The sequence below is a fragment of the Lolium rigidum genome, chromosome 6 (assembly GCF_022539505.1).
Source record: "Lolium rigidum isolate FL_2022 chromosome 6, APGP_CSIRO_Lrig_0.1, whole genome shotgun sequence".
Classification (NCBI taxonomy): domain Eukaryota; kingdom Viridiplantae; phylum Streptophyta; class Magnoliopsida; order Poales; family Poaceae; genus Lolium; species Lolium rigidum.
In genome coordinates, this window is record NC_061513.1 from 116,234,137 (window position 1) to 116,306,225 (window position 72,089).

Here is a 72,089-nt window from a genome sequence, read left to right on the forward strand (position 1 = left end):
CCCAACCTGGCCGGTACTACCGGTCAGTTCTCCAATGGCTCGAAAATAGGGCTTCTCCACAGGGTATAAATAGGGCTTCTTCTCCAAAGGTCTCCTTTAGCTCTTCTTCCCCAAAAATCTGAGACACCATTGTTGAGCTCCATTTTCTCTAGATCTCTCTACTCCTTCACCCAAACTTCACCATACTTGAGGATTTGGTAGAGGTGACCTAGATCTACTCTTCCACCAAAGGGATTTGTGTTTCATCAACATTATTAGTGGATCTTTGTGAGGTGATCTCGAAGCTACTCTTCGTGTAAAGCTTCGTGGTTACATCTTGGGAGCCTCCAATTTGGTTGTGGATGTGTGCCCCAAGCTTCGTGTAAAGGTGCCGGTTGCGACCTCAAGGCAACCGCTTAGTGGAGCGTGGGCTAGGCCTTTGTGGCGTTGCTCACAGGAGAATAGGGTGAGCCTTCGTGGCGTTGGTTGGACTTCGTGTCGCCACACCCCTCCGAACATAGACGTACCTTCTTGCAAAGGAAGGGAACTACGGGAATCATATCACCGTCTCTCCGTGTGCTCCACCTCGGTTACCTCTATCCTCTCACCGCCTTTACTACGTGTATCTTGTATTGTTGCTTGCTATCTTGTCATATAGGTGAATTCACTTAGTTGCATATCTAGAGAATTTACCTTTGTGTCAAGCCTAATTTGAAAAGGTATTAAAATTTGAGATTACACCTATTCACCCCCCCCTCTAGGTGTCATACGATCCTTTCAATTGGTATCAGAGCCTCGGCTCTTGTTTCGGGCTTTACCGCCTAAGAGAGTATGGCCGATGAGGGGGAGCCCGCATCCATGGAAGACATCAAGGAATTGAAATCGTCAATCTCCTCGATGAATGACTCTATAAGTGAATTAAGGGAGATGATGATGAGCTTTATGAAATCCAATAAACCTCCTATCCCTCCTACCACCACTACCGAGCTTGTCACCCCCGTTGTTGATAAATCTCCCTTGGTGCCTCTACGGAGGCCGAAACCAAGGATGGAGAGGGTAGTAGTGAGACTCTTCCCAAGTTAGATCCTAATGCCACCGGAGTGTACTCGACGGTTGCTCCTCCACTCGTGTATTCTCCGGATCCTCCCATTCCCCACCCTCGCATTAATCCATGAGGAGATCCACCGTCACTTAATCCTAATGCTTTTTCTTTGTGGCAAACCAAGATGAAGTCCTATTTAAATTCCTCATCTATTGAACTATGGAGAATTGTTGTTGAAGGATACAAGCCTCACAATCCTAATGGCTTGTCTCATAGGGAAGTGGTTGATTGCCAACTCAACGCCACCGCCTTATATATGATTCAACAAGCCGTTAGTGAAGATGATAGACCCTGCATCGAGAAAGCAACAACCGCCAAGGATGCTTGGGATATTCTCGCCGAAGTATTTCTTGGAAGCTCAAGCATGAGGCAAAACAAGTTCCAAGAGGTTAGCAATAAAGCCGAAGGTTTCTACATGGAAGATGGTGAACATCATCGGGATATGTACCGCCGTCTCAAGGCTGTTGCTATATCCTTTCGAGACCTTGGTGCCACCTATGTTGATGATGATTGGATCAAGAGGAAGTACATCAATGCTCTATTTCCCTTTGAACCGTCCGATCTAAGGATTCTCAAGAACAAACACAACTTTGAGCAAATGACCTCCAATGATGTCATGCAAGAAATGGATGCTTTCAAAGTTGAGTCAAAGATTGCCGTTGATAGTCATGCTCGGGCCATTGGGATGAAGAGAAGTGAAAACTTAGCATTGAAGGCACATGTGTGTGTTGAGGATGAAGAAGAATTGAGGGAAACTAAGTATGAAGGGCACTCCGAAGACCTCAAACGTGATCTACATGGTCACATTGCTCTTCTCACTAAATACTTTTGGCGAGACCCTTCCAAGTACAAGTTAAAGGGAAACCAAAGAGCAGATGCTAAGGGCCCAAGAGCTAGAAATTGCTATAATTGTGGCAATCAAGATCACTTCATTGCCGATGCCCATATGAGAATAGAGAAGATCATGGTGGAAAGCTCATTCTCAAGGACAAATCAAAGGCTCCACGCAAGAAGCCCTTTATCAAGAAGAGTGGCTATGACATTTGCAAGAAGCCATCGAAGTATGTGTTGATTGCCTGTGAGGAGTACTCTTCCGAAGAAGAAGAAGACGATGACAAAGATGACTCAAGAAGTGAAGTGGCCGCTATTGCTATCACCTCCACACCTTCATCGTCTCTCTTTGAATCTCCCAATGAGGACACCTCCAACAAATGCAAGATGTCTCATGGTCAAGGCCTCTCATGCTCTCACTTCCGGAGATGAAGAAGATGCTCATGAAGACACATTAAGTGAAAAGGCCTCTAGTGCCTCTACCCATATGACATCTATCTTCAAATCTCCCAATGAGGACCTCTCATTCAACCTCAACAAGTGCCTCATGGCCAAGACCTCCTAGGTAAATTCTTCATCCAAACCCACCTCCAAGACTATTGTTTCGGAATGTGATCTTGAGAGTCTCAAGATAAAGAGAGAAATTATTAGCATGGATGAATTTATCTCTAACTTGCAAGGTGAACCTAAAAAGCATGTCCAAGTTATCTTTGATAGGCTTGCACATGCCAATGATCTCCTTGATCTCAAGGAGAGATTTGAGAGGGAAAATGCCAATGAGATTGGTGCGTTATCTCAAGCTCTTGGGGGAGAACAAGATCTTAGAGAAGCTTTAGAGGAAAAGTTGTCTTCCATTGAGGAAATTCACAATGAAACTTTATCCAACCTCACTAAAGAGCGTGATCATGCTATTGCCTTATCTAATGTGCTTAAAAAGGAAAAAGTTGAATTTGGTGTTGGTCATGCGAAACTAACTAAGGAGTTAGAGAAACTTGAAAAGACTCACAAAGCCTTGGAAAGTGAATTCTCTACCCTTACCAAGTCACATGAGCAACTTCAAATTCAATTAACTAAAAATGATATGCCTAGTTCTTCTACTTCTTCTTGTGATCATGTGAATGTTATTAAGGAGAACACTAGGTTGAAGGCCAAGTTTTCTAAGTCCTTTCCTTCCCAAGGTGAGAAAAATTTGGATGATCTTTTGAGCAATCAAAGATCAAACAATGGGAAGGAGGGGATTGGATATGGGCTAAACACTAACAAGAACAAGAAGGCCAAGCCCGCACAAGCAAAGGAGAAAAATGTTGTGGGTGGTGATGTCACTAGGTACAATACCACTCATAATAATTTTGCGGGAAAATATAACCCTCATTATGTGCTATTCCGTGATTACTATGGAGATGTCTATGCTAAATATGTTGGTCCATATGATGGTTATATTGCATGGTCTATTTGGGTTCCTAAGACCCTTGTTTCTAACAAAAGAGGACCCATTGCAAAATGGGGACCTAAAACGAAGACTTGATCTTATGTAGGACTATGCCGCTGGAGGATCAAAAAGGGTGCTTGATAGTGGTTGCACAAGTCATATGACCGGCGGCAAGGACCTCGTTATGGAGTTGAGGCCTAACGTGGATTTGTGGACTGTTACATTCGGCGACAACTCCAAATCCGAGGTATTGGGTCTTGGCAAGGTTGTGGTTGCACACAACATTATTCTTGTGGACGTCATGCTTGTCAAGACTCTTGGTTACAATTTATTATCCATTTATGCCCTTGGCAAGATGGGTTTCGCCGTCTTCATTGATATTGATATTGTGGTTCTCTTGTGGAGCAAGACTCTAAAAGTCTCTTTCGTTGGGTACGTCGAAAACAACTTGTATGTGGTTGACTTTTCGGGGAAAACCACTACAAATGTGATGTGCTTATTCGGAAAGGCGGACGTGGGTTGGTTGTGGCATCGCCGCTTGGCCCATGTCAACATGAGGACTTTGCAAAGTCTTCACAAGGGAAACCATATTGTGGGACTAAAGGAAAATGTTTGTTTTGCCAAAGATCGTGTTTGTAGGGCTTGTGTTGAAGGTAAAATGCATGATTCTCCGCATCCAAGCAAGACCATCATCTCTTCCAAGAGAATACTGGAGCTCCTTCATGTGGACCTTTTTGGTCCCACTACTTATGCAAGTCTTGGTGCGAAGAAACATTGTTTGGTTATTGTTGATGATTATTCAAGATATACTTGGGTTTTCTTTCTCAAGAAGAAGGATGAGACTCAACAAATCTTCATCGACTTTGTCACCGAAGTGCAACGTCAACACAACCTCACTATATTGGCAATTAGAAGTGACAACGGCTCCGAGTTCAAGAACTACACACTCAATGACTTCATTAGTGATGAGGGGATAAGACATCAATATTCCGCTGCATACACCCCTCAACAAAATGGTGTTGTGGAGAGGAAGAACCGGACTCTCATGGATATGGCAAGATGTATGTTGTCGGAGTATAAATCCCGATATGACTTTTGGGCCGAAGCCATATCCACCGCATGTCATTCCGCTAACCGGCTTTATCTCCGCAAGGGCTTGAACAAGACTCCTTATGAAATCCTCACCGGAAACAAGCCCAATATCTCCTACTTCCGAGTATTTGGTTGTAAGTGTTTCTATAAAATCAAAGGAGTTCGTTTGTCTAAATTTGCACCTAAAGCTTTGGAGGGTATTTTTGTTGGTTACGGTGCCGAATCTCACACTTATAGAATCTTTGACAAAGTCTCGGCTATTGTCATTGAATCTTGTAGTGTGAAATTCGAAGAAAATGATGGCTCCCAAGTGGGGCAAGTTGATGTTTGTGCAGATGATGAAATACCTCAAGACGCCATAGTAAGAATGGGGACAGGATTTCACCTCCCCATTGAGGTACACGGTGTGGCGCCTCGGGAAGGACTATGCTCTACTCAAGTGGAGCCCTCATCCTCACAAGCTCAACAAGCTCCGAATCTTGTGGACAATGTTACACCAACCGAAGAACAAGCTCAAGACCCTCCCTCTCATGAGCAAGATCAAGGACAAGATCAACCCAATGAGTTTGATGGAGAAGCACCAAGTGTTGATCAAGAACAACCCAATGATGATAGTGCAAACCCAAGTGATGTCCAAGATCAACCTCATGATGAAGAGAAAACTCAAGCAATTGAGCAAGCTCACATTGATGGTCAAGACGGGGATCAAAATAGTCAAGAAGACCAAGTGATGTCTCAAAGCTCTTTTGAAGACATTGAAGCCCGTCGTAAAATAAGAGTTGCAAGAACTTTGGAACTTCGAGGTCACACTATTGACAAAGTTATTGGTGACTTAAGGAAGCAAATGACCACCCGGAGACAACTAGCCAACTTTAGTGATCACCAAGCTTACATCTCCACGGTGGAACCAAAGAAAGTCTTTGATGCACTTGAAGATCCGGATTGGTTGGATGCTATGCATGAAGAACTCAATAACTTCAAGCGCAACAAAGTATGGAGATTAGTAGAGAAGCCCAAAGATTGTCACAATGTTATTGGCACGAAGTGGATAATCAAGAACAAGCAAGATGAACATGGCATTGTCATTCGGAACAAGGCAAGATTGGTGGCTCAAGGTTTCTCTCAAGTGGAAGGCATTGACTTCGGTGAAACCTATGCTCCCGTGGCTCGCCTTGAGTCCATCCGTATCCTTCTTGCTTATGCTTCTCACCATAACTTTAAATTGCAACAAATGGATGTTAAAAGTGCCTTTCTAAATGGACCTCTAAAAGAGTTGGTCTTTGTTAAGCAACCTCCCGGGTTCGAGGATCCCGAGTTCCCTAACCATGTGTATTAACTCGACAAGGCACTCTATGGCCTTAAACAAGCCCCACGTGCGTGGTATGAGCACCTTAAAGAGTTGTTACTAGACCGTGGATTTCAACTCGGGCTAATCGACCCCACTCTTTTTACTAAGAGGGTTGATGGGGAGCTTTTAATTTGCCAAATATATGTTGATGATATTATCTTTGGGTCTACTAATAAAGCTTTTAATGAAGAATTTTCAAAGCTTATGACCAACAAGTTTGAGATGTCCATGATGGGTGAATTGGGGTTCTTTCTTGGATTCGAGATGAAGCAATTGAGAGAAGGAACATTCATTTGCCAAGCCAAGTACATTCAAGACATGCTCAAGAGATTCAATATGAAGGACTTAAATGGTGCAAAGACCCCAATGGCTACCAATTGCCATCTTGCACTTGATCCCGGTGGTAAGGACGTGGATCCAAAGGTATATCGCTCCATGATAGGCTCATTGCTTTACCTTTGCACATCTAGACCGGATATTGTGTTGAGTGTAGGTGTATGTGCAAGGTATCAAGCCGCTCCTAAAGAAATCCACTTAGTGGCGGTCAAAAGAATCTTTAGATAGTTGGTTCATTCCCCAAGATTTGGATTATGGTACCCAAAGGGTTATGGATTCTCACTTGTTGGCTATACGGACTCGGATTGGGTGGGAGATAAGGATGATAGGAAATCAACCTCCGGGGCATGCCAATTTCTTGTTAGGTCTTTGGTGTGTTGGTCTTCTAAGAAGCAAAATTGTATAGCTCTTTCTACCGCCGAATCCGAGTACGTGGCGGCCGCTAGTGGATGCACACAACTCTTATGTATGAGGCAAACTTTAAAGGATTACGGTGTCACTTGTGACAAAGTGCCTCTTTTATGTGACAACCAAAGTGCCATCAAGATTGCATACAACCCCGTACAACACACAAGAACGAAGCATATTGAGATTCGGAATCACTTCATTCGAGATCATGTCTCCCGGGGTGATATTGAGTTGTCATTCATTGGTACGCATGACCAACTTGTGGATATTTTCACGAAGCCTCTTGATGAAGCAAGATTTTGTTACTTGAGGAATGAGCTAAATATCATATATTCAAGTAGCTTGGCTTGAACACTTTGCATACATACCTATTCTTCAACTTCTATTTGGTTTAGGTGTGGGCATGGAAATAGGGGGAGTGCGGTTTAAATTATTGAGCTATCTCTCCCCCCATAATGCCAACATCAAGAAAAATCATTCTCTTTATATCAATTAATGATATGTGAGCTTCAATGATGAGTATTGGTTTTGGGCCCAAGATATATCTTCGTGGTGCCATACCTTATCACTCATATGTGGTGGCCTAGGCCACCGACCTCATCTTGTGAAGAGTTGGTATTAGTTGGATCTTAATGAATTTGTTCTTTTTGGTCTTTCATGTTCTTATGGGAATTGGCTCGAAGTTTGGCTTCTCTTGATTTGATCCTTGCAAACTTGAGTTCATAGTACCATACCTCTCTTAGTGTCCATCCTAAGCCATTCCCACTCTCTAAAAACATTCTATCTCTTGCATAAGCTCGTTTTAAAAAAAATTGCATATCAAAACTCATGTTTATCTTTGACCAAATTGTGTTAATGTTAAAGAGGGTGCCTTTTTAAAAAAAACAGCCCAGGTGTCTTAAAAAAACAAAAAAGGGGGGCTGCCGACCCGGGCCTGGCCAGGCTGGTAGTACCGCCGGGGCCTGGCCGGTACTACCGCCGGCCTCGGGCCGGTACCTCCACCCAGGAGGGGTTGATCCCCACGCACGGACACACACCACGCACAGTGCCCCCCCACCTTTTGCTCCTAGCACCAAGCACGGGCACAACCGCCGCACCGCCGCCGCCGGCTCGCCGGCGGCCCTCTGGCCGGATCGGCTCCGTGGGAGCCCTCCCCTACCTCCCCTCCTCCATGGCCTCCGGTATTGGCTCCTCGCCCCGCGTATTTTGGCCGTATTTTTGGCTCACATATGTGTTGGTTTTCGGTTCTACATGCTTAGATTTTTGGCTAAATCTTGAACTAAGAGGTTGTATCTATTGCTGATCTATGTCCTCTAGTATGTAGCACCATTAACCTCTAGTATGTAGCATTTTTTATAATGTGTGGCCAAGATCTCTTTTTATGATCATGCATGTGTATTTTGGGTCAAAGATATTTTTTGGTTTTCCATAGAGATGAGCTTGTGCACTTATCCAATATGTCCCCCTACTCTGTCCGTCTATTTCACAGGTGCTAGTGGCTCTCGTTCGGTGAGACCACGGAAGAGGCGTGGGGTTCCGGCCGTTGAGGATGAGATTGTTGAACAAGATGAAGTGTTACCCCATGCCACTACTGCTCATGGAGCTTCCTTGGCAAATAAAAAGAAAGGGAAGAAGGCTATTGAGTCTCACGGCAATGTCCGCCTTCATGCATACATGGACATTCACACCTCTAACCCCTACTTGGGGCCTCGGTCTTCTCGCACCCGCAACCGCCACTTCTACACCGAGGTTCAAGAGCGCATTTTCAATGAAGTCTATCCTCCCAATGTAAAGGTGGTTGATCAACGGTATATCAACATTGACCATTTGAAGAAGGATGCCTACTTTCATGAAGCACTTGGGATTTGCGAGGAGTTTGGTTTGCTTCCCATTATGTCTTTCAAATGCAACTATATATGATCCTTACCGTGTGACTCAGTTCTTTGCCACGGTCTATTTTCATGAATATAAGGCTCGCTCCATTACTTGGATGACTCGGGATGAGGTCCTCACTACCACTTGGAGCAACTTTGGACAGATTCTTGGCTATCCTATTCCGGAAAATTATGAAGATGACCGTCATAGTGGTTGGAGGTTTCATGGGGACTCTAATGCAAGCATCAAGGATGTTCTTGAGCCACTCTATATGCCCGGTAAATGCAAGCTTGGGTTCACTTCCGGTCTTCAACCCGTTTATGATATCATGCTTCGCATCTACCGTGAGACCGTTGTCGTCAAAGTAGGTAACGTTGATGAGATTCATTCCTTTGTCATTGACTTGATGCTTCAAACACACCTCCGGAATGGCAAGGGTGTGAAGATGGATGTCATGGATTGCCTATGGAACCAGATTTTTCTGCGTGTGGTGGAGAAGCGGTCTCCTGCCTTTGCTCCCTACATCATGAAGCTTATTTCTGAGGTGTGGCGTCAGACATTTGATGGTGCCATTCTGGAACCGATTTCTCCCCTCACCAATCATCCTCGCAAGAACCTCCTTATCAAGGATCATAAGCTCACAGCAGCTCCTTCAGCCACAACTGCCCCCTCAGCCACAACAGGTCCTTCAGACCCCTCCACTGCTCCTGCTCGCAGGATCGATGGATTTGTTGCTCATATGGCCCTTGGGGGGTCTGCACCTGCGTCCGCTTATGACCCTGACCTCGAGATTTCTTGGTACACCAAGCTCAATATCAAGGTAAAGAAGACCTTCTGACTCCAGCTGAATATTCAGGAGCGTATGTATGACTCCTATGTGGCCGAGAAGAAAGCTCGGCGCCGTCAGAAGAGCATCATGACCAAGCTTGGTGTGGAAGTGTCTCCTCCAGGATCTGAAGAGACTATCCTTCCGAAGCCTCAGTGGATTTCTGCTCCTAGCCAGTGGTCTGATGGTGAAGACGGTCCCTCTTATGATGTCGACTCCGATATTGGCGGGGACTTCCTTGATCTCTAGGGACGATAGCATCGCTCTTCAACCTTTTTGGCATCTTGATGTCAAAGGGGGAGAAGAGTTCTATTAGGTTCGGGATTTGCATGGGAAGTCACAAGCTTGCATTTTCTTTGACTCTTTATGCTTGTGACTTATGGTTATCTATTGTTGAGAACTACTTATTATGCTTTATGAACCTTATCTATGTGTGTGAGACATAGGGGCTATCTATTTATGTATGAGACATTATCTATCTAGCTATCTATGGTAAAGACTAAGTGGACTACATGTGGTATGATCTCTAAACTTAACACTTGTCTTTACTCACATATGCTTGTCTCTTCTCAAGTGCAAGTGATGAATTTGTTTGCTTACTCTTTATCTTTGCACTTGTTGGTTAATCTTATTTGTTTGAGTATATTGATCCTAGATTTTGTGCTTCTTATTCAAACGCTAATTCTATTGGATGCACATATCTAGGGGGAGCTTATTATATCGTCTTATAATTTCTTTGCTCAAATAATCAATTCTTATGCAAATCTTATTTTGTCATCAAGAAACCAAAAAGGGGAGATTGAAAGAACATATCTCCGTTATAAGTTGTTTTGGTGTTGATGACAATGATTATATATGAGCATTTCGTTTTATAAGATTTGTAGGTTGTTGCATACTTGGAATGCCCAAAAGTTGAAGAGTGTACAAGATATCATTTGATAGTTGTGTATGGTTGTTTGTCGGAAGAAAGTATGAAAGAGGAAAGAAAGAGAAGAAAAGGAAAAGAAAATGGAGGAAGAAAAGAAGAGAGGAAGAAATGGATGAAGGAGAAAAGAAAAAGTGGCCGGAGGCTTGGGCGGTACCGCCGGCCTAGCCACGGCCGGAGGCTCCGGCCTTGGTACCGCCCAAAGTACCAGAAATCGCCCCCGCGCCCCAGTATAGAAGCCAGGGGGTTGGAGCCCCGGCGGTACCACGACCGGTACCCCGGACGGAGGCTCCGCCCCCCCCCCTTCGGCCCAGCTCCTCCTGGCCACGTGGCCGCTCCTCTGTCGTCTGCGCGCTGCTCGACCGGGGCCGGTAGTACCGGCCCAACCTGGCCGGTACTACCGGTCAGTTCTCCAACGGCTCAAAAATAGGGCTTCTCCACAGGGTATAAATAGGGCTTCTTCTCCAAAGGTCTCCTTTAGCTCTTCTTCCCCAAAAATCTGAGACACCATTGTTGAGCTCCATTTTCTCTAGATCTCTCTACTCCTTCACCCAAACTTCACCATACTTGAGGATTTGGGAGAGGTGACCTAGATCTACTCTTCCACCAAAGGGATTTGTGTTTCATCAACATTCTTAGTGGATCTTTGTGAGGTGACCTCGAAGCTACTCTTCGTGTAAATCTTCGTGGTTACATCTTGGGAGCCTCCAATTTGGTTGTGGATGTGTGCCCCAAGCTTCATGTAAAGGTTCCGGTTGCGACCTCAAGGCAACCGCTTAGTGGAGTGTGGGCTAGGCCTTTGTGGCGTTTCTCACAAGAGAATAGGGTGAGCCTTCGTGGCGTTGGTTGGACTTCGTGTCGCCACACCCCTCCGAACATAGACGTACCTTCTTGCAAAGGAAGGGAACTACGGGAATCATATCACCGTCTCTCCGTGTGCTCCACCTCGGTTACCTCTATCCTCTCACCGCCTTTACTACGTGTATCTTGTATTGTTGCTTGCTATCTTGTCATATAGGTGAATTCACTTAGTTGCATATCTAGAGAATTTACCTTTGTGTCAAGCCTAATTCGAAAAAGTATTAAAATTTGAGATTACACCTATTCACCCCCCCCCCTCTAGGTGTCATACGATCCATTCACTGGGATCGATGACGCGGTGTAGTCCGTCAGGTGAGGCGGCGCCTAGCTGCATGATGCTGGCCGGCACGTGGGCGACTGTCAGGGCGCGTTTGGTTGCCTGCATCCCCCTTGGCTCGCATGGGGCATGCAATTTTTGACCCGTTTGGATGCCTTGGCTGAGCCGCGTTGTTGTATCGCACGGTTCTCAAAGCACCCCTGGGACAGGCCCTGGAGGAACGCCCGGAATGGCAGTTTCTCCGGGGCCAGGCCAGAAGGCTGCACGCGTGGGGAAGGGAGGCGGAAACGTCGCGTCCCTTCGGGAACACGCACCATAATTAGCCTCACCGCTCCCCTCTCCTTCCTCTCACTCGCGACCGCACTCTCACCTCCCCCAAACTGTCACATCACCCGGCGGTTCCCCTCCCGCCGACCAATCCGCCGGACCGCCACACGGAGGAGCACTGGTACCGGAGGAGGAGACCTCGGCGACATCGGCCGCAATCGGATCCACAGTCTTCATCGGCGACATCGGCCGCAATCTGCTCCGCGGTCTTCATCGGCATCCCGACTTCGCCCGCGGCCTCGAGCTCTTCCTTGGCTGGAAGAATGGTGGTAACGACCTCTCCTTCTCACCTTCGTATTCGTTACGCAGAACATGCCATTGTCATGCATTTCCGACGACATGCACATGAGATCTGCTAGGGTTTCCGTTAGGATAGCGGTCGGGTCGATGTTTCCAAGGTGTTTATCCCCATTTCTTGTTGTTCTTGTCCACTTCTTGCTTTTCACGGTCTCGATTTGCTTAGATCTGTTACTCTATTATCAGATTTGCGTAGATCATTCCTAGACCGGGCTTTGGATTGGTGAAACTGACAGATTGTACTGTGCATGCATAGAGGGGAAGGTTTTTTATGTTCGGGTTTAGCATGTTGTGATTATGGTGCGAAAGATTAAGCTGAGTCGCGCCAGTTTGTTCAGACGCAAGAGGAGTGGGAGGACTTGAAGAATGGAAGTTGTTATGCTCAAGAATATGCAGAGAACACAAGCACAAGTGATGAGGGCTAAGAAACAGGAATGGGAGGCAGAAAAAAGGCTTTGAAGGCTGAGAAGAGAAAGCTAGAGTATGATATATACGATCTGCTTCAAGTGAACTTTGCAATCAAGGATAAGCTCAAGAGGATCAGGGTTACTTATGACGAGTGATGAATGTGAGATGTAGATGTATGGTACGAGAATTTGTAATATGGCCTAAGTATAATTTTTAATGTACCCTAAGTACCACTCGTAATGTACTCAATTTGAAGTGTTACTTGTGTTGTTTCTTGATTGAACTAGGCCAATGATTATAACCTGGGATCATAGTATGAGGAGATGATTGATCAGAACCTATGTCATGACTTAACATGACCATGCCATTGGTTCTGTTCAAACATCTCCTACATATGTCCTCATTGTATGAGGCCTCTGATACCCTACTTTGCATGTTTCTGCCTTTTGAGTTCTGCATTGGCCAATAATTTAACAATGGCACAACGGCAGTCAGAGTGCTGCCCTCAAACTTAGTCGTGTGTGCCATATTTGTTGCACACTAGACTTAGTGCGACTTCCACTTCACTTGATACAGACTTCTCACACTCTTGAGACAAGAGTAAGTCCACTAATCTCCTATAATTTGTCTTTATCCTCACATGCAATTCTACATTTTCTTTGTTTTTATTCTCACATGACAATTTTTTGGTTCAGTTTTTCAGGATTGAGCTTAGGGTGATAAGCCCTACAATATTGTTGTTGTGAGGTACCGAGTGTCTCTTTTTCATATAGTATGGCATGATCCTGAGGGCTCCCGTGTGGTTAGGAAACTACTTCCCAAGATCCTCTCCAATGCACCAGCACGAAACCTGCAGAAAAGGTTCAACAAAGACTATAAACCAAAGTTTTGGGAAGATTGAGACAGGTCTTTCCGCGGGAACATGTCTAGGAGGCAAAGATGTAACTAAGAATGACTCATTTGTATAACTAGCAATCGAATGTATTCCCTAATGCATGTATGCATGTGTTGTATCAATTGTACAATCAAATATAATGAAATTTAATTTGGTATTGTGTTTTGATGAAATGTTGCATGCCTTACTGGTACAGTTTGGTCTGCAGGTAGTACTAATAGAAGCAGCAAATTTTTTGCGATGATTCTGGAAAAGCGCATGATTAGCTTAAACTCATTGTCTCCGATTGCCAGAAACACACACGAGAGAAAAAGTAAAGCGTATGTGAAGGTCTCGCATTTCCAAAATGATTTATGTCAACGAACCTTTTGCGATCGATAGATGCATGGCCCCATGGCACACAATTATATAAACTATGTGCCCTGTAGAATAGGATCACCCACCGTTACATAGTGACGGTAAGGTTTATAGTGTGTGACATGCCATTTTAGTTGTGTGTGAAGGCATGTTTTGTACCGGTGGTGGTGGCTCTAATCCATATTTTTTTCTCAGAGAAAACATAGCCATCAAAGTTAGTGATGATGTCGATAGATACTTTCAAAAAAATAATTAAGTCAAGGCGATCCATTATCACCCATACTATTTAATATAGTGGCGGATTTTGGCCACAATAATAGAGCTCACAAAAAAAGAGCACTTGAAGGATTAGTTTCACACCTTTGTGGATGGTGGACTATCTATCCTTCAATATTGGCGACGATATGAATCTCTTAATGGAATATGATATTGAAAATTCAAGAAATCTAAAATTAATTTTATCAGCTTTCAAGCAAATTTTATAGCTCAAAATAGATTTCCACAAAATTAAATTGTTTTGCTTCGGTGGGGCTCAAGACGACGTCTCTCTATATGACAGTACTTTTAGCTATGTGCAAGGTCAGTTTCTAACTTTCTATCATGTATTTGGACATTCTGATTCAATATGGAATTCTCACAAATGCTGAATGGAAAAACATTGAGGAGATGCTATAAAAAGAATAGCGGGAAAGGAAAACTACTATCTCTTGGCAAAATATTGGTTGTTTTATATATGATTTGTTTCTTGTAGCTTCCTAAAGAAGTCTTGCAGTGATTGGATTGTTTCCAATCAAGATTCTTTAGGCAAGATGTTATTGAGAAAAAGAAATATCGACTGGTTAAGTGAAACGTGGTTTGGCATTCTAAAGATCAAGGATTCTGCGAAATTTGTATGAATCCCTTCAATATAAATTGATCATGCAGCAAACAAAATCTAAAATTCATAAAGACAAAAAATTTGACTACTTTTACTTGCAAATATATGCATGCATGTTTCTGAATCTATTGGCAGTCACAGGTGTGTATCTCCTGCAACAAACATTGTCGTCCACATGCATCAATAGGAATGGCCATGTAGAGCAAAGCAAAGCACCCTGGTCATGTCGCGAGCGCCACCGGGCGACTGATGCCGCGGGTACATACTTGGAAGTACGTATACATGAGCAGTGATGAGAGGCCTGCCTGGCTGCCCTCGACACGTCTCCGTCGTTTGGGTCGTGTCAGGTAGCCATTTGAGCCGTGCTCCCTCTCCCCCCTGCAGCAAAGCAAAGCAAAGTCTCCCACACAGGCCTGGCACAGGACTAGACTATCTTGTCTTACTACTGCTTCACAGGGTCACCATGCCTTTAAATCAGTAAAACCCATCTCTCCCACACACCCAACAAGAAGCAACTGTTACATCCCTCTCCTCCACGCACCCGCACAGTGGCAGGCAGCAAGCTGAGAGAGAGCTGAGAGAGATAGTAGCTCGATCCCCGGCAAAACCTAACCAAAACCAACACCTTTCCTTATTCTTGCTAGTCCTCGGAAACGGAAAGAGCCTGCTCCGCAGCGCGTTTGCGAGTTTGGGAAGAAGCTAGGCAACGCCGGAAGGGGAAACGAGCGAGAGGGAGATGGGGAGGGGGCGCAGCGAGATAAAGAGGATCGAGAACCCGACCCAGCGCCAGTCCACCTTCTACAAGCGCAGGGACGGCCTCTTCAAGAAGGCCAGGGAGCTCGCCGTCCTCTGCGACGCCGACCTCCTCCTCCTACTCTTCTCCGCCTCCGGCAAGCTCTACCACTACCTCGCGCCAACCGTCCCCTCGTAAGCATCACATCCCTTCTATCATATCATTTAACCTACCTCTGCCTCCCATCCCATGCGTGCCGCGTCTCTTATTCTTATTCTTGCCAGCGTCAAGGACTTCGTGGAGAGGTACGAGACAGCGACGCACACCAAAGTTTGGTCCGATATCCGCCAGGTATGTTTGCGCTGCCAGTATTACGTAGTGGTAAAGCTTTGATTCAGAATGATTCACGTCTGATAGAGCTCTCCTTCTGGCATCGTGTAGGAGAGGCGCGCCGAGCTGGAGAAGGTGGGCAAGATGTGCGACATCTTGGAGAAGGAGCTGAGGTTAGCATACATGGCAGGTCGGATTGCATTCCGCGTGGCCTGATCTGATCTCCCCGTGTGTTATTTTTTGCCGGTAGGTTCATGACGGTGGACGACAGGGAGCAGTACACGGTGCCGTCGCTGGCGGGGCTGGAGCAGAGCCTGGAGGCGGCGATGCGCAAGGTGCGCTTCGAGAAGGACCGCAAGATCGGAGGCGAGATGAGCTACCTCGAGAACATGGTGCGTCTGTTCGCTTCCATATAGTTTCGAGAATATAGTTCGCTTCCATATAGTTGCATCTGTACTGTTAGTGCTTGCTCACTAGTTTCGAATGGTTGATGTTTTTGTTCGTGCTGCATATGCAGATCAGGGGAAAACAAGCGGAGCGCTACGGGTTGTGTGACAAGGTGAGCGCTTCTACTTCTTTTCCGGTTCCTGTAGCCTGTAGCTAGGGTTCTCGAATTTCCCCTTAGTTCATCTTCACCATTTTTGTGACTAGCTTCTCTCTTTTATTTGAAATTTGTGTTAGTATCAAAGATAAAATATCCAAATAGAAGCCTTGAACTGAAAATCTTAGTACTGAAAGTTGAAGTAACAACGAAAGATCATCTACAGTTGTGTGACCACCACTGAGCAGGGTACCACAATCATTCATGAACAGAACGAAAACAGGCAGCATGATTTCTCAGATGTACAAGCTTTTGCCTTTTTGCACCCAACTTCTAGTAGTGCGGCTAAATTAGAGAGACCCCGAAGAAGAAAACCCCTCACTCCTGTTAAACAACAAATCAAGAAACACAAAAGTCCAGAAACTGCCACAATAGTAGTGTTAGAATATGCACTTGTACATGGACTGTTTCGAAGAACAAGACTAGCTATAGACGCCTGTATATACACAGATTCGTAGCAAAGATAGGAGTTTCTTTCTCCCATCTAGAGAAAATAGGATTCCCAACAAATGTAGAGCAGGAAATAGGAGTCTCCATTAAGAGGGAGCGTGCTTGCCCTACTCGTGGTAGTGCGCAGTAAATGGAGTGCTCCATTGCAAGGCACGACGTGACAGAAAGGCTAGCGACCTACAGCACGTAGACTCGTTCATTGCAACTTCTTTACCTTGGAGGTGGAATAACTTTTCACTCCCTGCAAGCAAAGGCACGAGGCTATGGATTTGTACGCAGTGTAGAATAGGCTGCCCGACCCTAGCTAAAGTGGGCAGCTACTCTTGGATGCATCTAGACAAGATGAGGAATTTTGCTTTTTTTTCTTCGTGACTTCACATTTTTAGTTCATTGTTTTAGTCGGAAGGTTATAAATTCGTTGGTACTATCTTTCCAACAATCACTGGATGTGTAACTTAGTCTCATGTTCATATGATTTTTGTTCACAGCTTGCTCATGCTCAGAGTTTGAAGCAGATGGAAGGTGGATCCACCTCGCTAAACAACGGCTTGGACCTCAAACTGGGTATGTTCTCTGAGCCAATTCAGAACCTAAATTACTTGTATTCCCTGCAAAAATAACAACTGACAAGCAATGCTTACAAATTTTCGCAGGCTTCAATTAGGAAACGGTAGAAGCTTGAGTTTGAAGCGTTCTGCACTAGTGTTGTTTCGAGCTCTTGTATTATGACAACCTGAAATATTGTTTTGAGCTCTAGTATTATGTCAACCTGAAATATTCTACAGTGCCATTCGGGGTTGTAGGACTGCATTATTTTATCAGACGTTCCGTCCAGGTTTTAGATTTGGAATGTGCTCTAACTCGAATACTTGGAAGTTGGAATGGATTGGAATGGAATGTGAGACCATTATATAGCCCTTTTTGGGGCATCTCCAACGAACGTGTTTTCTAAAGAAAATCGTGTAAACTAATACAAGAACTTGAAAATTGGTGTGAACCGGCCCATTAGCTTGTCACGAGGGTGCAAAACTGGTCCAAATCATCATACTGCTTTCATGTGGGATTCTTATTTTCTCGAAAACCCCTTCAAGCTCAACGAAAAGTCTAGCGAGTCCCTTAGGGTTTCCAACTCCTGTTTTTTCTACCTGTCCTATGTTGTCCACCCACGATCCATGCCACCGCTGCATCTCAAGGCACCTCACCAACCCATGGGGATCATACCACCAGTAGAAGCAACGACGACATTGGTCTTCGTCGTTGACCTAGGCTCTCGTGAGGATCACGCCACCAGGCATGACAAACTTGAAGGACCCACTTGTGAGGCTAAGCGTCGGACTCTCGTGCAGTACAGGCTCAAGGCCAATAAGGGGAGTTGGTTGCACTGAGGAACATGCGGCCGCATGTGAATGTCGAGGGAGTCTAGTCTCTTGCGATGAATGCAAACAGCAAAACTGATGATGGGAGGAGTAGCCACGCCAACAATGTCATGGTCGTGGTGCTAGCTAGAGAGAAATCACTCGAGCGCACGGAGTCCTTCGCCCGGGACAAAGCCCGATAGCTATAGGAGCTTGTTGCATGCAACGAGCCAACATGCGACTAGATGCCACAATGTAGATGTTACCTATGGCTTCCACAACACATCATTAGTGCCACCAACACCACAACGGTCCAATGTGGGTACCTTGTGCCCATGGGCCATGGACGATATATCAAGGTCGTCTGCAACACCCAAGAGGAGGTAATAATAATGGACATACAACAAATTGAATGGTGCATGCAAATTGGTATAAGAACTTGAAAATTGGGACGAACCAGTCCACTAACTTGTGATTCGGGAGAAGATACTCAACACAAATTGGGCAAAACAGATCCATTGATTTTTTATATTCTCAATGTAAATTGTCGTATGTTCAATGTTCTTGAAAAATTAGACAAACTGATCCATTCTTAGTACAAGTGTGAAAATATGGTGAATCGATACACTAACTAGTGATTCAGGTGAAGATATTCAATGTAAATTGAACTGTTGTATGACCAGTATTCTTTAAAAAAAAAATTGGGCAATTCACCCAGTGCTATTAACATGTATGCAAATTAGTGCAAGAACACAAGGTACTTTTGGTGCCGGGCGTCATGCAAGACCTAGATGGTGCAAATAGTGATAGGTCCAGTGTTCTTTTAGGTGTGATTTTTGGCACTCTACACTATCATGCGCTTAGCAATCCCATCGACCGAACAACCATAACGAATCATCAGACCTTGTTTGAAGGTGTTCAGCTGTGGTTCGCTGCCTGTTGCACTGTACCTTACAGGCGGCGACGCCTCCATTACCAGGGCCTAAACCTGAACTGGGCTACAAGCTCGCCTCCTTCACCCAAAGGGGCAAGAATCTGCCCTAGTTGGGCTGTCAGCCCAGTAACCCGGTCGGCACTCGGGGGCCAGAGTTCAGCAGTGACATTTAGGATCGGGAGCACATTTAGGCCGGCAGGGATCGGTCTGGATTAGGCCCCAATCCCGGCCACCCAGCCCGGCGATGGAATTTTTCCAGCCCAACGAATTTGTAGTCTTCGGTTAGGCCTCGGGGGATTTTCGTCCAGCCAATCCGGTCTGGTTTCTTCTGTCTTGGTCTGGAAAAACTTTCTCTCCATTTGACATCTGGAAGGATTTCCACCACACCATGCCTGACACAATAATAACGACTGCAATCTTGACGGCGCCCTGTATGGCTTAACAGAACATATACGTATTTGAGGATTTGACAGGGATTAATCTGAACTTGGATTGGGTGAAGCGACGGGATCAACCCAATCCCTTCCTGGATCAGTTCCATACTTGGATTTGATCCCTACAAAACGAACAAGCCCTTAGGCCCTCCACAACGTATGACATATCGGTGCCCAAACTCGTTTTTCAGGCATCGGGCGTCGATTCCCTCCATTGCCCAGCCGGTGCCTCAAAAAAAATTCAGGGAATCAGAGCGACTTGGTGCTCCGATGCGTCAACATGCCAGCGATTAAAATACAAGTAGTTTGGTGCCTCAACATTGCAACGCTGAGGAAAACTACAGGAGAAAAGGACGCTCTGTGGGTCCTGCATCTTGTTTTCAGGCATCCATGTAGTTGCGAACACTGTGTGGGTCGGAGCCTGAACATTTTCTCTGGGCATCGATCAGGAGGTGGCAAACTTTATACGTTTTGGGCATCGACTACATTGTGGAAGGCCTTAGGGCACAAAGAACCTGAACAACACCTGGGTGTGGGTGGTATGGCCAGGTACCTGATAGCATTATGGGGGTCAGCATCGAAAATAGGTTCGCACTGACGCTCCTCAGATAGCGGCGGCGCTTTTTGAGCCCAATAGAAGGCAATCCCGTGCAGGCCCCTTCGCGAAAGGGCGCGCCAGCGCCTCGGGACACGACGGTTTTCGCAGGTGGGGCCACTTGTCAGCGAGAGGACGCGACAGTTTGCATCGGAAGCGACGCAGGAAGGTTGGCCATCGATGTTTAATGATCTCCGCAACGGAAACAGAGGCGGCGACGAGGGCGGCAACTGGCCACGCGGCGTCCACCCGCCTACGCTGTCGTAAATGCGGGTAGTTTGCACCCTATTAGTATCGTACGTCATCCATCGTCGCGGCGCTATCTTCTCATCTCCACCACCATAGCCACACTGTCCTCTCTCGTCTCCACCACCACCGTCGCGCCATTCTCTCCTCTCCACCTCAAAAATGTCGTGCCGCCCGCACGACGTACTCCATGCTTGGCCTCAACGGCCGCGCGCTGCCTGCGGCGCCTGAACCACCACCGCAGCCGCAGCAGCCAGACGAGCAAGTATAGGTACAAAAGTACAATCACGCACACAAGCAAGTACATATATAGAAGTACAATGACGCACAAAAGAAAATACAGGTACATGAGTACAGTCGCGCACACGGGCAATTACAAGTTTAGTCGCACACACAAGCAAGTACAGTTACCGAGTAAAGAAAAAAACTACACCAAAATACACTAAAAACATAATTACTTACTAGTTCAAGCACAAGTACAGTTAGATACACACCATGAGTATAACCATATCGATATTGGAAGTACGAAAAAAGTAACTTGAAATCTATCAACCAACATGTGATCTAGTTTTGAAGATCGTGACGCGGTCCATAATTTAGACTTAGTTCTCAATATATTTAATCTTGAAATGCGAATGTAAAAAATAAAGTAAAAAATGAGACAACCCACCCTCCACTTGTGCGTCTCTCTCCTCCGCCATCCCCACATTGCTTCCCCTTGCGACACGTGGCGAGCACTGAGACTAGTTCTCAGGAATTTACTCACACCACAACACGTCAGTTGTCGCATGCAGAGAAAAATGGCTCTCTTCGCGAAGACCAGTCTTTTTCTAGAGATTTCGCTCCAACGCTCCAACGCAAATGAACGTTTTGCGTCCATTTGCGACCGTGTGGTCGAATAGCGGGTCGACACTCCTATTGAGCGGGCCTACGCAAAATGATTGGGTTGTCCGCGGGGACGCAAACGCGGCACAAATTTACGCAGCGAATGCGTTTGCACGAACGGGTTGCGGATGCAGCGCGTGTAGGTGTCATGTCACCACGGGGCCACTTGGCAGCGGGCGCGAGGCCGCGTCGATTCGGCTGAATCCCTTCTGCACATGCACATGTCACGGCCTTAGCCATCAACAGAGCGCCTCGTTTTCAGCGGCCGTGCTAGTTCTGGTGGGTGACGACTGGCCTTCTTCGCCACCTTCAATGGAACGTGGCTTCGTGTCCCGAGTTCATCCTTAAAAAGTCGCCGGCAACATCCTACCATATTTCACACCTCCCTGGCCTCATTGATCTATTTCCAACTACGCTTGCACCCGTGACACCGACAACCACAAAGCGCCACCACAACGCCATGGGAAAGAAGAGAAACGACCACGAGGTGTCCTTGTCGTAGGCTACGAAGGAGGACAAACCACGGAGGTCCCCTTTCTTATTCCCGCTACCCAAGTGCTCTACAACAACTAGCAGTCCCGCGAGGGCTGAACAGACAAGCACCTGCCGGGTGGGTGGCGCCTTAGCACGGCGCGGGTGCCTGTCTCGCCGGTGCCACATTTTGGCCAGAGCAGCACAAAGAGATCCGACGTAAGCGTGTAATTCTCCCGCCGGACCTCCATGGCAACCCCAACTTCGTCGTCAACTCCCCCATGTGGGACACCTACCACTACCGACACGTAGTACTCGACAAGCGGCGGAAGGCAAGGTTCCTCGGTGATAAGGCCTACAACTTCGGCCTATTGCCACAACGACGGCAGCCACTATCACGTACGCAATCACCTGCATCGCCTCCGACGCCCCACGAAATGTGGAACGAGTCCGAGGACTTCATCGTCGATGTCTTCCACAAGATTTTAATGGCAGAACAAGAAGGCAGGCAAATCGAGCTGCCGGAGGAACTAACCGAGGAGAAGGCGACGAGGCTTGGCATCCTCGTAAAAAGAACTTTTTGATACTTTACCGAGTATGGATTAAAATCTAAGATAGAATCAAGGCTATCTAAAATCTAGCAAGGAGAAGACCAAGTGATTAAATATGAGTTGCTAATAGATCTACTCTTCAAGCGCTAGTTTTATACTCAAATGTTTAATTTTGAGAGCGGCTAAAGTAGTTAACTAAGAAGATACATGAATATTCCACGATCTACAAGTCGAAGGAAGAGGCCTTCAACCTAGGGTTACAAGCCTTGATTCGCCACCTCTGCCCTCATGGGCACCAGCGGCCTCTCCACCTCCGGCCGCGCCAACATTTGCTCCGCTAATTGCCAACTAGCTATGGGTGATCCCGACAAGTGATCAATCTCTCCATGGATCCCCCACAAGTGATCAATTCTCGCATTAATTGCTAAGGATCCATACATCCCAACGGGCTATATTCACATAAAATTTTGTAACAAAAGTTCGGGCAGTGTAAAAAACAAAAATAAATCTCGTGAGACGCTAGTTTAAGCAACTCACAAAAGATATCATTTTGCCACAAGCCTGTGTGAAATGCTCAAATGTATACCTAGAACTTTTTCAGATTATTTTGATATTTAGTACATTTTTTGAACAGTGATTGCATCTACAGCTGAGTAGAAACTCAATTCCGACAATTTCTACACTTTCAAAAATTTGTAAGATTTTTTTATTCCCAGTTTTGAACCGCACAGTTCTCACACGTTTATCGTCCTTCGGTATGCATGATTCGGAGAAAAACACAGATCCTAAGAACCAACTCTGCCGTCCAGATGGACCAGATCTGTTCATTTTTCATCATGGAGTCCTAGGTAGCGCCGACTAGATTCCCCTCATCGCGCGCAGGTCAAGTAAACACTCGCAAAAATGAGAAAAAGCTAACCAAAGACGGAATTTCAGTTCATGAAATCAACTGAATATTTCCATTTTGAAGCAAAAAAAAAGGGACGCGTATTCAATATGGAAAACAAATAAAACAAGATTGAAAAAACGCTATAAAATGCAAAGAACAAAAATTCGAGTTGAGACAAGACATAATGGAGCTCAGCAAGAACGTAGCGATTAATAATCACACCTGAAAGATCATATTCATCGATTGATCTCATCACTGCTCCAAATCAAAGAAAATCTATACTTAGAATCAATAGAGATAAAAGCACAGCGAGGAAACGAGAACACCAAAGAGATAATCGCAACACAGAGAGTACTTCATCGGAAGATTAGGAGCGAATAATATGGGGCGGCGGCAATACATTGGTCTGTTCTGTTTTGCTAGAAGTTCAATCGCGGCCTACTTATAGAAGCGACAGCCGAGGAAAACCCTAGCACTTATGATTTCTTCACCGTCCAATCAACTACCAGCGGACAAGATTGGATACTCTGCCGGCAGTCCAATACTGGGCCAGGGCCAAGGCCTTCTGTCTTTCGTGAATGGGCCAAGTTGCGACGGCTCCTCTAGAAAATTCGTACTTTCTATAACGGCCTACATTGAGCCCTTATCCAAAAGGAAAAGCTTCAGCGGGCTCCCAGAATATGACAAAGAAAAGCATGCCCCCCTGGTTAAAAACAGAACAGATTGTCATGGAACATTATGATATTTTTTTTACACGGGGAAGATGATATCTTTACTATTAAAGTGAAACATGTAATGTCACATTTCCTGCAATGTCACACTTTCCGCGATGTCACACTTTATGTTATAAAAGCGACAAGCAAATAACGAAGAATGATAAAAGAATATGCAGCAGAGATACGAGATTTAACGTGGAAAACTCCTTCCAACACAGAAGGAGAAAAAACCACGGGCGCCAGCCAGCAAAACTTCACTATATCGGGGAGTGTTTACAAACGTCGTGGGTTATCTTATAATCTGATAAACCCTAACCGGCGGCTTACAAGATGTATATATAGGTGGTGCCAACGATCCGTACCGTACCGCGGAGGCCTGCCGCCCCCCACACCCCCCTTCGCAGGCGTCCCTGCAAGGCACGACGTATGGGCTAACTTCTGACTATGCTATGCTTCGGCCCAAGCCTCCAACGACGGGCCTCGCTCCGCTCGTCAGAAGTTAGCCTCCCTTTAGTATATGAATTTGGATCATAATACAACGTCATTCTTGTTGGATTCCATCCTCCTCACCGGTCGCCCCGTTTTTTCTTTGGGCAGCACTAGGCGTCGGTCGGCCGACGATGGAAGGAAAATCGGTCGTTCCGCGACCGTTGGATGGGACTGCACGACCGGTTGATACTCCGTCCCGAAACGTCGCTTTCGTCTGTGAGACCAGAAGAAGTCGATGCATGCAGCCTCAGACCAAGAAAATTAGCTTCCACATACTGCCACGGACGTCCCTTTCATGCATAGGTGGTCCACACAAACCTTTCTTTCTCACCTCTTTGGGAACAAACTATTTGAGTTTTTTCAGCAAGAAGATTAAAAACCTATTAAAAGATGATAAATGTAAACTTTTTTCAACAAAAAGAAACGCACTTATGTAGAATTGTAGCAAATCACTGAGTTACTAAACTACTTTTTGCTATTTACAACAATAATCAAAGACAAATCAAACAAAAAATTGTTTATTTACGATAATAGTAAACAACAAGTCTAATAAAAATATTAGCTATTTACAATAATATTTAACAATATTTTCTACATTTTTCTTGGTTATTTACAACAATAGTTAACAACTATTTTAATAAAAATCTTAGCCATTTACAATAATATTCAACAATGTTTTCTACATTTTTCTTGGTTATTTACAACAATAGTTAACAACTATTCTAATAAAAATCTTAGCTATTTACAATAATATTCAACAATATTTCCTACATTTTACTTGGTTATTTACAACAATAGTTCACAACTTCTAATAAAACTCTTAGCTATTTACAATAATATTCAACAATATTTCCTACATTTTACTTGGTTATTTACAACAATTATTAGACAACAATTCCAACAATAAATCAACACTTCGAAACACTAAAAAATTCCTTTGCGGAGTATATCTTCTTGTCAACAGATTGCTTATTCATTCCCCATAAAATTCAACAACAAATCCTACAAAAAAATTGATTGTTTACAACAATAGTCACCAATAATTTTCGTCTGAGAATAGCTTTGCAACAAATTGCTAAATAGTTTTTTAAAAAATTCAACAACAAATTCATCATAAACGTTGCCTGTTTACAACAGTAGTAAATAACAAATAAATCAGGTAAGAAAAGATGTTCCGGATCTATTTACAACAAATTCCCAACTCTTTCACTATAAAAATCAACAACCATTTGTAGCAAAAAGAAGAAGAAAAAACTATCCCCTACTCCAGCTTGATGAACGACAGATGAGAAGCTAGGCTGAGCAAACCTATAGACAGACACATTCGTTGGGAATCCCTCACGGTGGAAGAAGAACCGACGGTGCTTGGACCAGTTGTTCGGGAGTCCGTCGTAGTTGTCGGCGACTAGTGCAGCGGTGGGGGATCGACTAGGGAGCCTAGAGAAGCGCCGATGGAGCTCTCTTCAATGGCGCACGGCGGGAGTCCGGCAGCGCAGGTGCTCGGGCAGCGGCGGGCGGCGCGACTGGGCTTGGGGCAGCTAGGGGGGGGGGGGGCGAGACTTGGGGCGGCGCAGGGACCGGGCAAGCACCAAGGAAGTTCTTCCGATAAGAACGAAGAAGACGAGGCAAAGGTAGAGGCGTAGAGCTGATGGGGATGGATAAGCTGTGCGGTAGCACGTGTGTGGGCCTAAGATAACGTGTACTGTGGTAGCGTGTGGGCGTGCCAGACAACGACCGATATTTAGATTTGGATCGGTGGGCTGATCCCAAGCATTTTCCTTTTTCTTTTCCTCTCTCACAACTAACGGGCCACCTAAAGTGGAGTATTAGTTTTCTACCGCAGTTATCCTGATTTATCTCTCTCCAACGAACAAGGGACATAGAGGCTGCCGCCGAGTACAGACTCTCGCCGTGCTCTAACTTTCTGGATCCTGCACCTCCTCTGCTCCCTCCCTCCACGCGGGCGCCGCCACCGCTAACATCTGTACCATTGGAAAACTCCTCCACCCTTGCCGTGGCCCAACTCCGTGTCTTCGAGCGTCGCTGGCCAACCAACCATCTCCATCACCGGCGACGAGTTTGAAGCCGCCGACTCCTTGGCCTCGCGCTAAGACTGACAGCAATGGAGACTGGCCCAGGATCTGGACGGCAGACACTTCATCTTCAAGATGTTCCGCCCGCATCCACAAGTTGCACGGCCTTGTCAACTCGTTCTTGGAGCTTAAGGGCTGCCCGCTCGCTGCTCAAGAGGGACAGTTTTATGCAGGTTTGTTTCACCCTCTTCTTCCAGTTCTACCCGATTGTTTTATTAGGACCTAGAAAATTTTCAAGTGACCAGATCACTGACAGGTGACAGCCGTGGCCTGTCACTCGACGATGTCCGTGGGATTTTTAGATTTGGAGCTGTTGTCTTACCTCCTTTGACAACAGCGATGGTATGCCTCTACGGCTGTAATTATGAATGGGTGGGTTACGTTCTTGCAAAGAAAAATATCAATGGAACTGAATGTTTCCAGTTCTCAATGCTTTAGAGCATCCCAGCCGTTGGGCTCCCCAGGCCGAAATCCGGCGCTATTTAGCGCCGGATGGATGTATTTTTTGGTCTGGGGAGGCCTATTTTCCCAGTGGCGAGCCCATGGTCGCCTTCACCCACCGCGTGCATAGCGACGGTGTCGCCGGGAAGGGCAACCGTCGGAGTGCCCTCGTTGCTTTTGTAGAAAGGGATGCAACTCACAATGTATTGATTGGGTGCATATGGCGTTACATATATATGCCACATCCTCGACTATACAAGGAAGGAGGCGGGCCCAATAATAAATACAAAGATATGTATCGCTATACATAACTACAGAAGATACACATCCGGATATACAAGGATATGTATCTCAACACCCCCTCGCAGTCGAAGCGTCGCCTGGTCGAACGCATAGACTGGACCGGAACTCCTCAAAAGATGCCGTAGGGAGACCCTTGGTCATAATATCCGCAAATTGTTGGGAGGTGGGCACATGAAGTACTCGAATGTGTCCAAGGGCCACCTGTTCCCGAACAAAGTGGATGTCCAGCTCAATATGCTTGGTGCGGCGATGGTGGACCGGGTTGGCGGAGAGGTAGACGGCGGAGACGTTGTCGCAATAGACCACGGTGGCTTTGGCAACGGGACATGAGAGCTCAACGAGGAGTTGCCGCAGCCGGGAGACCTCGGCAACCGCGTTAGCAACAGCCGTACTCCGCTTCGGCGCTGGAGCGAGAGACCGTGGGTTGTCGCTTAGGACGACCGGGAGATGAGCGAAGGTCCGAAGTAGACGCGAGTAGCCGGACGTGGAGCGACGCGTGTCGGGGCAGCTTGCCCAATCGGCGTCCGAGTAGGCGACGATGTCCGTGGCGGTTGAGGCGTGGAGGAGAGGCCGAAGTCCATGGTGCCACGAATGTAGCGGAGGATCCGCTTGACCGCAGCCCAATGAGGATCTCGCGGAGCGTGCATGTGAAGGCACACCTGCTGGACAGCATACTGTAGCTCGGGGCGGGTCAAGGTGAGGTACTGCAGAGCACCGACGATGGAGCGATAAAATGATGCGTCCGTGGCCAACGAACCATCCGTGGCGGAGAGCTTGGATTTCGTGTCGACAGGCGTGGCCACGGGTTTGCAATTAAGCATACCGGCGCGGTCCAGGAACTCGTGGGCGTACTTGCGCTGATGAAGGAAGAAGCCGTCGGTGCGACGTAGGACCTCGATGCCGAGGAAGTAGTGCAGGGGCCCCAAGTCCTTGAGGGCAAACTCAGCGCGAAGACGCTCGGTGATCTGTCGCAGGAGGTCCGTGGAGCTGGCCGTTAAGATGATGTCGTCGATGTAGAGCGACAGGTGCGCGGTGGTGGCGCCATTGTTGTACACAAACGGCGAGGCATCGGAGCGGGTGGAGCGGAAGCCGAGTTGGTGAAGAAACGCTGCGATGCGGCGGGTACCGGGCGCGTGGGGCCCGCTTGAGCCCGTATAACGAGCGCGAGAGCGAGGCACACATGGTCGGGGTGGGCGCCGTCGATGAAGCCCGTGGGCTGCCGGCGAAGACACGCTCCTCGAGATGGCCGTGAAGAAAGGCGTTGGAGACGTCCATCTGGTGCACGGGCCACGCACGGGAGACCGCGAGCTGAAGGATTGTGCGGTTCGTCCCGGGCTTGACAACCGGGGCGAAGGTGTCGGTGAAGTCGACGCCGGCACGCTGGCGAAAGCCACGAACCACCCACCACGCCTTGTGACGGTCGAGAGTACCGTCCGGATGGAACTTGTGCTTGAAGACCCACTTCCCGGTGATGATGTTGGCGTGAGGAGGTCGGGGAACAAGCGTCCATGTCTGGTTCCGCTGCAGGGCGTCAAACTCGTCTCGCATGGCCGCAAGCCACCTGCGGGTCGCGGAGAGCAGCCCGGCGGAGGCGGGCGAGGGCGATGGCGTGGATGGTGAAGGCGCGGAAGTCGACGCGGTGCAGACGTACTCATCCGAGGGGTACCGCGTGCTCGGGACGCGAATCCCTGCACGGGCGCGCGTGAGGGGCCCCGTGGCCGGCGGCGGAGGAGGCGGAGCCGGAGCCGGAGACGAGGCGTCGCCCAGCAAAGACGGCGCGGCGCCCGAGCTGAGGCTCGAGGGTGACGCAAGCGGCGTCGAGGCGGATGAACCCGGCGAAGGCGCGTCGCCCGGCGAAGACGGCGCGGCGCCCGAGCTAAGGCTCGAGGGCGACGCGAGCGGCGTCGAGGCGGCGTCGGTGCGGGTGTCGGCGTGGGGTCACCCGAGACATGGCTCGAGGGTGACCCGGAGGGTGGCGAGGCGGCGCCCGAGCCGGTGCTCAAGGGCGCGGCGGAGGACGACGAGGCGGTGCCGAGTCCGAGCTCGAGGGCACGCGTAGCCGGCGGACTCCGCCGGGCAGGGGGTCGACGCCGGGGACCATCGACGAGCGAAGGAGGAGTGGCGACCACTGTCTCTATGCAAAAGGAAAGCAATGCTCATCAAAGTACACGTGTCGGGAGGTGAAGACGCGGTGAGAAACCGGATCATAGCAGCGGTAGCCTTTGGTGTTAGCCGAGTAGCCGAGGAAAACACATGGAACGGAACGAGGGCGAGTTTATGAGGAGTGGTGGCGGCGATACTAGGATAACAACGACAACCGAAAATCCGAAGACCGTCGTAGGATGGAGGGAACCGTAAAGGAGGTGATGAGGTGCATAGTTCCGGCGGGGACGACACGGACGAAGGTTGACAAGTAGGGTGGCGGTGGCTAAGGCATCGAGGCCAAAAGGTGGGGGAACATGGGCTGTGGAATAGGAGTGTGCGGATGCGATCGTTGAGGGTGCGGAGGATACGCTCGGCGCGACCATTTTGTTGGGACGTGTATGGACAGGGTTAGACGAAAAATAGTGCCGTGAGAGGAGAGTAGGGTGCGGACGGCGACATTGTCAAACTCTTTCCCGTTGTCGGTTGTAGGGCGTGGATGGGGCGACCGGACCGGGTGGAAACATAGGCGTAGAAGGCTGTGAGAGTGGTGGCGACATCGGACTTTTACGGAGGGAAACGTCCACACGAAATGAGAAAAATCATCAAGAATAACTAGGTAATAAAGAAGAACAGAATTACTTGGGATAGGAGAGGTCCATACATCACTATGAATTAACTCAAAAGGAAAAGACGCAATTGTGGAAGACTGACTAAATGGAAGACGAACGTGTTTACCAAGACGACACGCTTCGCAACTATGTGAAGACTGTTTAGTAGATGAAAACGAAAAACCTGTCATTATTTGGTGAAGCGTGTTGGCACTGGGATGTCCAAGACGAGCATGCCAAAGATCAACGCTCGCGGAGAGAGCACGAGGTGCGGCGCCGGGGGTGGAAGGCGACATCACCGGATACAAATCGCCGGGGCTCTCACATCGATGGAGGACCATCCGGGTGCGGGCGTCCTTAACAGAAAAACCAAAAACGTCAAATTCAACGATCCACGAGTTGTCACGAGAAAGAGTTTTAACGGAGACTAAATTACGAATAAGTGCAGGGAGACACAAGGACATTATTAAGAGACGAGTGGTTTAGAAGTAGAAGGAAAATTAGCAGAACCAATGTGAGAAATAGGAAGACCGGCACCGTTACCGACAATGATGCGAGACTCGGTGGAAGTGGGAAAGAAATGGGAAAGGTTACCGGGTGAGCGGCCATGTGAGACGAGGCGCCCGTGTCCATAAACCGGTTGCCGCCACCGGCGTAAGAGCCAGGTGCGGGCGCCTGCTGGAGTGCCGCGAAGAGCGTCGGGTCCCATGCGGGCTGCTGCGGCGCGTAGGGTGGTGGCGCGACGTGGTAGGCCGGGGCGTAGGGCGGCGACGTGGCGGTGAAGGCCGGGGCGTAGGGCGGCGGCGTGGCGGTGAAGGCCGGGGCGTAGGGCGGTGTCGCGGTGACCCCCGTCCATGGGTTGTAAGCGAAGGAGTTGCTGCCGTTGGAGACCAACGACATGACGACGCGCGCGCGGGGGATGACGACGGCGCGGGGGTTGGAGAAGGAGACGCGGCGACGACGACGCGGGGGACGGCGACGGCGCGAGGGTTGGGGAGGGAGGTGCGGCGACTGCAGGTGCGGCGGCGGCGCGGCGTGAGAAGGAGCACACGCGGCGGCGGCACAAGCGGCGGCGCTAGGGTTGGAGGGTGGGGCGGCGCGCGCGGGGGAGAGGGGGGCGCGGCGGCTAGGTTAGGAACGGTAGGTGTCTGATACCATGTAGAAAGGGATGCAACTCACAATGTATTGATTGGGTGCATATGGCGTTACATATATAGGCCACGTCCTCGACTATACAAGGAAGGAGGCGGGCCCAATAATAAATACAAAGATATGTATCGCTATACATAACTACAGAAGATACACATCCGGATATACAAGGATATGTATCTCAACAGCTTTGAACCGCCGTAATGGTCCGCGAAGTGGTCTGGAGAGCCCAAACGCCTCGTCGGGAATGGTCGAAGTCGCCTCGACGCGACAACCGCCGTAATGGAGCATGAACTCCGAGGAAGAGCAACCGCCGCTCTCTTCATCGAGAGACCTACATATACGGTTTCGAACGGCCGACGCCATTCATCTATTCTCTCCTCACCATCTTCTGTCAACCATGAGCGATTGCTCTTGGCCATCGGACACGACGGCGAGGGAAGCCGCTGGATGGCGCCATTGGTGGGATCAAGCTGCATCGTCCAGCAGCGACGATTCCCCCCCGCCGGCCAGCGAGGACGAATGGGATGACGACGAGGAGGAGGACGAAGAGGCCGAGGAGCAGGCCGAGGAGCCGGCCGAGGAGCAGCCCGAGGAGCCGGCCGAGGAGCAGGCCGAGGAGCCAGCCGAGGAGCTGGCCGAGGAGCAGGCCGAGGAAGAAGCCGAGGAGCAGGCGGAGGAGGAGGAGGCGCAGAGGCTGATGAGGACGCTAAGGACTCAACTTCCTCCGACGAGGAGGTGACGAGCCGGAAGCGTCGCCGCCACGACGATGAGGCAGGGCCATCTAGGAAGAAGAATTAGTTAAAGTTAGTTTTAAAGTTTTTATATGTAATTTTTATGTTTATTCGAATTATATATAATTTGACTATATTGCACCACTTGAGAGTTCAAAGCTTTCGTTCGACGATGGTATTGCCGTAGATCGGGAAGACAAGGGTAGTGCCGTAGATCGGGAAGACGAGGGTATTGCCGTAGAAACTCATGCCATTGTCGCCGACATGTCGGGGCCACCAAACGTTTCCTGCGATTTTCTCTCATCCGGAGTCCCCGAGCGCTCCCCGGGGGGCCGGAGATGGCCTGGGCTCCCCGGACGGATGAAAGGCCTAATCCGGACGAAAACGAGGAACAGGGGACGCGACTGGGCCGTTTTCGTCCATCCGGATGACAAATCGCCGTCCTGGGGGGCTCGTCGGAGGGACGAGTGGAGATGCTCTTACCTCTGCTAGGAAGTTGACTTGCAAACTTGCAGTTATTTGCTGGTCGACATAAATTCAGTTGCTCTGAAAATTGCGGATGAAGCTCGATGGGACAAGGCGAGCAGGCCCGACTTGGCATTAATAATAGTGTCTAAATTTAAAATATAAATGTTTCTTATATTAAAGCCACACATCAAGTTACATTTTTCTCTCCAATTAACAAACGGTTACTGGATTTATTTGACTCCATGTTCAATCTAAATACTAAATCGACAATCTACAATCTACAGGTTTATTTTATCCCTACTTCCTTTATGTTTCCCTTTTTGAACTATGTCCACACATTTTAGGAACGATCATTTTGTCACGAGTGGAAAGACAAGCAGTTTTACTATCAGAATTGCCATATCATGTCATATTTCTTGAGATTTTTTGTAGGTGAGTCAGTCAAGAAGCTTTACTCTTACCCGCAGGTTGTCCATTTTGCTACAGATTTGTTTAACCTACTAGGAATGTGGGGCGCGGCGGCCCGCCGCGCCTGTGTGGGTGGAAGGTGAAGAGAAGTTGTGATTTCATTACAGAGTTCATCAAGCCAGCTAAATAGGTATTGCTTCCTTTCATTCAAATGTAAATATTACAACATATGATTAAAAAGATGAGATAATTATCTCATTACAAAGTTTGTCAAGACAGCTAAATTGTTATTACTCTTTCATTCAACTGTAAATATTAGAACATATGACAAAAGGATGAGATCATTCCTAAGTAGGGCTTCTTGTACGTCAAGAGACAAAGATAATCCAAACTGAAAGGGGTACTAATACACCCGTCTATAATTATACTTATGTAGTACCAATGCAGGGATGTCTTCCGCCATTTTTCTCATTCAACCTTGTACTATTCAGGGAACACAATATAACAAGCCAATAATGATTGGAGGTCTTGGTGCTTCAGGTAGGAGATTAAATGGCGAATCCAAAGTGTGAGTTCATCTAAGTGTACTTGTACCAGGCATATCTGCTAGATAAAATATTAATGTGCTAACCAATTCGGACAATAACATAATAACACATTTATTTTTCAAGTTCACTTTCCTGACAGCCTACAAACGAAGTGTAGATGTGAGATCCATAATTCAAACAGCATGGTAGATGTGAGAATATAGATCTGGAAATGAGAAATGCATTCCGGCTTCATGGATGGTAGTTCAGCTCAGCTGCAGTTGAAGATTGAAGACAGTTTGTCCTGTTTGTGAAATCCTTGATTGTGTATCTGTAACTGAGGAACGATTTCAAAAATATAGTAGGAGTGAAATAGATAGTGATTTTGTGATACACCATCATCGCAGCTTCGAGACATTTGATCGCCTTCCCGCAACTTGAGATGTTTAGAAGTTAAGGCAATAAATGTGTGTATTCTTACTTATTTTTCATGAGTCCTTGTTTAGAGATATGATTATTAAGTTGAAGGTCAGTAGAAAAACATCAGATCGTTAAGGTCCATGTGAATGTAATTGGCTTGCTAATAAGATTATAAGAGAATAGACTTGATACATGCCTGCGCACCGCCAAAAACATTCCTTGAGAAACATTCAAGATTATACATTGCCATGTCCAGTAGCTCCAAGTTGAGCTCTGGAGCAGGACGTCATCGAGAGGGCGGGAAGAAATAATAGACCATGTCTTTTGGGTCTTATGCTAAGATTTATTTAACTACATTTGATCCATATTGAGTGTCGTCCATTTCAGGTTTGTACTAAATCAACGACACTTAATATGCATCACAACGAGCACTTAAAGTACTAAATCAGCAACAATTATTGAAATTGGTGACACTTAATATGGATCGGAGGTAGTATTTGTTGTGTGCAACACAAGGGCACTATTACTGTTTTCTAATCATTTGCTATTGTTTTTCAAATATGAGTGGAGAGGGGAGGAAGGGACATTGAAGAGAGGAAGAGAAAAAAAATATCATCGTGCAACATGGTAAGTTAGGTCCCTTGTTCATTCTCAACATGATTTACGTGTTCTAATGGTCACCACTTGCATATTTATTTGCCACACGCATTTCTTGACGACTACATCTTGTTCACCATTGATAAACATGAGCATCGTGTATCTATTTTACCCGTTTTATAAACCTCTATCTGACGAGAGGTACCAATTATCAAATTACAAAGGTGCTCGTTCTATCTAAATAACGCTCTTAAAATTGCACAACCTGGTTAGAGTTCCAATATTTATTTCTGGCCACGTAAATACCCTCACAATATTACAATACCAACAAGCTCCGACAGGTGATTTTCTCTTGTTATCATTACAAGCAATTTATTTTATTTTCATCCTAATGACCAAGATAATGATATGTTTCATTCATTTGCGGAATGTTGTGTGGATACTTAGTATTTAGCTTCATGCTCTCATGGGATGGTAACAAATTTGTTCATCCAGTTTGCACTATGTACTCTATGTTCACATTCTTACATTTTTATGTGAAGAAAACTTCATGTTAAAATGATACATTGTTCTGCAGATGGGTACGGGTTTAGGAAGAAGCTTTTAATACACATACTCAAATACCTTGCTAATGAAGTTAAAGACAATATTTCCGAGGTTGTGCTAGGATACCTTACGCGCATCAAGAGACCATGGCTTTAAGAAATTCGGGATAATATGTCGGTTCTTGTATTTTATACTCATCACATTAACTTTAACTTATTTGATATTATGTGTTTATGTATTTAAATATTTTTTGTTGTATTTTAATATTTGTGTGCATTGTTTACACGTGTAACATGGTAGGAAGCCGTGGCGAAGCACGAGCATTCCACTAGTATATATTAAAATACTGGAAGAATACAATAACAGATCATCACCGAAGCGATCTCTAGGGGTATTGTGAAGCCAAACATCAGTTCTACTTAGAACTCTTTCTAGTAGAGGTAGTTTTTGAAACTACAATCTCTTAGCAGAGGAATTAGCAAAGAATGCTTGTGTTGGTGCGAGAAGGAGATAGGATAGCTATGTTGATAAACGACATAATCATGTGAACCGTAAATCTTTCGTGTGATCTATGTCACCTTTGTAATAATCTTAGGCCATCATTATCTGCTTAAATTATCTATGCTTTTGCAACATTAGAAACACAAAGGTTATTTCGTTCCAAAAATTATTATCTCCATGATCTAAAAAAATGTTATTATTAACATGTCAATCTAGTGTAAACTGATCGGATCGGATATTGTTATTTCCATATCCTTTACCACATTTTTTAACGGATTCGGATCGGAGTGGATACCGGTCGGATGCGGATTCGAATGCGGATTATATCGGATTGAGGATATGGAGTGGACTCAGATCAGAAGTGGAATATTCGATAAAGTACAAACAAAAAATAAGAAATATGATTCTTTTATGTAAAAAAGTAAGCAAAAAAAACATGCAACACTGAACTATATCCAAAGTTGCACACTTGTTTGTACAATAAACCAACTTGCGTGTGACACAACATGCCTAGTTGGATCCGTAGACTAACTGCATTTTCTAGGTATTTGGGGTTGGACAAATTTTATTGGATTATCCACTTTGAGGATATCAGATTATCCGCAAAAAGTGTCAGATAATCTGTATCCGTTAGATATTATTAATACTATATCCGGTTGACCAATATTCACGTCCGCATCCATATCCGGCGGATTTCTAAAAATGTATACCATATTCGCAAAAACAGAATGCGGATATGGAGCGGAAAATATTACATCCCTATAGGTGTTCTACATTTAGGTACAGTATAAACAGTCTCCTATGGGCCTCCGGGTATTACACATAAATTCTACCAAAATTATATATCTTTATAGGTATTGCGCGCTCACTTGGGCCGCCACGGCGCCACCACACACACACAGGAACGCGTGCCTTAAGATCATGCAGAATGTTTAATTTTTCTTGGTCGTGTCTAGTCTCACACAAGAGACGGGACATGGCCACCTTGGCTACAAGTATGCAGCGTGCTGTTCCTTCCACCTGTGTCTAGCAGATTTAAAAAAATGTTATCTCTCTCATGCATAACCTAACCCAACTGAGTGTGTTGCATGTATTTCTTTTTCTTCTTATCCACTATTTGTTGTTCCTTGCGTAAGCCTAAGCCACCTTACTCAGCAAAAGGGTGAGCATAGAGGGCTAATGTGAAGACTATGTAGGGGCAGATAGCGGCGGATAAAGCTAAGCATGTAAGCGACAACCGAGTAGCAACGATGGACCTGGGCAGGGATGCCACTGCCAAGTAGATACGGGTCGTGATAGAGCGAGTTGGGCAGGGTTTTAGCGGAGCGATCTCAGCAAGGTTGTGGCGAAGCGAGCTAGGGAGGGTTGCGGCGAAGCGAGATGGTCGGGTTACAGTGAAGCAAGCTGGGAAGGGGCGCCCCACCTTGTCTCACGGAGAAAAATGGGGATGGGAACAGAGCGACGGTTGGTCACGAGTAGGTTTATATGAGGTTAGCTTTAGCATTCCAAGATACTTTACAAGAATTAAGAAGTTTGACTAACAAAATTCCTTTTAAATTTAACGATGAGGTAGGCATCAAAAACACATACGCTACTTGTGTGGCATTTTGGACCTCTTTGTTTCCTCTAGTGATATTGTGGCAGTTATCTCTACATTTTATTGCAGTTCTTTTATTTCTAGCAAAAAAAATTGTGCGCCACCTCATGATCCTTGTTGTCCGAAATTTGGCTTGTGATTGAGATGCTCTTCAGATGGGCTTCATCAAGTGTATTGGTGCAAAAATATTGGCATGGTTTATGGTATGATAATTGTACTATGTACAATGTCGCTCTCAGGTTGAAGCTTCAAAAGCTACCAGACCCTAGTGGTTTCTTCGGGCTAATTGCTCCATAGTGTATGGTGTCGCATAAATTCAAAATTTTCCATATTCAATCCAGAAATATGAAAGGTAGAACTAATAGTCATGATAAAGTACTGACAAAACTATATATGTGATCTAATAAATAGGATAAAAACCAAATCGATCTGCAATACTACTTACTATAACCTAATCCTTAGCATACCAAATAGAAGAACATATGGTGCACTAGAGGAAGGTGTGTTTGTAGTGGCACAATTATGAGTAACCATAATGTTTAGGAAGCTATCATTGTTGGGGAAGTAGTCGTCTGAGAGAAGAAGCCAACGATCATGCAAGAGCGCTCACCAAAAACTTGATTGCCTCTCTCACGTACATGATCCCGAGAAGCGGGGTTCCAGAGTTTTGCTATCCCGTTTCTTGGTGCTGACAAGGAGTAGGAATGTGGAACTCATCAGTGGCAACGCAAAGTTCTGGAGCCAAGAGGAGTTTCATATAGATATTATTGAAGTTTTGTATATGGGAGAAGAGTGATTTCTTATAGACCTGATAGAAATCAAACAATCCAAGAGAAGAAGAATAATTCGAGATACCATTTTGGATTCATCTTATAAGTAAAAACAATTGGACTCAAGTCATGCATGAAAAAAATAAAGACAACCTATACACATCGTATAGGTCCTAGCTCGGCTTGGCGAATTCACGAAATAGAACACTCTGAGTCGTGGCATGGTGAGGCGGGGTAGCGGTTGAGGAGCATGTGTGTACATGTCCTCTTGTTTATGCTCTTAGTAGTGCTAAAGAGATGAGCTTACATATTGTTTTAGTTTCCTCTCAACTAGCAATCTGAGACTAACGTTTTACCTCTTGCCATGCATAAATTAGACATCTAAGCATCTGCGTATGGAACATTCAAATGTCACTAAATTGTTTTTGCTCAGCGGATGTTGTTATCAAGAAGATATTTAACATAATTCAAGAGGATGTTTGGCACTGAGTAGACCGGGATCGTCCTGGTGAGATCAACATATAGCATGATTTTCAACACGAAACAGTAGTGTGAAGATTGTGTCTCAACCTTTGGGGCCTCTTATGAGAGAATTCCCATGGGCTTCATCAGGCACACCTCAATATCATCATTGTCTGTGGCATTTACCTCACCTTGAGGACCAACATGTCCCCACACCCTATCCCACTACATGAAAACAGATTTGACATTTTTCATCTCCGACGAGATGGAAAGATTAACAAGGTGTCCCACCTATCTCACGTGCACCCGAGAAGTAGGGGCATGTCAATGGCAGACACTAACACGCTCAAGCACTGTGGCTAGAATCGGTGTGAGGGCTCCTTTTATTTTTGGAAGAACAAGAAACCAAATCTGCATTTGAGAGGACTTGAACCTTGGTAGCTAGGTTGTACACCCACTCCCCTAACCAACTGAGTTAGGTCACTTCCTTGAGGAAGGACCCTTCGGACATGATTTATATGAATTATATTCACTGACCTGCATTTGGTTGCATATATGATGTTCAGCTAGGTGACATGGGTATGCCATATCGGGTGCTTAACAATGGCGTTCCTGGTACAAAGCCCATGAAGGAATAGGAAAAAACCTATGAAGAAATCTATACGAAGCCGAAATCTATAGGAAACCTAGGCCCATATTGGGTGAACCGACTTATGATGTAAAACAACCTCAAGGTGGACTCTGAGACCTAGCCATTATATAAAGGCTAGGAGGAGTCACCGAGGAGGGGGGATTCGATTAGACGCAACACCCTGTAACCCTAGTTTTATACAATACAATATCGGCGATTCATCCTTGATCATATTTTTCGTCGGCTGCGTAGTTTGGCTGACCGGTTTGTTGATTCGCAAGTGTACTCCTTCCTAGAAACCCAAGTCCATCATCATGGGCATTGACAAGGTTAACCTTTTGTCACTAGGATACGTGAACCTTCTTGGAGGAAGCTCCATGTGATATGCCACATACCAACTCATGCTAGGACCTTGTATGTCCAAAATACTTGAATGTATGCTTCTGAGTATCATGTCGTTGAACAAACTGTTGGATGTATAACTAAAGCTTGAGCTGGACCAACTCATTCACATTTAATTGCCACAGAAAGACATTCTTGTTGGCTTTGATCTTCATCTTGTCCTAAGAACGAAATAGTTTATGTGTTAATGGTTCAACCACGATATCCCTGTTTTGAGCCATAATTCCAAATTTGGAGAGGCACGCAACCTAAAGTGTTAGCGGTGCCCAAATCTACAACAAGGTGGACATAGAGCACTTCAAACGAAGTATGTCCTAACAATTAATGGAAAGATGTCGTGCCAATGCTCCGCCAATGGAATCCTTATACCATTTGTGAGGTCACAAATGGACAATACACTTAAGTTAAGACTCAAACATTTAGGTTAATGTGTTGTCTTTTTTCCATCATATTGTTGGTGATAGGACAAATTAATATGTAAAGTTTTACTAGAGAAGCGAATGGATCCTTCAAGATAATACTAGTGAACTTTCCATCACGATCCAACACGATCACATGTGGCAGACTATGGATACGATGGAATGTTGTTGATGTAAGCTTGTTGTACCTAAAATGTTGTAAAGGGCCATCCTAGGGGGCGAAGTAGTTGTACTTTGATAAGAGGTCCACCACCGCCAAGATAATATCATATCCATAAGATTTGAGAATCTACTCCGTGAAATAAATTCTAACCATTTCCCATGGCTTGGCACTTTAAGAGCTTGAAGTAAATCAGGAATCTTGGCATGTCAAGGTTCAGCATGATGCAATAATAGGTGGTCCTACCCCCCGAATGGGCTCCCACCACAATTTGTTTAACTCTTAGAATATGTGTTGATGATCAAAGGGGTTTTGGCCCACACACACGTACGGTTCTTGAAAGATAGAACGACATCTTGTAACTCAATTTATGGTTCATTTTCATGAGAGAGAGTGGATCTCAACCCAATTAAAATTTATGTTCTTGTGAGTCATCATTATACCCTTTTCTATAGTGCCCATCCAAGCTAAATTATTTGATGATACACCATCGACCATGGCCACTTCGTGACAGAGAGACAAAGTGTACTGCATTGCGTTCTGGTGCCCTTCTTGTACCGAATAGAAATAAAGTCCCATGAGTTCAGTGAAGGCCTTGTGGTGAATACCAATGTGTAATCTTTGACCATTAAGATGTGGTAAGCGATGGTGATCCGTAAGAATAGTAAATCTCTATGTTGCAAGTACGATCTCCTATATCAATAGCTAACATATCCTGATACACTTGTTTTTGTAAGTGAGCAATGGTTGGTTATAAGGGCATAAATCTTGGCCTAATAATTCTATTGGGTGCCCATTTTGCATGAGAACAATGTTGATGCTAGTGTTTTTGGAGTGTCTCTAATGTGAACCATTTGGCTATAGTCAAGTCATCCATTAATTCCTCCACGATGAGTACTAGGTGTTTATGCTTCATGGTGACTTGCTCACATGCGTGGCATGCACACATATACAAAGCATTACCTCTACACATTTTTTGAAACTTTAAAATACCGTTTTTGATTTTTTTTTTCTTCAAAAACCAAACTACATGTTGCTCCTACAACATCTGTGGTTTCCCGATCAAACTCTCCCTAAACTATCCACGCCAAACTAGTACCAACACACAACTCCCCATGCGGCGGCCACATGGACCTCCTCCACTATTAGGCCAGGTGTTACATGTACATTCAACCGCGAGAGCTCGAAATTTAAATCGAAGTGTTTAGTTAGTCCATCAAAACTGAATCACAAATGTTTAGTAAGTCCATCACGAGCATAGCCTGCCTTCCTCAGAAAGAAGGTTTGCGAGTGCATATGCATTATGTCTTGCCTGCATATATGCGTCTATTATGTTTTTGTTGTTTCTTCTAAATAGACCGTACGACCTCAGAAAGAAGGTTGGACTGTAAATCTGTCAAACGGTCAGCGCCACGATCGAGTGCAGTTGGCACCTGACACACCAAAACAGAATCTGACGAAGCAACTTGGCACTTAGATTAACCAAGTAACCATGGTAATGCAGTGGATCCGGGATCCAGTTCCAGTCTATGGCGTCCCTTGGTTACTCTAATCTGCATTAGCGATGCGAGCATTTATTGCGGAGATTAAACAATCGGCCGGCAGAGACGCAAAGCTGCCCGAGAAGAAAGGCACAACCATTGTTGCAGTCATCATGGTGAAGTGAAGTCAAACGAAGTTCAAGCTCTCCGCTCAAACCAAGGAGCCGCGCGCGCGCACTCTCAAGAACGGATCGATTTCGCTGCACCGGAAACCACATCTTAAAACTCATCAACACACTTCCCAAACGAGCAATCCCAAGAGGAGAAAGAGAGAGAATTAGTTACCGTTGGAGCTACTACTGCTGCACCATTGCAGCAAAAATTACAAGCAGCAGATACTACTGCTGCGTCATTTGGGATCGAGAGTTCGAGACACACTCCCAAAAATTCTGATTTCCGATCGAGACACACTCCCGTAAGACATCAAAGACATTAACTGTGAATGGAATCTGATTTAGCCGCGCCGCTCCTCCGGTCAACTAGGAACCGGGCAAAAGAGCTGCGCAGATTATAAATAAGCCGGTGCCCAGACAGTCTGATCACCCGGTTCATTCTGACCAAGGTAATAGTCCAGCTAGAACCTGACACACTAGTACCAGTGAGTACAGTATTAGGGATCAATACACCATTGTTGACAGGCAAATCAGCCAGAGAGTTTAGCAAAGATGAGGAGCTACGCAGCTGTAGTCGTGGCCGCGCTTCTCGCCCTTGTCGCGCTGCTACTCCCCGCCCACCATGTGATGGCCGACACCCAGGCCAATGGCATCTCCATGCCCCCGTCGCCGGCCAATGATACGGACATTGCGCCGTCGCCGTCGTACGTGATGCCGCCGCCGCCGGTCTACCCGTTCGTGATCGTGCAGGGAGTGATCTACTGCAAGACTTGCAGATCCACGCGCTACAACCGTGACATGGACGCGTCGCCCCTCCAAGGTTTGCATCACCCACGCACATCCTAGCTATATATAGTTCGTGATCGATGGATCAATCTCAATGCTTGCAAGCTGACGTCATGGTCGTCTCCCTCCCGCAGGCGCGACCTTGCAGCTGGTGTGCTACGGGAAGAAGGTGGTGAACGTGACGGCGACGGTCTCCGACGAGAACGGCTACTTCCTGGTGATGTTCTACGACATGGCCAACTTCAACCAGCGCAACTGCAAGGTGTTTCTGGGCACGTCGCCGACGCCGCTCTGCAACAAGCCCGTCTACCCGCCGAACAAGGGGGTCGGGCTCTCCATCATCAAGGAGACCATCACCACCCCGCCGGTGGGGCTGCAGGGTATCTACTGCCCCACCAGCGTCCTCTTCTACGGCCCATCTACCCCTCGGAACTGTCCATCAAACTGACAACACGCGCGCCGCATCTAAGTATCGATCCGGCTAGCAGCGAGTGAGTAACCATCTAGTTATATGCATTCTTGATGGATGTCTCAGTGTGTTGCAAACTTGCAATAGTGTGTGCTTATGCATTTTTTGTGTGCGTGTTGTTACTTGTTAGTTGTACCCAATGTACGTTCGTTCAGTTTTGCCAGTGTTTAGGCAATGTTGTGTGTTTATGCATCGTCTGTTTTTGTCTCTGATGATTTTCATTGTTTTGTCGGCATGCTTTTCTTCTGAGCTGTTGACATCTACGGCGGTCGATTACAATACATAAGCTGGATCAAATTTCAAACTATGCCTGATGTAGGAACCATGGAAGTCGTCGGTGGATCTGTAAGCCTGCGTATTCGCACTTCAGTTCATGCTCAGATCTTCTAGAACGTGAGTACACGTGACTGCGAGGATCTCATGTGCATGTGCATCACTTTTTTGGGGGGACGAAAGGCTTCAAGTGCATGAATTCCATCCAATTGATTCATTTGGTAGAGCGCTAAAGGATGCACTTCAATGGTCAGATGCACATGAGATCGTCAGTCACGTTGGATGCACATGCACTTCTAAGCCCTCGAAACATCAAACACCCCAGATTACCCAGTTCAATTTCCTAAAACACTAAAGCCAGGCGCGGCAAAAGAGCGTCTCTTTCAATGGAAAAAAAATGAACGTATGGGTTTTCCAAAACATATTCAGGATTTTGTATTGGAAATATGTCACCCACCATCTTTCTCTTCAATTTTTCACCTCTAATAAGCCAAGTGCATGTAGAAAATAAGAAGACATATTCCCAATGCAAAATCCATTAATTTTCGTGTGTGATGAGAGAAGTAATTTCCGTATAAAGCCCAATAACAGTGAGCTAACTGCATGTTATTGGGCTTGACTCCCTTGTGATGAGAGAGAAGTAATTTTTCCTACTTTAACGTGCATTGAAAACATAGATGTGTACTCTTATTCATAAATTTTGAAGCTAAACGATACAACGAAAGATTTTTTTTCCAGCATGGATGGCAGCGTGATAACCGGATTGAGCCTCCTTCGTTCTAGTTTTTCTTGTTCGTAGTTTCTTTCGCAGAAGACTAGACTGTTTATGGTTGTATTTTGTGGATTGGTAGGGTTGAGTACATCTTGTTACACGGAGGTCGAGTGTAATGCTTTTAAAGTAACAAAAGCGCCCATTATAAAAAAACGCCCACTTATTTATAGATGGAGGGAGTACGTCGGTAATTAGAGTCACCGTTCTAATCTTTTATAAATTGTAAATACGAGCGCACGCCCACTATCTATTTTTGATGTATATGCAACAATATCATGTCATATTTATTTTCCATTTTACAGAGCAATGCCTGAAACCAAGTTGTCTTTTCCCCTTCGCAAACCAATTTTCAAGCATACTCCGAGGGAGCTTTCAGTCCTCCTCAGTCCTCCTCAATCCTCCCCCTCTTTGTCTGGACATGATTGTTCAATGATTTATTTTTCGAATGAGGAGGCATGGCCCACGATTTCATTAACCGGATGAAGCCAAATAAAACATCAGGTTCGAGATTTCTTGGGATAACTCTCCAGCTCACAAACTCCCCTGCAACTTAACAGATGAAACTGAAAATAACAACAAAAATTACACGCAACTAAAGACCAGACACCATATGTTACACCAGAACCGAACCAAACCAGCTATTAGGCAACTAACTCTACTCACTACCATCTTCCATCCCTTCTCTTTTCCCTTTTTACCTAGAATATCAGCTCTTTTTCTTGAGACGTTGATCATCTTTTTTGGTTTCTTCTTACTGCACCTGCATTTTCTTCCCAACATCACCTTGCAATTCATAGCACTTTCGGTGCCCAAGCTTTTTTCCTTCTTGCATGTAAAATACATACATGAATTTTCTAGTTTATTGACATATATTTAAATATATTTGCATCATATAGTACTTATTACCATTGTTCATAATGATTTCGGGGATTTTCCAAACAATACTCTCTCTTTTGGTTCTAACTTTGTCTGGTAGAAAGCACCTTTTGTTAGTATTTTTCACTTTTCTGGAACTACAGGAATCAAAAAGGGGAAGGCCAGACAACATGTTTCGGGATTTTCGAGACAAACAAAATGAGTTGAAGTGGGACATCAAAAGAGGACCTGTGGCGCAGCCAAGTACCCTATCCGCGCCGCCCCCTATCATTTGCAACTCGAGTGTTAGATGACGATGATTCAACCGCCATCCTGTTCGTCTTTACCTAAAACTTTCTATAAAAAGGTTTCATGATGACACAAACAGAGAGTCCGCATGCCGCCGTCAGTGAAGATCGGAGGGGGGAACCACTGCCGGAATCACCTCTGGTAGGCTCCACCCCCCTCTAGAATGGTCATCATCAACATCTACAACAACATCCCTCTCATATCCCCACTATAATCTCTTGGCAAACATGATGTGTGATGCAATTTATTGTTTTTTCATGATCTATTGTATCTCTATGCCTATGTTCGAGTAGTGATTTGTTCATGCCAATCGTGAAATAGTTCGTTGTTGGTTGCATACATGTATCTTATCTTCTATGATGGTCTTATGTACTAATTTATGAGTGCACACATATGTTGGGGGATCATAAGATTGTCACTGTTGCATGTTGATAGGATGAGGAGTGGACGGTTACTGGTAGGAACCATGTTCCAAGTCTTAAATATGCACGAAGTGGGGGTATAATTATGAGGACCTTGAAACTTACAATGGTGGTTATACTTTATGTCTTAATAACTCTCTTGCTTGCGTCGAAACGGTCTTGGGATCAATCACAAGAGGTGTAATTGCACGGGTACGACTGCACTAATTTATGGCTCCTCTCTAGAAGAAACATTATGATTTATTTTATAGCTTGTGTGATGGTTAGGCTTGTATTTTATCATCATTTTATTTGTTCTTAATGCCTTGTTTACCCATGTCACGAGGTGTTTGAAAGCACCAAGTGTAGGTAGATAGGAGAGATGTGGATGCACATACCTTAAAGAGTTCATGTGTATGGCTATGCAGGATTTGTGCTTCACTAATTGTGACAACCAAACAAATGAAATAACAATTTTTCAGAACAGTTACTCCCTTGAGTTACTTGATTTCACTTTACTTGATGTTACTTTTACTTGCTTTTATTTTACCTGCACTAGTTTACTTTTCGTCTTTACTTTCAGCACACCGTTTTCTAGTTAGAAGTAATACGTACCTTAGACCTCCGAGTTTATTGCATTGCACGAAAGGCCATATAAGTGGGTTATATGGGTTTAGAGATTATATGTTTTACCTTCATCTCCTCGTGGGTTCGACACTGAGATACTTATTGAATTGTGCTACAGTGATTTCCTACTCTTGGGGATTATCAAGTATTTTTCTAGCGCCGGTTGGCGGGGAGCGTAGTGCTAAGCTTCTATTTTTGTACGCATTGCATTTTAGTTTACTTTCAACAACTAACATATAAAACTAAAAACAAAAAATTGATAATTGAAGATGCTCTGGAGTTCTCTTTATGTTTTCCCTTTTCTATAAAATGCAAGATACTCATCTTTTATGCATTAGATACAACAACGTTTCTGCTATTTATTCATATATATATATATATATATATATATATATATATATATATATATATAATACCAATGCATAGGGAGGGAGTTAGACTTAAAAATTAATGGTTTTGTGTTTTGTGGTGTGCTCCATATATATGCTTACAAATACTATTCAGTTTGAGCACACCTTTGTATCCCTGTAACTTATAAAATGACAAGCTATTGTTATCTAACAATTAGCCTAATATTTTAACTAAAAATGAATTTGGGGAAGTAAATGAGAAGGATGGGCAATGGAGAAGCTGGGTCAACCTTGAGCATGTGTTGTTCATGCCAATGAAACCATTTCAAAGTCTATATCATTAAAACGTTTCCCATAACAAAAACAATTATACAAAGATTTTTTCTTTGTATATATATGCTCCTTATAAAATGGTTTCACAATAACTACTAGAGTTTGCATCTTGGCTGAAACAATTATATCATCTGTTTGGAGAATTAATCATTTTGCAGGGACTAAAAGTATCATAGATATGAAAATATTTCTTTGTGTGATATGAAACATGATTTGATGATAACATAGTAGAGGACAAGAACTAGAAAAACCACAAGCTTAGGGATGCCCATGCACCCCCTCTTTTTTCAAATAATTTTAGGTAATATAATTTCAAACTCATGGTTTAGTTTTATCCTCATGTTCTTTTTTGTATGTATGTAAAAAAACCATGTGTTTATTTGACTCTTTAGTTTATGAAATTTATTCCTTGTCATAATAGGGTTTTTATATTAAGTTTACATTTTCCTAGAGTAGTGTACCAAGTTTTACCCATTTTGGATGATAAGGTTGAAACACATACTCGGAGTTACATATTCCTGCATAATGTTGTTCACTAGAAAAAATCTCTGATACTTTGTGTAAATCCGATTGAGCTCATATGTAAATTATAGTTACAACTTTCCATCCTTTATATGCACAAAAAATTGCAAAAAAATCCTAGCATGTTTAAGTGGTTGAAATAATTACATTTTGTTGTTGTTGTTGTTGTTGTTATTGTAACATCCCAAGTTTCAACAAGAATAAAATCAAGAGAGAATTTCAATTATTCAAAAATTGCAACAAACAAAAACTTTTTACATGCATATAGTGCCACATATAGTTTATGCCTTTGAGTGTTTTACCTATGTGCTATTGCCATGATGAGTGTTAGTATGTTTATCAATTACTATGTGAACCCTAACCAAGATGATCAAACCCTAAATTGAGGAGAAATAAAGAAAATGGGAAAAACCCATATTTCACTTACATACACAATATGCCATTTTGCAATTCTTCAACCTAGGCCACAATTGCTTGCCCCATTGCTTCTAAAATACTTTAAAGTGATAAACTAACACAAATGCATCCTTGGAGCAAGAATCAAATCCAAAGAAATCAAGATTTCATCATACATGTGATAATGGTCATATGGCCCAAAAATATTTTCTTCACTACTTTACCCCTCTGTATTTCTCAATTCTTAAACTAAGCAAGGTCAACTAAAGCCAGGTCATCCAAGACCATGTAAAGGTCTACAACTTTCATGTTGACCAGTATGGTTAAAGTTGACCAGGTTGACCAGTAGAATTTGGACAAGAGAAGACTTTAAATCAATGTGAAGATCACCTCAAATTTGAAATGTTGCAAATCACCTCCAATTTGAGTGCCACCACCACCAATACTTCACTTTAATTATATAAAGGAGATTCACCAAAAAGAATTTCAAAATTCAAATAAAAATCTCATGCGGCCATATGATCGAACACTTGGCAGGCATGATTCCAGAACTTAGTCACACTCTATTATCCTCTGGTTTCTTCCCTAAACCCCATCATTATACTCTCCTACAGCCCCTGCATCATCTCAGTACCTTCCTTGGTCGATTAAAGTGAGAGAAGGGGGAAAAGAAACCCTAGCCTATGCATGCCGTGGCCATGCCGGCCACCTTTGGGCATCCCTCTCTCTGGCCTCCCTCTCAACTTTTCTTCGTGTCTGCGAGCATCTCTGAAGCACAAGGATCAAGCCGGTACACGCTCACTCGATCGCCAACGCACGGCATTGCCCGAACGCCCGCGTCCAAAACCATGCCGAGCATGCCGGCCAACGCGGTGAGCGCGCTCTGGACGCGCCAAGACGTCGCGCACTCGAGCGCGACCGTCCTCCTCCTGCATCCCTACCACTGCGTCGAGCAACTACTTCACGCCCTCTACCACCTAGACATGCTCAAGCACGCGCAGAAGCCTTGTCACCGTCGTCCTCGCCGGCGAAGTACCGCGGGTACTGTCATGATCACTGCAAGCGCTCGAGCGATTCCGTAGCCCTATCGCTGCGCCCGCTACACCTAGAGCATCGCCAGGACAACGCCTACACGCTGCCATCCTTCGCTTGCCCTTTCGATCGCCAGAAGCGCCGCACCATGGCCGTTCCCTTGCAGCACCTCACGGCCACCGATCGACACTATAAATAGGGGTGATCGGCTCCTCCTTTCTTCACACCAAACACTCCCCTCCCTTCACTGAGCAACACCCCCCGATCAATTTCACCAGTAGCCGTCGGAGCAGCTCGAATCGCGAGCTCGAGTCCGCCGGAGCTCGCAGAAGCTCTGCGACGCCTGGAGCCTCCCCGAGCGCCACCGCTGCACCAGGAGCTTCCTCGACGACCACCACTTCCTCGCGCCTACTGCCAGACACCGGCAACGGCCTGGTAGGCTCTCCGACCCCCTACTGACGCCGTGAGCTCGTCGGAATCCCGCCGGAGACGACGGCCTCTGTGAGCCGTGGATCTCTCTTCTAATCCTACGGCCTAAATCGATCATACCGTTTCGCTGCGTGATAACACACTGACGGGTGGCCCCCACCTCGTCAGGGCAGCCCACTCGCACCCGCGGCTTGTTGGGCTGCGCAGTAGTTTTAAATACCGTTTCGGCCCGTTAAGGTTTCCCGCCCAAGCCCACGCTTTGAATTTAGGTTTGAACTTATTTCGAATTGTGCTGCAGATAGTTTAGTAAAAATTGAATAGTTTGAAATCTGCCAAACCAAATTTACCAAACTTTATACCATTGGAAAGCCTATGAAATTATCTAACCAATGCCACTGGTCTCATATCCAAATTCGTAGTAGAATTTAAATGTTAAAAATAACAAGTCATGGACTTTTGCAACTTGAAACTTAATTTAAAATTTAACCATAACTGATTTTGAGTTGATTCCAATTTCAATAAATCACAAATGATGTGATTTTGAGTTGATTCCAATTTCAATAAATCACAAATGATGTCCTCTAATTGATTATGCAATAATATAGACATGTTATTTGCATGATCATGGACTATATGAAATAAAATAGCTATGTAGTCATTTCTAGTGCTTTGTCAACTTGAATTTATATTCAATAATTAATATGAGAGCTATCCTCTCATTTAAATCTTGATCCTAAGTAATACAACCAGGGGAAATGACTTAGACTAATAGACCCTGATAATTATTACTTAGAGATTTTAATTCATTTAAATATAGGATTAAAACTTGGTGAAGTATAGCACTTCAATTAAATTGTACTCACCTATAATAGATATGGAATGTTGACTTGGGTCAACCTATATTTCATACCTTAATATTATATGAAGAGATTAAATCTTAAATAAGAGATAATGAGAAGCATTTAAGGTCTCTAAGGATCCTACTACCAAATGTAAGAAATGAGAATAATGAGAGGAAATTATTTTCTCTCTTAAATCAAAACTCATCCAATAAATCCACCATGCCATGCTTGATTGAAAATAGGATTAATGTGTGAAATCTTTTAAGTGTTTCTAGTATAGTATGTGAGCTTGGTTTAGTATTTATACCTCGTATTCGTATATAGACGCTAGTAACGAGGAGTATCAAGAGGAGGAAGCCTACTCCCAAGAAGAAGAGGAGAACTTTGATCACTACTCAGCTCAAGGCAAGCTAATAATCTTGCTAACCACCATGATGCAAGCTCTACAAGAGCAATGCACCATCACCCTTTTAAATTTATGTTTTCCCTATCCCATGTTTTTACCTTGCAATTACTTTTGCTTATTTATTTCAAGGTATTTTGAATTTATGAGTTTTATTTGGTATAAAGTAGAACAAGATCAAAGGTTATCTTAGAAACAATCAAAGCTAGATAGCACCCCTCATGATATAGTTGCTAGCGCTAATCAATTAAAATTTGACTACTCTAGATGGGAACATGTGACTTTGAAATGAAGTTGAAACCTTGGAATGATGGTTCATTCCATTGAATGACTTTGAAGGTGAATATGACCAAGAGAAGATGGTGATTTTTGATATAAAACTGATATGGTCTTGAATGCGATACGTTTCCAATTATACAAGTACCCCCACAATACCTGATTATGGGTAGGGCTTAACTAGAAACTTGTGTATTTTAGTATGGGTTCCCTCTAAACAAGCATCATAGGGGTTACGCCGAGGCTGCCTCCGTATATGAGAAATGATGTGAATATGAGGTGAATGTACGACCCAAGCCTCGTGCGGTTCCCGGGTTAACGGTTGGTTCTCACCTAGGGGCCAAGCTCATGGGGAGAGGTGCCTATACTAGGACATATAAGTGAAAGGTTATGGTTGATGATCCGCGTACTGAGTTACGATGATTCGGGGTTATCCTCGACGGATGTAATCAAAAGTTGTGGCACAAGAGTACAACCTCTCGCGAGTGTTAAACCTATTCGAATAGCCGTGTCCGCGGTTATGGACGGTTGGAAAGGCCATAATATTTCCGTTATCAGAATTTATTTTGAAATGATGAAGGTGAATGGTGAATTGACTTGAATCCCAAATGAATTGTGGGAATGACACTAATGTTCCCACTTGAGTTAGTCTAGCAAATAATGGGTGTTTACTAAATGTTTATCAAATGAAAACTTGGCTTTATGCAAATAAACCTAGAGCTTAGTACCCCTTACTACATTTAATACGTTTTACCTTAGTATTAGTTTGTGAGTACTTTAAAAGTACTCATGGCTTTGCCCTGGCTATTCAAATGCCAGACTTTGAAGAGGAGCAACAGTATCAGGATGACGGACAGCAGGATGTCTACGATAACTAGGATCGTCTTCTAACGTCAAGCGTTGCTCGTGGAATATATAGTCCACTACTACTACGCTTCCGCTACTTATTTATGATTTTGAACAATCTATTTGTGTAATACTTGGATCATGTGATCCCTTGTTGTAAGACCTTATGTGTTGTAATAAATGATGACTCGAACTACTTACTATTATGTCTCGCAAAAACAATCTTCCTGGGATTGCGATGTATGATGTAATAGGGCATCCGGACTTAAAAATCCGGGTGTTGACAAGTTGGTATCAGAGCCATTGTTTGACCTTAGGAGACCCTAGTTAGAATGGACGTCCGGCAAACTTAGTTTTAATGAAATAGTTATGAAAATACAATCATACCCTTACCTTGGAGATCTTTTTCAAAAATAACCAATTCATGTTATTATTACTTAAAATTTTGAACACTTGCACCTTGTTAACTTGATTGTCACCCCCTCTACAGATGGAGCCTATCATCCCGACGGAGCCCTTCATCCAAACCCAAGTGTACGACCTGGCGAACGGTGGGGATCTGATCTTTGAAAGGGATCTGTTTGCCCTCACAGAGTTCCTCGGACGTTCGCCTCCCGTGTTTTACGGAGGCCAGATCACTGACCAAGCCAATGGCCAGCTCCAGTGGCTCATCATGGCTAACCTTCCTGGGAAGCCGGAGTCACCCATGTTCCGCCAGATTCAGTTCTCTCTCCGAGACAACACCTGGGTGGATGGACTCGCCCATGCTCTACAGGAGGCTCTCGCTCGTCTGTGCGGGCAGAACTCGCTGGCTATTGAAGGGGAACGCTTTGCACACCTTGCAAGGCACTCCTCTGTTGGGCTGCCCCTCAGCCTGCCATACCACCCCGTGCTGAGGCACCATGTGGATCATCTCGACTACATGTTGTTCGAGACTCGGTCTGCGCTGGATAACTCCCGCGCCGCCGCCAACCACACTCAGCAACAGCTGAACCAGTATGCGGAGACCATCAAGGTCATCGCAAAGGAGCGTAGAACTCTCCGCCAGCTGGTCGCGAAGAGGGACTCCACCATCCACCGCCTCAAGACCAAGATCTCCGTCCTGAAGGAGACCATCTCCACTCAGGCGGAGCAGCTCCAGATCCTGGAAGGAGAAGGCGAGGGGGAAGACATCCAAGGGGATGGCTACTCCTATGTCAGCAACGACAATGACTACGAGGAGGAGGAAGACATGGACTTCCACCAGCACCTGCCTGCCGGGATGGACACCACCTTCCCGCTCCGCATCGATGGATAGCTTCCATCCCTCTCTGAGCACTTGCGTAGTATGAGATGTATCGGTCCTTTGTATCCGCCCCATGTATCGTAGATTGTTGAAAGGGTTCTTCAAACCCTCCGGTTTGCTAGCTTGTAATAAATGCTACCTTCATGACTATGTGGTGTGTAATATTATTATCTTATGAATCAAGTTTTAAATTATGTGATTTTACCCCCAAAATGAGCCATAGAAATTTCCCTCTCATCTCATGATCCATATCTCTGTTCAGATGGCACCCCCAAATCGCAACGCAAATCAGGATGCGCTGATGCAGATGCTGCAGCTCATGAGGGAGGACAAAGAGGCTGAACGCGCTGAAAGGCAGGCCAATATCACTGCTTTGCAACAGCTGGCACAGAACAACCAAGGCCACGGGAACCATGACCACCCGGGCTCCAAACTGAAGAACTTTCAGAACACCAACCCACCGGTGTTTAGCAAAACAGAGGAACCCCTTGATGCTGACGATTGGCTCCAAACAATGGAGAACAATCTTGAGGTTGCCGGAGTGGAAGATAATGAAAAGGTGCTGTTTGCCACCCACTATCTGGCAGGACCTGCACGTGCCTGGTGGACAAGTGCTCGCGCATTGAATGCGGGGCAACTAATGACTTGGGCAGATTTCAAGCTCAAGTTTAGCAAGTATCATGTGCCACCGGGTCTCATCAAGAAGATGCGGGATGAGTTCCGCGAGTTAAAGCAAGGCCGTCTAACCGTGGTAGAATACCGCGACAGATTCCTCACTCTGTCAAGGTACGCCCCGGATGAGACTGACACCACCGAGAAGAGGAAGGAGAGGTTTCTGAACGGACTGCATGATGAGATGCAGACGGTGTTGGTCAACATCCCTTTTGCTGACCTCGAAGCCCTTGTTGACTCCGCCATCCAGATGGAGGGAAAGCTGAACCAAGCCAATGAAAACCGCAAGCGCCGCATGATGCATCAGAGTGGGCCCAGCAACACCTCCAAGTTTCGCCCTAGCTCAAGCGGAGGATTTACCCCCAGAAACAACAAGCCGCCGGCACAGATGTTGCGCCCCGGTTATCAGAACCGGAGTGGAGGAAACCCCAGGACGGGAGGACAGCATCACAACAGCAACAACTTCGTCCACCACAACAACAACTTCAACCGCGCTCCGACAAGAGCCCCTGCCAACCCCAACACCAACACTGCTCCAAGGACTGGGAGCAACGCTGTCCCTGTCGCCCCCAAGGACAAGTCCACCATAAACTGCTATGAGTGTGGCGTGGTGGGGCACTACTCCAACGAGTGTCCCAAGAGGCTCGCCAAGATTGCAGCCAACACCTCTGGCCCTGCTCAGCAGCAACGCCGCGTCGCCACCGGCAAGAAGTTCACCCCCAACAACCCGAACAACCGTAGCGGCCGCCTCTATCACATGAGTGCGGAAGAAGATCAGGAAGCCCCAGATGTCGTGCTGGGTATGTTCTCTGTAAACTCAATACCTGCAAGAGTGCTGTTTGATTCTGGAGCATCGCATTCATTTGTTACGGAAGATTTTGCATGCACTAGTAAGATTCAACCCATCAGTTTGAAGCATGTCATGGTAGTGCAAATACCTGGATCAACCACTAAAGCTAGAAAAATTTGCAAAGATGTTCCTATCAGAATTCATGAATTAGACTTTTATGCCAATCTGATTGTTCTGTGAACAAAAGGTTTGGAAGTAGTACTGGGTATGGACTGGATGTCCAAACATCATGGACTGATTGATTGTGCCAAGAAGGCCATCACCATGACTAGTAGCACCGGAGTGTTAGTAGAGCACATCTCAGAAAAACTGCCCAGAAAGTTTACCTGCAACCAGAGTTTAGCCAAACCCACTGTCGGGGGTGTTCCTCGACAATGTTCCTCGACGTGTAGGTTTACAATAGATCTATCTCTAATCTTTCCTTCTTCGGCTCTTTCCGTGTCTTGTACTTCAAGTAATCTTTCGCCGCACCGTCCTAGTGGCCCATCTTGTCTTCGAGTAAATTCATGGGCCTCCACTTGGACCGTATAGGGTAGAGCAATAGTGGTTACCCGAAGGGTAATGCCCACGTCAGTAGCCCCCGAGTGTCTAGCCGAACATAGTTCGGGTAGAGACTGAATCATGTCTTCTTCCAAACTCCTTTTCCTTGATCGTTCTTACATTTCTTCTGTCTTCTATCGGGTGCGCGCCAGCGCTCCCGATGGGAGTAGCCCCCGAGTCTAGGTACGGATGCTCGCGATCCGTGCGTAGACTCAAGTTGTACCTCTCGAACATCTTCTTCTGCCGAAGCTTTTTCTACAAGTCTCTTGTAATGCATCCGATACATTTTCTTTATGCAAGGGATACCGAATAACGTGTCCAACTTTTGTTGGTTAACTGCCGAAGGCAAAACAACGTTACCCTACACAGAATCAAGTCCCCGGGCATGATCCTGGAGTGCGAAAAAAGTTCTGTCGGGTGCGCATCCAGCGCTCCCGATGGGAGTAGCCCCCGAGTCTGGGCGCGGGCGTATTACGCCTAGGCGCAGACTTGAGTCAATTATTTCCTTCGAGTCTTCATTTTATCGGGTGCGCGACAGCGCTCCTGATGGGAGTAGCCCCCGAGCCTAAGTGCGGATGCCTGCATTCCGTGCATAGGCTCAAGTTGATCACCCGATTCTTTCTTATCCCTTTGCATGTAATCATTCTCCATGACGTCATTGATGACATTTTTCTGTTCTCCTGATTTTGACTGATAAGACATGACCTGCCAGCCCTGTTTTCAAGCAATCCCTGCTCCTCTTTACACGGTTAACAAGGCACCTCCTCGATTTCTGCGATTATTATCTGGGGAAAGGCCCATTTAACAATACGAAGCCTTCCTTAAGTACCTTAAGAGATAAAAGATCCCTTTCATTCTCCTCCGTTCGTCTTCTTCGTTGTTCTTGCTCTTCTTGTGTTTGCAACTGGAGCTCGCGCCGCCACCACTATCCTTCCGATTTGTTCAGATCTCGCAATGGTGAAGAAGAAAATCCCTAGTGCCGCCGCCAGCTCCACGAGCGTCGGTGCCGCCGCCAGATCCTCTTCGATTCCTGCGAAGGAGGTCGCCCCCAATGCTCCTCCTCCAGTTCCGGCGCCGCCGGTGCCACCAAGTTCATCAGCCAAGCCTGGCGATTGGACAGCTTCGACCGTCACCAAGCGTGACGAGAAAAGGTCCCGAAGCCTGGGACTGATCTCCTCCGACGAGGGGAACGTAATCTTTCCAGGTGCGATTTCTCGACCTAACCCTCCTGCCGGTTTTACCGTGATGTTCCTGTCGTTCTTGTACCGAGGCCTTTCCCTTCCTGTACACGAATTCCTCCTCTATCTCCTGCAAACTTACGAAATCCAAATGTGGCAACTCACTCCGAACTCGATTCGTCACGTTGCTGTGTTCATTACTCTCTGCGAAGCATATCTGGGTGTTGAGCCCCACTTTGGTTTGTGGAAGAAGATCTTTTATGTGAAGAGATACAGCAGTAGCAATGGATCTTTTGTCACCGGAGGAGTAGGATTCGTAGCTCGTTCAGATGTTAATTACTTCAATTTCCCGATGAGGGAGTCCGTACAAGGGTGGAGATTGAAGTGGTTCTACATCAAGGATTCTCCTTCACCCGAATGCCAGCTCCCTCGCTTCGTCGATGTCCTTGAGGCTAAGCCTAAGAGTTCCTGGAAAAATGTTCTCTCTCCCGACAAAAAAACAACAGCCGATGAATTATTTGCCAGATTCCTTCCTCGCGGCGCGTCATCGCCTTGCTTTATCGATTCGGCTCTGGGTGATTTCATCCCGAGCATCTCTCGCCCGATGTTTCGAACCATTGGCTTGCGCCGTGGTTTTCTCCTTCTGCGGGACTAAATTGTTTCCCAATATGGCGAGACTTTCTAGGGCACCGCGATGAGCTTGCGCCATGGACCCTTCGGGGCGTTGGTTAATGAGGTACGCGGCGAGATTGGCCGTTGCTCCCGCAACGTTCTTCGGTCGTGGCATGCCTGCGGTATCCGTGGTCATGAAAGACTTGGTTAGGTTCGACGTTATTTCCCTGGCGTCGTCTTCTGAGATCCTGGACATTCTTGATCGATGTTTTCCTGCCCCAAGGGCGCTTCGGGAAGCGCTTCCTTGTGACGCTCTCCGTCGCTCGCTGGATCGCTCTGCCGCAGACAGTCATCTCTCGAGCGTAGCTTGCTCTCTCGACAGGTGCTCCCGGTTTTTCTCTAATATAGAGCGGTATGCATTTAGGGTTCCAACCGAGGTTCCTGCAGGGAGCGGGGTGTTGTTGAGCACAGCTGTCCTAGCTGCAGCCCACTCTTCATCCGCGATGGTGTAGTCGCTGTCGCGATTACTAGCGCTATTTTCGAAGCTCGCCCTTCTGCTGGAACGGGGCGTGCGGTCTGCGTCTTCTCCGTGCCTTGTATTTCCTGTGTTGTTGGCGACGTAGACCTGATGGTGTGCTGTTCTTCGGGTGGTTCTTGGGACGATGCTGCCGACGCTGTCTTCTCCTGACGAGTATCGGGTATTGCAGATTAACGGTGTGTCGCTTGATCCCAAACCATGCATGGCATCGCAGTTTGAGCAGTAGTAGGAGGTTAGTTCCGAAGTCATGGGTTCGTCAGATCCCACCGACATTGAGGATGGTGAACGGGGAGTCGAAGGCGCGGGCGAGCCCATCGACTCTGCCAGGCCAGCAAATAGATCGGACGATGACGACGCACTAAGACTCATTGATCCGGAGGTGGGCGACTCTAGCAGCTGGAGGATTCCCTCCGCGTTGACGTTGTAGTGGACGCTGCCGATGGTCATCTCCATGTTTCCTTGCGGATCCGAGAAGTTCGAGCGAGAAGAATCGCTATGCGGGGTAAACTCGTAGGAGCCGAATCGGATCGGACTTCCCAGAGGTGGTGATGGCGGAGCCGATGAAGATGTCGACGACATGATCAGATCTGCCGATGACTGATCTGGTGCCTGCAGGTTTCCCACAGACGGCGCCAATTGTCGGGGGTGTTCCTCGACAATGTCCTCCGATAGGGACTTAGGGTTGATGGAATCCTGCAAGCTGATACGAGACATCGGTGCACAGACAAACGGGGGAGGCGATTTACCCAGGTTCGGGGCCCTCGATGAGGTAAAACCCTTACGTCCTGCTTGTCTATTCTTGATTATAATGAAAACAGTGTTACAATGGGGTGCCGAATAGTTCGGCTGTGATCTCGACGAGATAGCTAATCGCTAGGGTAACCTAGTTCTAAGCTTCTGTTGGCTAAAATCGTTAAGATTGGTCGTCCCCTCGATAGCCCCTCTCCTGGCCTTTATATAGGTGTCCAGGTCCCGAGAGGTTTAGTCGAGTACGTGTAGGTTTACAATAGATCTATCTCTAATCTTTCCTTCTTCGGCTCTTTCCGTGTCTTGTACTTCAAGTAATCTTTCACCGCACCGTCCTAGTGGCCCATCTTGTCTTCGAGTACCTTCATGGGCCTCCACCTGGGCCGTATAGGGTAGAGCAATAGTGGTTACCCGAAGGGTAATGCCCACGTCACCCACCTTGGATCAAATCAGGGTCGTCTGTAGATACCCTGACGTGTTTCCAGATGACCTACCCGGTATGCCCCCGGATCGGGATATCGAGTTTATCATCGAGTTAATCCCTGGAACAGGACCTATAGCCCAGAGAGCTTACAGTATGAACCCGGCAGAATTAGTGGAACTAAAGAAACAACTGGATGATATGTTAGCCAAAGGTTTGATTAGACCAAGTGCATCACCCTGGAGATCACCAGTATTGTTTGTAGATAAGAAGGATGGTGCGATCCGTTTATGTACGGATTACCGCAAGCTCAATGACGTCACCATCAAGAACAAGTATCCTTTGCCCAATATAGAAGACCTGTTTGACCAGTTGACCGGTGCCACCGTGTTCTCTAAGATTGATCTTAGGACAGGTTACCATCAGCTGAAAATCCGTGCAACGGACATCCCCAAAACTGCCTTCACCACCAGATATGGATTGTATGAGTACAATGTCATGTCATTTGGATTGACCAACGCCCCCGCGTATTTCATGAATCTCATGAATAAGATCTTCATGAACTTCCTGGATAAGTTCGTCGTTGTCTTCATCGACGACATCCTTATCTACTCCAAAACCGAAGAAGAACATGAGCAACACCTGGAAGTGGTCTTAGATACACTTCGGGAACACCAGTGTATGCCAAGTTCGGCAAGTGCGAGTTTTGGTTGAAGGAGGTAGGATTCCTGGGACACATCTTGTCAGCAGGAGGAATTGCCGTTGACCCCGCCAAAATAAAGACCGTTGCAGAATGGAAAGCCCCAACCACCCAGACTGAGGTCCGTGCATTTCTCGGATTGGCGGGATATTACCGCCGATTCGTTGAAGGATTCTCAAGCATAGCCAGACCGATGACTCAATTATTGAAGAAGGACAAGAAGTTCGAATGGACGAACAAGTGTGAAGAGAGTTTCCAACAGCTCAAGAGCAGACTGACTTCAGCCCCAATACTGATCATGCCGGACATCACCAAACCATTTGACGTGTATTGTGATGCCTCCAAGATTGGTCTGGGATGTGTGTTGATGCAAGAAGGGAAGGTGATATCTTACCTGTCAAGGCAACTGAAGCAACATGACTAGAACTATCCTACCCATGACTTAGAGCTAGCAGCCGTCGTGTTAGCCTTGAAAGTATGGCGTCATTACCTCATGGGTAATCGATGCGAGATCTATTCGGATCACAAGAGATTGAAGTATATCTTCACTCAGAAGGAGCTGAACATGAGGCAGAGAAGATGGTTAGAGTTAATCAAGGATTATGATATGGAAATTCACTATCACCCGGGCAAAGCCAATGTGGTAGCAGATGCTTTGAGTAGACTGCCGTGTCAGTTGAACTCCATGATCGCTGAAGAGCAACCCAGCCTGCACCAAGAATTTGAACAGTTTAGGATGGAGCTAGTTAGCGAAGGTTTTCTCGCCAGCATTGAACTCCAACCCACCTTGATTAGTCAGATCAAAGCAGCCCAGAAGGGAAATGCTAGCATTGACGGAGTCAAAAGCCAAATAGCTGCGGGAAAGGCACCAGGATTCACCGTAGATGAAGAAGGAGTGCTTTGGTACAACAGACGCTTGTGCGTGCCGTCAGATTCGGAGTTGAAACAAGTTATTCTGACGGAAGCACATGACACCCTGTATTCTATTCACCCCGGAGGTACCAAGATGTACCAGGACCTGAAGGAACAGTTCTGGTGGCATGGAATGAAGCGAGACATCGGGAGCTATGTCGCCAAGTGTGACATCTGTCAGAGAGTCAAGGCAGAACATCAACGACCCGCGGGACTGCTACAGCCCCTGCAGATTCCCGAATGGAAGTGGGATTCGGTAGGAATGGACTTCATCACCGGATTGCCCAAATCTAGTAAAGGAAATGATTCTATCTGGGTAGTGGTCGACAGATTGACCAAAGTCGCCCATTTCATCCCCGTCAAGACCACCTACCCAGGACCAAGACTTGCAGAGTTGTATATCTCACGGATAGTCAGCCTGCACGGAACCCCGAAGTCAATAGTATCAGATAGAGGATCCCAATTCACCTCCAGATTTTGGCAGAAGGTACATGAAGGACTCGGAACCCGGCTGAATTTCAGCACAGCCTATCACCCGCAGACGGATGGACAGACTGAACGAGTCAACCAGATATTGGAAGATATGCTGAGAGCATGTGTGTTAGAGTATGGATCCAAGTGGGAAGACTGCTTGCCATACGCAGAATTCTCGTACAACAACAGCTATCAAGCCAGTTTGCAAATGGCCCCCTTTGAAGCCCTGTACGGAAGAAAGTGTCGTACCCCTCTAAATTGGTCGGAAGTGGGAGAGAGTCAAGTCTTTGGACCAGATATTCTCCGGGAAGCTGAAGAGAAGGTTCACAAGATCCGCGAGTACCTCAAGACCGCTCAATCAAGACAGAAAAGCTACGCCGACAAGAGACGCCGAGAGATGATCTTCGAGATCGGAGATTTCGTGTATCTCAAAGTGTCCCCTCTTAAAGGAATGCAGAGATTCCAGCTTAGAGGAAAGCTTGCACCCCGATATGTCGGACCATTCAAAGTCCTGAGTCGCCGTGGAGAAGTGTCTTATCAACTGGATCTACTAGAAGAGATGTCCGCAGTGCACAATGTGTTTCACATCTCGTTACTCCGGAAATGCTTAGAGGTACCTGAGAAGACCGAGGTTTTCAAGAACATCGATCATCGAGCTATTGATATCAACTCAGATTTGACATATCGCGAAGTACCTATTCGCATCCTGGAAGAAGCATTCAGAACCACCCGTACCCGGAGTATCAAGTTTCTGAAAATCCAATGGAGTAACCACACCGAAGAAGAAGCCACTTGGGAGAGAGAAGACTTTATGAAGACTGAGTACCCAGATCTCTTTAGTACCTAGTTTTCTTTAAGATCTCGGGACGAGATCTTTTGTAAGGGGGAAGGGTTTGTAACATCCCAAGTTTCAACAAGAATAAAATCAAGAGAGAATTTCAATTATTCAAAAATTGCAACAAACAAAAACTTTTTACATGCATATAGTGCCACATATAGTTTATGCCTTTGAGTGTTTTACCTATGTGCTATTGCCATGATGAGTGTTAGTATGTTTATCAATTACTATGTGAACCCTAACCAAGATGATCAAACCCTAAATTGAGGAGAAATAAAGAAAATGGGAAAAACCCATATTTCACTTACATACACAATATGCCATTTTGCAATTCTTCAACCTAGGCCACAATTGCTTGCCCCATTGCTTCTAAAATACTTTAAAGTGATAAACTAACACAAATGCATCCTTGGAGCAAGAATCAAATCCAAAGAAATCAAGATTTCATCATACATGTGATAATGGTCATATGGCCCAAAAATATTTTCTTCACTACTTTACCCCTCTGTATTTCTCAATTCTTAAACTAAGCAAGGTCAAATAAAGCCAGGTCATCCAAGACCATGTCAAGGTCTACAAGTTTCATGTTGACCAGTATGGTTAAAGTTGACCAGGTTGACCAGTAGAATTTGGACAAGAGAAGACTTTAAATCAATGTGAAGATCACCTCAAATTTGAAATGTTGCAAATCACCTCCAATTTGAGTGCCACCACCACCAATACTTCACTTTAATTATATAAAGGAGATTCACCAAAAAGAATTTCAAAATTCAAATAAAAATCTCATGCGGCCATATGATCGAACACTTGGCAGGCATGATTCCAGAACTTAGTCACACTCTATTATCCTCTGGTTTCTTCCCTAAACCCCTTTAACCTGTGATCATTATACTCTCCTACAGCCCCTGCATCATCTCAGTACCTGCCTTGGTCGATTAAAGTGAGAGAAGGGGAAAAGAAACCCTAGCCTATGCATGCCGTGGCCATGCCGGCCACCTTTGGGCATCCCTCTCTCTGGCCTCCCTCTCAACTTTTCTTCGTGTCTGCGAGCATCTCTGAAGCACAAGGATCAAGCCAGTACCGCTCACTCGATCGCCAACGCACGGCATTGCCCAGAACGCCCGCGTCCAAAACCATGCCAGAGCATGCCAGCCAACGCGGTGAGCGCGCTCTGGACGCGCCAGTACGTCGCGCACTCGAGCGCGACCGTCCTCCTCCTGCATCCCTACCACTGCGTCGAGCAACTACTCCACGCCCTCTACCACCTAGACATGCTCAAGCACGCGCAGAAGCCTTGTCACCGTCGTCCTCGCCGGCGAAGTACCGCGGGTATTGTCATGATCACTGCAAGCGCTCGAGCGATTCCGTAGCCCTATCGCTGCGCCCGCTACACCTAGAGCATCGCCAGGACAACGCCTACACGCTGCCGTCCTTCGCTTGCCCTTTTGATCGCCAGAAGCGCCGCGCCATGGCCGTTCCCTTGCAGCACCTCACGGCCACCGATCGACACCATAAATAGGGGCGATCGGCTCCTCCTTTCTTCACACCAAACACTCCCCTCCCTTCACTGAGCAACACCCCCCGATCAATTTCACCAGTAGCCGTCGGAGCAGCTCGAATCGCGAGCTCGAGTCCGCCGGAGCTCGCAGGCTTCCGCGACGCTCGGAGCCTCCCCGAGCGCCACCGCTGCACCGGGAGCTTCCTCGACGACCACCACTTCCTAGCGCCTACCGCCGGACACACCTGCAACGGCCTGGTAGGCTCTCCGACCCCCTACTGACGCCGTGAGCTCGTCGGAATCCCGCCGGAGACGATGGCCTCTGTGAGCCGTGGATCTCTCTTCTAATCCTACGGCCTAAATCGATCATACCGTTTCGCTGCGTGATAACACACTGACGGGTGGCCCCCACCTCGTCAGGGCAGCCCACTCGCACCCGTGGCTTGTTGGGCTGCGCAGTGATTTTAAATACCGTTTCGGCCCGTTAAGGTTTCCCGCCCAAGCCCACGCTTTGAATTTAGGTTTGAACTTATTTCGAATTGTGCTGCAGATAGTTTAGTAAAAATTGAATAGTTTGAAATCTGCCAAACCAAATTTAGCAAACTTTATACCATTTGAAAGTATATGAAATTATCTAACCAATGCCACTGGTCTCATATCCAAATTCGTAGTAGAATTTAAATGTTAAAAATAACAAGTCATGGACTTTTGCAACTGGAAACTTAATTTAAAATTTAACCATAACTGATTTTGAGTTGATTCCAATTTCAATAAATCACAAATGATGTCCTCTAATTGATTATGCAATAATATACACATGTTATTTGCATGATCATGGACTAGATGAAATAAATAGCTATGTAGTCATTTCTAGTGCTTTGTCAACTTGAATTTACATTCAATAATTAATATGAGAGCTATCCTCTCATTTAAATCTTGATCCTAAGTAATACAACCAGGGGAAATGACTTAGACTAATAGACCCCTGATAATTATTACTTAGAGATTTTAATTCATTTAAATATAGGATTAAAACTTGGTGAAGTATAGCACTTCAATTAAATTGTACTCACCTATAATAGATATGGAATGTTGACTTGGGTCAACCTATATTTCATACCTTACTATTATATGAAGAGATTAAATCTTAAATAAGAGATAATGAGAAGCATTTAAGGTCTCTAAGGATCCTACTACCAAATGTAAGAAATGAGAATAATGAGAGGAAATTATTTTCTCTCTTAAATCAAAACTCATCCAATAAATCCACCATGCCATGCTTGATTGAAAATAGGATTAATGTGTGAAATCTTTTAAGTGTTTCTAGTATAGTATGTGAGCTTGGTTTAGTATTTATACCTCGTATTCGTATATAGACGCTAGTAACGAGGAGTATCAAGAGGAGGAAGCCTACTCCCAAGAAGAAGAGGAGAACTTTGATCACTACTCAGCTCAAGGCAAGCTAATAATCTTGCTAACCACCATGATGCAAGCTCTACAAGAGCAATGCACCATCACCCCTTTTAAATTTATGTTTTCCCTATCCCATGTTTTTACCTTGCAATTACTTTTGCTTATTTATTTCAAGGTATTTTGAATTTATGAGTTTTATTTGGTATAAAGTAGAACAAGATCAAAGGTTATCTTAGAAACAATCAAAGCTAGATAGCACCCCTCATGATATAGTTGCTAGCGCTAATCAATTAAAATTTGACTACTCTAGATGGGAACATGTGACTTTGAAATGAAGTTGAAACCTTGGAATGATGGTTCATTCCATTGAATGACTTTGAAGGTGAATATGACCAAGAGAAGATGGTGATTTTTGATATAAAACTGATATGGGTTTGAATGCGATACCTTTCCAATTATACAAGTACCCCCACAATACCTGATTATGGGTAGGGCTTAACTAGAAACTTGTGTATTTTAGTATGGGTTCCCTCTAAACAAGCATCATAGGGGTTACGCCGAGGATGCCTCCGTATATGAGAAATGATGTGAATATGAGGTGAATGTACGACCCAAGCCACTGTGCGGTTCCCGGGTTAACGGTTGGTTCTCACCGGGGGCCAAGCTCATGGGGAGAGGTGCCTATACTAGGACATATAAGTGAAAGGTTATGGTTGATGATCCGCGTCTCGAGTTACGATGATTCGGGGTTATCCTCGACGGATGTAATCAAAAGTTGTGGCACAAGAGTACAACCTCTGCAGAGTGTTAAACCTATTCGAATAGCCGTGTCCGCGGTTATGGACGGTTGGAAAGGCCATAATATTTCCGTTATCAGAATTTATTTTGAAATGATGAAGGTGAATGGTGAATTGACTTGAATCCCAAATGAATTGTGGGAATGACACTAATGTTCCCACTTGAGTTAGTCTAGCAAATAATGGGTGTTTACTAAATGTTTATCAAATGAAAACTTGGCTTTATGCAAATAAACCTAGAGCTTAGTACCCCATACTACATTTAATACGTTTTACCTTAGTATTAGTTTGCGAGTACTTTAAAAGTACTCATGGCTTTGCCCTGGCTATTCAAATGCCAGACTTTGAAGAGGAGCAACATTATCAGGATGACGGACAGCAGGATGTCTACGATAACTAGGATCGTCTTCTAACGTCAAGCGTTGCCTGTGGAATATATAGTCCACTACTACTACGCTTCCGCTACTTATTTATGATGTTGAACAATCTATTTGTGTAATACTGGATCATGTGATCCCTTGTTGTAAGACCTTATGTGTTGTAATAAATGATGACTCTGAACTACTTATTATTATGTCTCGCAAAAACAATCTTCCTGGGATTGCGATGTATGATGTAATAGGGCATCCGGACTTAAAAATCCGGGTGTTGACAGTTATCTGGAAGAATTCTGTCTTTTGTTGTTTAAGACATTCTTTTGAGTATCAACTTGATTACCTTTAGGTATTTTGATATTTTTTGAATGATAGAAACTCAATATACTCTCTGGACATTTGGAACCAAATTTTATCTAGGGCATTTGTAGCAGCTTGCATGTTATCTATATACCACTAGTGGCATCCCATAGAAAACAAATGGAAGCAAGTTTTGTGTTGAAGTTTTTTCCCGGGGAATGGAGGGACACCATACCATGACATATCTAACAATGGTGAAAACCACAAGCTTGGGGATACCCAAGGCACCCCACTGAAACCTATTACACTTATGGTTTGCACACATCTAAACTTTATTTTTTCGAGCAACATAACATTTTCACATAATTGGAGCATCTTTATCTTTACTTTTGTGTTAAGTTTGCATTTTATTCATGTTTCCAATACCATTATTAATAAATTTGCCGTAGAAATAAAATAAAAATGGATGCATAAAAATAAGTGGAAAGGAAATAATAGTTGCATTACAAGTTATGCATGCTGTAACATCTTGTTATTTATTTCATTTGTTTTAATAAGAGATAATTTGCAGGTGTCCTATTTAGTAGATTTTACCCACAACGTAGATAGATAAATTCATGTTAATATTGTCTACTAATAAGTGATTAGTACTACTATGGAGACTTTTGCATGCTTGTATATGGTCAACTATCTTCTCCTTTCTAGCCCAAATAATTAAACAAAAAAATACTTGTGGATCCATAATCCTTTAAAACTAAGTTATTCCAGCAATGTCCACTATATCTACCTACATACTATCAATTCTATTCCAAGTATAATTCCCATGTGTGAGTTTTATTTAGCTTCCAAATGATATTTCTTATGGTTGGGTTTGTCATAGAGAAGTTGGTTATGGGGTGACCATGAACCCAAATAATTAAACTTGACCCATTGTGATTGGAATTATGTGATTATGTGCTTGACATGTTATGTGTTGAGTGTTAGCAGAACCATGCATCATGGGTAATGTTTTCAACTCGGGCACCATATGTTGATATCATGTCATTTGGTTGTTGTTCTTTTGGATGTAATCAAGTCTTTTCGAGTATGCGTATGTGCCAGAGGGATCATTAATTGGGCCGCCAACTTAAGCCATGCTATGCATCATGGTGGAAATTTATAGCATGGACATTGAATGAAGCATTTTAAATAAAAAGATATATATGCAAATAGTAAATAAAAATAAACGGTGAGGTGTTCATTTGTCTGTTTGTCTTGTCAACTAAGTATGGATATTCCCTCACAAAGGGACTCCTCGTACAGAGGGGAAGAGGTACATCAGTGCCACCTCGCTTGGAACTGTATGCATATGATGTCGAATCTCTTGTGGTCCTGAGTTGAGTAGCATGTGGACTTAGTAATTGTGGTCAATGGGCATGAGACATTTAAATTGTAACATATCAAGCATATAAGCCACATTTTCTTCCACTTTCACTTTCTCTTTAAAAACGAGATGCAGAGGCAATGGAACTAAACACTAGTGATGCACTATTATTTAAGCATAAACTTAAGGGGTAGTGTTTGGAAGCTAAATATCTCTTGTACATGTTTAATCAATGGTTACTTTGTATTTCTTCAAGTGTCCACATATATGAAATATAATGATTTGAAGACTAAAATGGAACAATATACAATGAACTTTTATTTTCTTATTGCACCTTTTACATGGTTAATGGTCCATAGTACTTTGTGCATTTGTTAGCCATATATGAAGTTTATGAAATATATCACTTTATAAGATTATTTTCTTGTTGTAATTCTTTAAGGAGATGGACTATTGACTTTATGTAGCAATGACCATGACTTATAATGTTCAACATAAGGACAAACTCCAAAGTTCATTTTACTTTTATCACCTTTATGCTCGAGGACGAGCATAGGTTAATCTTGGTGATGTTGATGCATGTAAATGCATACATAAACTTTATAGTTTATTGTCACATATTCCAACATGTTTGCATCATACTAGTAGTTATATGATTGTTCTTAATGATTTCGGGGATTTTCCAAATATTCCCCCTCTCTTTTGGTTCTAACTTTATCTAGGAGAAAACACCTTCTGTTTGTATTTTTTATTTTTCAGGAGCTACGAGACTCGATAAAGGGAAAGTCAGAGAGCACACTTCGAAATTTTCGAGACGAACAAAATGAGCTAAAGTGGTCCACCAAGAGCTCAACAAGCTGGGAAAGAGGGCATGTGGTGCGGTCGCGCCACCCCATCTCCTTTGCGACTAGAGCGTCCAATTGCATCGATTCCACCATCAGCATGTTCGTCTTGACCTAAAACCCTCTATAAAAACAACCACAAAATACATAAACACAGAGTGTGCAGGCCGCCGCCGGCGGAGATCGGAGCGGGGAACCGCCAACATAATTGCATCCGGTAGGCTCCACCCCCTCTGGCGTGGTCATTATCAACATGTACATCAACATCCCTCTTATACCCCGCTGTAATCTCTTGGCAAACATGATGTGTGATGAAATCTATTGATTTTCTATGATCTATTGTATCTCTATGTATATGCTTGAGTAATGATCTGTTCATGAAAATTGTGAAATTGTTTTTCCGAATAATTACAAAATTGTTGGTTGTATATAAGTATGTTATCTTCTATGATATTCTTATATGTACTAATATTTGAGTGCACACGTATGTTAAATTATGCATAAGGTTAACAACGTTGCATATTGATAGGAGGAGGAATGAACGGATGGACGGAGACTGGCATAATCCGTTTTGGCCCAAACCTACCGACAATGGGCCTCGTTCTACTTGTCGGAAATTACATTCCCTTCTATACAATTTGAATCACAACGTAACACCACTCGTGTCATCCTAGCGCCGAGCCAAACTAGCTCAGAGACTCTTTTTTTTTTAACAACAGCTCAGAGACTCCGGTACCGTTGTACGGATATACGTGTAGCACTTTCCTCCATGCTTGAAGTCTCAAAACTCAAAAGGGTGCAACTTTTACGGCTTTCACGCCCAATGTGGCATCGGTTGATGCATCAGCTGAGCGATTAGCGAGATGCCAGCGAATTAACAAATAATACACTACAAGTAGCAATGGTAGCGCGGATCGATCATCAATCTTTAGGACGCATCATAGAATCGCTTTTTAGATTCGTTATGTTCCACTCATTTCCTGTTTTCCACGAGAACAAGCTACCTGCAATTTTGCATCAACGGCTTAAATACCCGTCCGGGTTGACCTTTCGCCCGTGTGCGTCGTGGGGCGGCGATATATGCAGCGAAGAAGCCATCGATCCAACGATCAGGAGAATCAAGACAGCCCGTTGCATGCGAATCGAAGTATCGCCGCCCCTTTGCTGCTATCTGCATCATCCAGATTGAGTGCGTATCGGCGCCGCCGCACGCCGTAGCCCGCGGCCACAGGTCTGCATGGCCGCGGATGCAACTTCGGCGCATCTAGTAGTACACATTCAAAGCACACAAACACCTGATTAGCATTATCCATTTTGTTACTTTTGAGTAAAATGCGAATTTAGGCTCCATAATTTGGACGCAATATATGCTACTAACTTGCAACGCACCAGAAGCCACATGCAGGCAATGATGTACGTATGCCCCGACGTCCGATCACTCCCAATTCCCCAATGCGTGGTAACCAAGCTTACGATCGATCCGAGGCAATTGCGGCGACCGGAATCCCTGGCTCGATTCACCTCGACATGCACGCCAGCAGCCTATAAATTGAGCCCTCCTCTCACACTTGGTACGATCATTCCACCACCACACCTTCTGCTTTGATCGTACTTGCAAGTTTCAGCAATGGCTTTGCTCGCAAGATGCCTCCTGGTCTGCCTCTCCCTCGTGATTCTCTCCCTGGGCTGCCTCCCTAGCCGCGGCTCGGCGATGGGCCTGCCCCGGCCGCCGCCGAACATGAACTTCACCGTCGCCGTCGAGGGGTACGTCTGGTGCAAGGGATGCCGGTACGCCGGCTACGTCGAGTCCAAGGGCGCGTCCCCGCTCCAGAGTACGTCTACCCGCTGGCACCAGTACTCCCCACGAACTAACTACCCATTGCATCAGCTGCTCATTCGCCTCGATCGATCTTGTTTTGTGTACGCAGATGCGGCGGTGATGCTCCGGTGCAGGCGCGAGAATTCGACGTGGTCACTCTGGAGCGCCACGGACGCGAGCGGTCACTTCACCATCCAGACGGCGAAGCTGGTAGCGCCATTCAGGAGCCGGGACTGCACGGCGTACGTGCTGGGGTCGCCGGTGCGAGCGTGCCGCCGGGACCTCAAGCCCCGCTGGAACAAGGGGTTGCCGCTCAAGCTCCGCAAGTTCGTGCCGGTCTCAGACGTTGGGCTGCAGGCGCTCTACAGTACTGGTGACTTCCTGTTCGCGCCGAACACACCCGGCAAGTGCTGATCGATCCAGTGCCGGGCCTCTGATGGAGCCTGATGTATACTGCTCATGTCTCCGTGCGTGCTCGGCTGGTGGTAATAAACAAGTGTATGTTGGCTTCCCATAGAAATGTCTGTACATTGTTGGTGCCTTGGTGGTAGGGTACAGGAAATTTGATTAGAGCACCGTTGTAAACAATAAAATAACTGCCCATTTAGCGCGTAGGGAACAATTTTGCGCGCTCCAACAGCCGCTGCAAAGACGTGGGCTGCAAATAATTTTTTGCGCGCAGTGTTTCGCGCTGCAGCGAAATGTTTTGCCCACGCACGCGACATCGCTCTCTTGCTTGCGCAAAGGACCAACCACCCCGTCCTGCCTCCCCCCATTCCACTTCGCCCCCGCCGCCCCGATTTGGCCGCCGCCGCGCCGGGACACTTTACCCTCCGGCGTTGTAGATCCGCCCCGCCTTGGTTCCGCATATCGCCGCGCCGTTCTCTTGCATCGCCGCGACGCGCCGATTTACCCTCAGCCGCCGCGCCAGTCGCCGCACCTATATGTAGTATTTTCTACCACACTTTAATATTTCAACCAGACTCTTTCATTTAAGACACATGCTTCCGCAGTCGTGCTTCCACGTCGCTGCGCCAACCACGATGGCGACGATGTCCTCTTCTAGCCGAGAGGAAACTTGGCGCACTTTACGTGTTCGACGAAATGGCCGCAAGGTATGTGCCCATGTTTTCTATATTTTAGTTGCAATTCCTACAACTAAAATAGCTCATTAGCTTGTTTGTTTGTAGATGAGCTCGTCCTACGATTCATCCGACGACAAATTTGATATCGAGGAAGAATAAAACATATCCATGCTATTGGCTTTGTGCGCCAATAAAAACCCGAAGATTGCTGGCTCGGTTTTTGGTAAACAAAATTTGTGAAGGGAGCAAATCGAAGGCCACAACAAGTTAATGCAGATGTATTTCAATGAAAATTCAATATATCCCGAGAGCTACTTTCGTCGGTGTTTTCGGATGAGCATCGACTTATTTAAGCACATCGCAAAGGAGGTGATGAAGCATGATCAATTGATTGTATGCATTGGAGTTGAAAGAATTGCCTCGCGGCATGGCACGGACAATTTAAAGGGCACAAAAAGGATCCACTATCATTCTTGAAGCGGTGGCCGATGACACGACTTGGATTTGGCATGCATTCTTTAGAATGCCCGGCTCGTGCAATGATATCAATATTGTTTAACAATCACCCCTTATGACGAGGCTTGCATTGCATGAAGGCCCACAAGTGGAGTTCGAAGCAAATGGACGCAAGTACAACTATGGGTACTTTCTTGCCGACGATATCTACCCAAAGTGGCAAATATTTGGGAAGCAGGTTGTCAAACCAAAAGGTAAGAAACAAACTCAATTTCACAATGCACAAGCGACGACATGGAAAGATGTGGAGAGGGCATATGAAATTTTGCAATCCCAATTTTCTATTGTCATAGGACCGGCGAGGTTTTGAGAGCAAGATTGCCTTTGGTATATCATGAACGCATTTGTGATCATGCATAACATGATCATAGAGGCCGATCGTGGCAAAGATGTAGACCACACCCAGTATGAATTGATGGGAGTACCCGTGCAAGTGAGAAAGACTCCACAAAGGGTGGCTCGTTTCATTGCTTCGTATCAAGCGATTCGGTCCAATAATACGCACGATGAGCTCCAACAAGATCTCATGGAGGAGTAGTGGAAATGGAATGGAGAACAATAGGTGAGCTACTTTATTTGTTGTATTTATTGATGAATAACTTCTTGTATTTGTTGATGAAACATTTTTTCTATTTCTTGTATTGCATGTGTACTATTTGTTTGTGTTGTAAACAATAAACTCGACAATTATTGTTGATTTAATTTGATTTGTTTGATCTTGTTGGTGGATAAAAAATGCGAATGTTGTTTGCGCCAGTGTGGCGCGCTGTAATATGTAGCGCCTGCTGGACGGGTTGTTTTCTGCTGCACAACGCGTGCTGTAAAATGCAGCCTTCGGTGGAGATCGCACCAGCGCCACGAGCTTGATCGGCTTGCAGCACGCTGCAATACGAGTATATATCACCAGATTATAGAGCTATTCAAGCTTGCAGCACGCGCTGCAACGCGAGTATACAACGCTAGATTATAGAGCTACTGCTGAAGCTTGCAGCGCGTGCTGCAACGCGAGTATACAACCCCAGTTTTTTTAGGTAAAACTGTGTGGTAAAACTGTTGGAAAATTAGGCATAATTTTCATGATTAATTTCAGAATATTAAGCATGACGATAACAACTACTAACATGTGAAACTTGAACGTACTAGATGCATTAATAAATATGAACAGTAGTAGGAAAAATGACACAAAATCCATCGCTAAACAAATCGAGATATGTCGCACGTACCGTTCTT

The 72,089-nt window shown here is 45.5% G+C and overlaps 2 protein-coding genes across 2 annotated transcripts; both read left to right on the plus strand.

Moving 5' to 3' along the window:
• Positions 1 to 15,127: 15,127 nt before the first annotated feature.
• Positions 15,128 to 17,334, plus strand: LOC124668208 (MADS-box transcription factor 32). Its single transcript, XM_047205378.1, has 8 exons — positions 15,128 to 15,148; positions 15,181 to 15,377; positions 15,468 to 15,534; positions 15,625 to 15,686; positions 15,764 to 15,905; positions 16,031 to 16,072; positions 17,053 to 17,128; positions 17,218 to 17,334. The coding sequence occupies exons 2-8, from the start codon at positions 15,187 to 15,189 to the stop codon at positions 17,226 to 17,228; spliced, it is 591 nt and encodes a 196-aa protein (XP_047061334.1). The 5' UTR covers positions 15,128 to 15,148; positions 15,181 to 15,186; the 3' UTR covers positions 17,229 to 17,334.
• Positions 17,335 to 41,716: 24,382 nt separating this feature from the next.
• Positions 41,717 to 42,398, plus strand: LOC124663178 (pistil-specific extensin-like protein). The gene is made up of 2 exons (XM_047200905.1): positions 41,717 to 41,984; positions 42,085 to 42,398. The coding sequence occupies exons 1-2, from the start codon at positions 41,717 to 41,719 to the stop codon at positions 42,396 to 42,398; spliced, it is 582 nt and encodes a 193-aa protein (XP_047056861.1).
• The last annotated feature ends 29,691 nt before the right edge of the window (positions 42,399 to 72,089 follow it).

What these genes read in the sequence shown, in the direction of transcription:
- LOC124663178 (XM_047200905.1), top strand. Translation starts at nt 41,717, where the DNA reads ATGAGGAGCTACGCAGCTGTAGTCGTGGCCGCGCTTCTCGCCCTTGTC. An exon ending in GGACGCGTCGCCCCTCCAAG is followed by an intron (nt 41,985 to 42,084) that starts GTTTGCATCACC and finishes TCCCTCCCGCAG; the next exon opens with GCGCGACCTTGCAGCTGGTG.
- LOC124668208 (XM_047205378.1), top strand. Translation starts at nt 15,187, where the DNA reads ATGGGGAGGGGGCGCAGCGAGATAAAGAGGATCGAGAACCCGACCCAG. An exon ending in CTCGCGCCAACCGTCCCCTC is followed by an intron (nt 15,378 to 15,467) that starts GTAAGCATCACA and finishes TATTCTTGCCAG; the next exon opens with CGTCAAGGACTTCGTGGAGA. An exon ending in TGAGCTACCTCGAGAACATG is followed by an intron (nt 15,906 to 16,030) that starts GTGCGTCTGTTC and finishes CTGCATATGCAG; the next exon opens with ATCAGGGGAAAACAAGCGGA.